This window comes from Amblyomma maculatum, chromosome 1 (genome assembly GCF_055883805.1).
Source record: "Amblyomma maculatum isolate TAMU_Amacu chromosome 1, ASM5588380v1, whole genome shotgun sequence".
Classification (NCBI taxonomy): domain Eukaryota; kingdom Metazoa; phylum Arthropoda; class Arachnida; order Ixodida; family Ixodidae; genus Amblyomma; species Amblyomma maculatum.
The window spans coordinates 388,853,879-388,914,826 of NC_139344.1; the positions used below are offsets into that span (position 1 = coordinate 388,853,879).

At 46.2% G+C, this 60,948-nt stretch overlaps 2 protein-coding genes across 4 annotated transcripts; both read left to right on the forward strand.

Annotated features, from left to right (window-relative positions):
* The first annotated feature begins 967 nt into the window (after window positions 1–967).
* Window positions 968–27,424, forward strand: LOC146208493 (lipase member K-like). The gene is made up of 8 exons (XM_084578680.1): window positions 968–1,115; window positions 4,177–4,288; window positions 13,990–14,140; window positions 15,423–15,515; window positions 16,229–16,387; window positions 21,830–21,901; window positions 22,057–22,125; window positions 27,024–27,424. The coding sequence occupies exons 1-8, from the start codon at window positions 983–985 to the stop codon at window positions 27,267–27,269; spliced, it is 1,035 nt and encodes a 344-aa protein (XP_084434806.1). The 5' UTR covers window positions 968–982; the 3' UTR covers window positions 27,270–27,424.
* Window positions 27,425–35,182: 7,758 nt separating this feature from the next.
* Window positions 35,183–60,333, forward strand: LOC146208494 (lipase 3-like). 3 transcript variants are annotated; one of them, XM_084594176.1, is made up of 9 exons: window positions 35,332–35,540; window positions 37,320–37,527; window positions 46,710–46,821; window positions 47,291–47,441; window positions 53,881–53,973; window positions 56,071–56,229; window positions 57,485–57,556; window positions 57,714–57,782; window positions 59,863–60,333. In XM_084594176.1, the coding sequence occupies exons 1-9, from the start codon at window positions 35,436–35,438 to the stop codon at window positions 60,106–60,108; spliced, it is 1,215 nt and encodes a 404-aa protein (XP_084450302.1). In that variant the 5' UTR covers window positions 35,332–35,435; the 3' UTR covers window positions 60,109–60,333. The 3 variants fall into 3 exon arrangements, with proteins under 3 accessions (XP_084450296.1, XP_084450302.1, XP_084450289.1); XM_084594170.1 differs by lacking the exons at window positions 35,332–35,540; window positions 57,485–57,556 and adding an exon at window positions 35,183–35,298; XM_084594163.1 differs by lacking the exon at window positions 57,485–57,556.
* The last annotated feature ends 615 nt before the right edge of the window (window positions 60,334–60,948 follow it).

Below are 60,948 nucleotides of genomic sequence, written 5' to 3' on the forward strand. Positions count from 1 at the left end.
TCAATGCGTTAGCTGTATTTTTTACAGACAACTGTAAAATAAATGCTTAAAATAAGGAAGCCATCCCAGACTTAATTATTCATAACTTATCTGTCGCAGTTACTCCATCAAGCTAATCAGCTTTTACAGTATTACGAACACCGAGTTAAAAATTTATACCTCTGCTAGTAAGTTGTGGACATAATATGTGAACCAATCCGCCATTTTCAAATGGGATTATCGTTAATTTACGAGGTCCCATCATGGGGATGAATTGGATGAAACAGTAAGAATATGTAAGGTGAATGGATATAGTTTGGGAACTAAGGGGTATTTCTTGAGTTCTCCCTCAAGTAAAGTGGTCCGGAGCGGGAGGGGGGGTTACTGAAACATTTACAGTGTTCAACCTGAAATATTTTGAATAAATATTTTCATGCTGTGTCTTTATTTTCTGGTTTCGCATGGCAAGCGGCATCATAGAAGGTGACCGAAGTTTCAAGAAGTAATCATAATTAATCCGACATTTCACTTAAATGCATGTCTTATATTCTTGTATTACTCCACAACAGCATAAATAAATGCTGCTAAAGCGCTTTGAAATATCGAGGAACAAACGAAAGGTACTTTGAGAGAGTACTCTCAAGTACTGATTAAATTAAAGAAAACATCAATGTTTGTCACCTTGCTTGGCTTGTGTTTATGGGTTTACTGCCTCAAAACGGTTCGGGCTATGAGGGTCGGCCAAGTAGAGCGCAACGAATAATTGTGAATAATTGCATTTAATCAACATGAATTTACGTCGGGCAGGACGCGGGCGCCTTGTGTTTTACCTGTATCAAAACGCCGCTGCAGTGGCCAGGATCAAGCCCAGCTACCTCGGTTTGGAGAACAGCCTTAAGGCCACTGAGCCACATGCATTTCATTGCAGGCGCAGTTAATAGTAAGCAATGGCTATCCGGCGGAAAAATATTTCGTCACAACCAAGGACTCGTACATCATCACAATGCATAGAATACCAGATGGACAAGGCAAGCAGCCACGGGATCTCAAAAGACGAAAGCCTGTAGTACTCTTGATGAGTGGGCTGGAAGGCAGCAGCGCAGATTACGTGGTAAATTTGCCGCATCAGAGCCTTGGTAAGTTGCTGGAAAACTAGATGTTTCAATGAGAAAGCATTTATTGCATCATGAGTGGTGCCATTCAAGCTTTTCATGAGTGCATGTCTCAAAAGTTTGTCTCAAAAAAAAAAAGTATGAGGAACACATAGGCTCCCTCTTTAAGGGTAAAGGGCTATAGTGTGGCGGGCGTGACTACCAACCCACATATAAACCCCCGCCTAAAACAGGTCGTATGAACGCGACTGCGTGGTCAACGGTAAAGTGAATGCAACGGTCCTGGCAGGGCGGACTGATTCTGATGTGCACTTTCCCGTGTGAACGGAGAGGCTCGAGTTGACAGCTCCTGCCAAGCATAATGTCAGACAACCCTGCACCCAAATTATCCTCGGCTATGTCATCTGCCAGCTGCCGCCTGCCAACGCCATGCTCGTAATTTTTCGCTCACAGCACTAACGTGAAGTCTACGATGTATGTGCGCCCTTCACCCAAGAAAGCGGGTTTTAGAGCGTAGCCCTTTGCCGCCCGTTTCACGCTCTAACGACGTAGCCGTCGCCGATGGCCTAACTGGTTGTCAGATATAGGGTGTCTCAGGGGTGTAACATTTGCCACCGGTAAAGCTGGGAAGCTGGGGAGCAAGATTCTTCTCGGCCTCTTGCAACCTGCTATGGTCATTCGTTGGGTGAGAGTTGGGGTTTTGAGGGACTTCTTAGCAGTATCGCGTCCTACATTTAAAGGGTATACACTTAAAGGATATACACGTGATAGGGAGCCCCGGGTATTCATTTTATTGCAAGCATTGGAAGTAGTGGTATTTATTGTGAACGACCCTGTTGTGGCTCCTGGACAGTGATGTGGGAGCGGTGCGAAATGGCGAAGGTGAAAATTCGAGGTGGAAGTCAGGCGAGGAATGCCTGTGAGTATAGGCGCCACCGTGGTTAACCGATGGGCATTGTTAGAGAAAAATCCCGGCTATGGCGCTGGCACATGTAGATTGGCAGATGGCATGGATTGCACGATGAAGGTGGTATGTTTTGCTGCCCTAGTGTTCAACTCCCGACTTGGCAGGCGGCAGTTGTCAGAGTGTGCTAATCGAAGCCGCAAACTGTTAGTTGCGAAATAGACGTGGAACCTCGGGTTTATAACTGAATCGGACTGCCTTTCACATAATATAACACCTTGCGATTGTACGCTAAGTATGTTTCAAAACGCAAGTGATATCACAGAACATTTAATATAGTATAACAAATGTGATATGAACTATACTTCTGCATAAGGTAATAAAATTCCCGTAAAGAAAGGTGTTAGGCAAGGACACACGATCTCCCCAGTACTATTCACGGCTTGCTTAGAGGAAGTACTCAGAGACTTGAAATGAAAGCAGTTAGGGATAAGGGAAGACGGAGAATACCCCAGTAATCTGCGATTCACTGATCACATTGCCTTGCTAAGTAACTCAAGAGATGAACTGCAACGAATCATTGATGACCTAGACAGGAAAAGCAGAAAGGCAGACTTGAAAATGAATACGCTGAAGATTAAGGTAATGTTCAACAGCCTAGGGTAGGAACAGCAAGTTTACGTTAGGCAGCGAAGCGCTGGATGTAATAGGCCAATATGTCTATTTAACCGGTAGTCGCCACATATCCGGGCCATGAAAGGGAAATAGCAAGGAGAATAAGATTGGGATGGAGCGCATTTGACAAGCACTCGAGGATTATAACTAGCAGCTCAACGGTAGGGCCCAAGAGGAAATTATACAACAGTTGCATCTAGGGGCTGAAACGTCGAGGTTAACGAAAAGGGTTCGACTTAAGTTGAAGAAAATGCAGAGGGCTATGGAAGAAAAAAATGGTAGGTATAACGTTAAGAGATAGGAAGCGTTCAGAGTGGGTCAGAAAAATAACTCATGATACTGAAATTCTAGTGGAAATCAAGAAGAAATCGGCATGGGCAGGGCAAGTAATGGGAAGAGACGATAACAGATGGTCGCTTAGGGTAACAAAATGGCTTCCAAAGGAAGGAAAGCGTAGCAGGTGGCGGCAGAAATTTAGGTGGCGGATGAGGTTAAGAAGTTTGCGGGGGTCAAGTGGGTGCCCTAACACAGGACCGGGCTAATTGGAGGAATTTGGAAGAGGCCTTCGCCCTGCAGTGGGCATAGTCCAGCTGCTGCTGCTGCTGATGATGATGATGATGTGATATAACGTGATAAAACAGTTTAAAGTGAAAGTCCCTAGCACTATATGGTTCGAGGTACAATGCCACGCTATGGAACACAGCTCTACCGCCGATGTTTCATGTTATAGAAGATTGCTCCATTTCAAAGTCTTGAGGTTTTTGAGAGGCGGCCAAAATTATTACTTCTTTGATGCGCTAAATTGTGCGGCTCACTGCAGCAACAGAAGTAAGACCTTTCGGTTTGCACCACTCTTTGGTTTGCACCAATAACGCTGTAATGCATTTTCGACCTTTTTCGTGTCCCATATGAAATTACTGTGCTGTTTATAATGCATTGCAATACTTTATTACTTTCTCAATCTCTATTTTATCACCTTTATTTAGATAGAAGACGGAAGCTCATGGCTTTCATACAGTATTGAACACCCCACGTTCTTAGTAAGAAGGCCAATCGTTTGGTCTTGTAACGTACTCAAGTTGGGCTACCAAATAAAGAAACCAAGCGTCTAGCAACAATCTGAAATTCGCACAAGATAAGTTCATCTTGGTTATGGGCAGACATTCTCTATCGTTATTCACTACTACTTGTTCATGTCTACTACTAGAGGACTTAGTAGTGCATTAAAACTGAATGGCCATTTAAGTTCTCCTCTATACAATTGTTCCCATGTCAGTGGAGAGTTATCTAAAAACCTATTTTGCATTGATACGTTCTAAATGTATCGGCCTCACTGCGCGCTGGTCGAAACAGCAAATCAATGGGCTCAGTATCACGCACGTGAGTTCTCTTTTAAGCTGCGTGTTACTGAAAGAAAAATGTACTGCGTTATGAGGGCGTCACTGACCTTCAACCTTGCATAGACATGCGCATAATACATACCTTTTATTGATGCTCTCTCTTAAGGTTTCATTCTAGCCGATCATGGTTTCGATGTCTGGTTGGGCAACGTGAGAGGTACCAGGTATTCCAAGCACGTCTCTCTAAAGAAAAAAGATGAACTGTTTTGGGATTTCAGGTAAGTGCATGACATCTAGCCAATCCGTATGACAACGAGGCCTTGTTGACGTAGGAATTAAAGGTATTCTTCGTAGTAAGCTGAAAGAACTCCTTAACACAACAACTATACGCATAAATAAGGGACAGCGCAAATGCGATGAAAGGATTGACTGCGCGTAAAACAAAATGCCTGCAATTATAGCTTGGCATGATTGATGTTTATACGATGTTTCAAGATTGTGTGTCAATGAAAGGGCGAGGTCATAATATATTATCCAAAAGATTCTAGAGGGCAATTTAGGCCCTCTAAAGTGCTATGAGGCGAAAGCCATTACAGCGCGATGGATCGTAGCCCTCCACTATCTTCTTTCACTCCCACCTTCCTCCCTTTTTTTACTGCGAGGTATACAAATATCCCCAGGTGGTCTAAATTACTCCGTAGCCCTCCACTACGGTTCCTCTTTCTCTGTTTCCACTTTCACTCCCACCCTCCTCCCTTCCCTTACGGCGCGGTTGCGGTGTCCACAGAAAACAAGTGAGACAGTTACCGCGCCTTTCCCTTCCTATGAATAAATCAGAAGAAAATCAGAAGACATGCGTCCGCGGAAAATTGCGTGTGATGCTGCACCTTTTCTATCCTGTAAATCAATAAATTTCAAATGCCGCTGATGCCTACTCCACTAATGCCTCCTAGACATCTGGGTCTGTTTGCTGTGTGGTGCGGCGTTCGAGGAAGCGGCAAATGAGACGCGCCGCACGGACGCCTGGATCGGACGCCCGGAGGGGTACCTTAAAATGAATGAATGAAAGCTTTATTTCCACCGAAAAGGAGCCCTTCATCTCCCGCCCCCGGCACACAGGCCTAGGGCCAGGAGCAGCCACCCTTCACCACCTCCTTCCCTGGTTGTTTTCGACAAGGGGCGCGCGATGCCCGACTACTGTGCCGGAGTACCCGGGTTCGAACCCGACCTCGGCGGCTGCGTTTCGATGGGGGCGAAACGAAGAGGCGTCCGTGTGCTGTGCGATGTCAGCGCACGTTAAAGATCCCCAGGTGGTCGAAATTACTCCGTAGGCCTCCACTACGGCTCCTCTTTCTCTCTTTCCACTTTCACTCCCATCTTCCTACCTTCCCTTACGGCGCGGTTGCGATGTCCACAGAAAACAAGTGAGACAGTATTCGTGCCTTTCCCTTCCTATAAATAAATCAATTAAATGTACCGTCACGACAGGTCATGACGTCACCAGGCGGTTCATGCATTTTCTAAGGTACCCTTCTCAATATGCCCGCAGCTCAAGTTACGGGCATATTCAGAAGGGTACCTTAGAAAATGCATGAACCGCCTGGTGACGTCATGACCTGTCGTGACGGTACATCGCGCGCCCCTTGTCGAACACAACCAGGGGAGGAGGTGGTGAAGGGTGGCTGTTCCTGGCCCTACGGGGTTGGGACTGGTAGGTCATCGCCGCTTGCGACGGGAGCTAGACTGCCCCCGAAATTTTATCCATTGTAGGCCGTCATTGTACCCGCCACTGGTTAGGCGGTGGACGATGGCTGTTGCGGCGCACGTCTTTCTGTCCCTTTTCTTTTACTGTGAAAGCAATACAGCTAGCACTTTTCTGCCGTCGGTGGAGGTCGTTCCTTCGCTTCGTGACGTCACGCTGTCAAATGGCGCATGACCACGTGACAGCGTGACGTCACAACCAGAGGAGAGCAGGGGCCCCAACTGGTTACTTCAGAGATTCTCCCGCAGCTGCCGTAGAGAACGGACGTGTTTTCATGCACTCCGCTCTTCGCGCCCGCTCGAGCGACGTTACGCACCACGTAGGCAGCTGTTCACCTGCCGCAGGGTTATTGGACAGTGCTCCCGGACTGGCCGAAGCCGATTTGTGTCCAGGTGGGTCATCCACCAACCACTCTAGTGGACTTTTGAATCGCCAGGTGTACGGGAACGCTAGGTTGTGTTAAGCCTAGCGTCCCCCGACGCGTCGCGGCGGCTCCACGCACGCTCGTTCAGCCACGAAGGATGGAGTACCCCGTCGACGGTGAAGATATTTCACCGGAACAGCTCTCGGAAGAGGGATGGGAACGAGTTCTGGGACACCATGAGATATACAGCCACATTGGACGCAGGAAATCCGCCCGCGGCCGGAACGCGGGAAGCAGAGATGCCGAGATGGACCCGTCGGAAGTCAACGTGGCAAAAGGCGAGTCCGAACTTCCCTCCGCTGGCAGCAAGCCACCTCTTCGCCCTCGCAGGGCAGCCCTTCCCCGCCTTCCGGCAGACTACCACAAAGTAGTCGTGAGGCCAAGAGGCTTCGAGCTTCAGGCTCACAGCCCCCGGGCAGTCCACCAGGCAATCGCCGCATCAGTGAATCTCGACCCTATATTGGTGCTGAAGGAAGATTGTGTTCGAGTGAACCCTTACAGCAACACGATCACTGTCGCCACCAAGGATCCCAACCGCATGAGAAGCTATCGCCGCTTGTAGTCCGTCAAACTGGAAGACAAGGAATTTCCAACTATGGCATATGTTCCGTCACCCGACGAATCGTCCAGAGGCATTATCTACGGAGCCTATCACCCGGGAGAGACGCCCGATGAAGTACTGGACGCTGTAGTAAGTCGCAATCCGGACTTGCCAATAATTTCTGCACGAAAAATTGGCAAAGCTCGTTCAGTTTTAATTACATTCGCCGGAAAGCGTGTGCCCTATGAATTTTACTACGGTTCAGCATTGTTCCACTGCTATAAATTCTGAGAACAAGTCGAAACATGCCTGAATTGCCGCACAATGGGGCATCGCGCTGACGTCTGCAGCAAGCCGCCGCAGCAGCTGTGTCATAGCTGTGGTGAACAACACCCGCCCCCGAGCCCTGGCCAGCCCCTCCAGTGCACTCCTAAGTGCATCGTGTGTGGGGGCGCTTATGCAACAGGGAGCAAGAACTGCAAGTACCGCTACGTGGATCAAGTCAAGCCCTCAGCGCCGAAGAACCCGAATTCCAAGGTCGGACAACGACGTGAGTCAAGACCAAGGCAACGTCAAAACAAGAACAGTGGACTAAGGAGAGCAGTACAGCACCCGTGACCGTTCCAGCTCATTTCCACCTCTCCGCACAAGGTCGCAGTCTACACCCCGAGGAAGAAGTAACAGCAAGAGACGCGAAGACACCAAGCAGGATAAACAGATAAATAGGTGGGCTGGCGTGCCGGGGTCTCCCAGGATAAAAGCCGGAAGCAGGAAAAAGGAAAAATTGACTCCCCTTTGGATGAAATTCTTCAGGCTATTCGGAACATAAATAAGCGCCTAGATGCTATGGATCAGCGGATAGCAGCCAATCAGGCCACCATTGCCAATTCATTCCCCAATCCGCCTAAATTCTCAACCGGTAACCCGCGTCCTACGACCATGGACGAACAAATCATGGACACTACGGGCAGCAGCAATGCGCTCAAACGCCCTGCTACCTCTGATAGGGAACCCCAAGCAAAAAAGATGGCGGAATCCCCTTCAGACAAGGACCTCGTCGATGCCAATTGTAAACGCTACGTCAAAGAGCTTGAAGATAAAGTTGAAATCATGTTTCGAAACTTCCATTCGCAAATCATGAAACGATTAGAATCCATCCTACCCCTCCACACCCCGCCCCCGGCACAGGTTATTCAACCCGCACAGGTTATTCAACCCCCCCGCCTATTATTGCCAACCATTAACCAAAATGGCTTCGCGAAGCCGGGAAATTGAGGTATGGCAGTGGAACTGCAGGGGGTATCGAAACAAAAACGCCAACTTGCAGTTCCATATTCAAGCCCTCCAAAAACCTCCAGACGTTATTGCCCTACAAGAAACAAACGCAATCGTAAAATTACCAGGCTATAAGGTTTTCCAATCTCCGATTGATGAACGCAGAGGGCGACTCCCTGCCACTGCAACTCTCATTCAGAGAAATATGGTAGCGATACAACACAACATAGACGGAACAACAGTACCTCATACACTCATCGAAATCCTTCCGCAGGGTAAGGAAAACATAAGCTGCTTTGTCCTCAATGTATACAGCTAGCCCAAAGACAAAGGCACCGAGATCCCAGGTCTCCTTCAGAAGGTCGTTAAAGCAGCAGGGAGAGCTCAACTTCTAATCGTCGGTGACTTTAACGCCCAACATACCGCATGGGGATACAGAAAATGCAGTACCAAAGGAACCAAAATTTGGATTGCAGCACAAAATCTTGGCCTCTCTTTTCTCAATGACGCGCAAATTGCCACAAGAATAGGTAATAGCGTCAGTATCGATACATCTCCAGATCTCACGCTGTCTAAAAACATTGGCGATATTCGGTGGTGCAACACGGGTGTCCCACTTGGCAGTGATCATTATATTATCTCAACCGCTTTGCAAATCCAAGCCAACAAGCCCCCCAAAACGACCATCAAAATTACGGATTGGGACAAATTTCGCAAAATTCGGGAGCAAACCGTTTCAACCGATATCTTTAACCTGGAGAAAAGGATCTCTGATCTTACCTCAGATGTAGAACATGCCACTTCATTGGCACCTGCGTCTGCAGAGCAACATACCGCGGACAATAAATTACTCCACATGGGGGAAGCGCATGCCAGCCTTCTTAGACGCTGGAAAACGCAGCGCAACAACAGGACACTACGTGTAAAAATTGCTCACTTAGAAAGGGAGATTGAGCAGTATTCTCTTGAATTGGAAAAGCAACAGTGGGGCCAAATTTGCGATAGCATGAATGGACAGCTAGGCACCAAAAAGACGTGGCTCCTACTTAGGCATCTTCTAGACCCCAGTAATCCTAAATCGGCTCAAAAAGACCAATTGGTTCGACTTGTACACCAGTATCCGGGTACACAGGACGCACTCATTAATGAACCCCAACAACGATATGTAAACACCACAGACAATGGACCGCTGCCAGAATACATTGGGTTGGATAATGCATACCTCGACAGGGACATCGAGGATGCAGAAGTCTGGCAAGCGCTGGGTCAACTGCGCACAGGCACAGCACCTGGAACGGACGGAATAACCAATAAAGTTCTCCGAAATCTGGACCCTAAGTCGATCCTCGCCCTAACGGAATTCCTTAACCATCATTGGCAATCAGGCACCCTCCCACAAAGCTGGAAACATGCCAAAATTACTTTCATACCTAAACATGGCAAAAAGCTAGCGCTAGAACATTTGAGGCCCATCTCCCTGACCTCTTGCCTGGGAAAACTATTTGAGCACATTATCCTTACTAGGCTCCAGACCTACGTTGAGGACAACGGTCTCCTCTCGGACACAATGATTGGTTTCAGGGCAAACTTATCTACCCAGGATGTTATGATTCGTCTCAAAACGGATATAATCGACAGGGACAGAAACAAACATCCAGAGCCGTCCTGGGCCTTGATTTAAACAAGGCCTTTGACAACGTCTCACACAGAATCATCCTTGAAAATCTAAGTAGTATTAATCCAGGCATCAGAACATACAATTATATCAAATCATTTTTGTTTACACGTACAGCCGTCATAACACTAGGAAACATAACATCCGCCCCAATAACGTTAGGAACACAAGGTACACCGCAAGGCTCGGTCCTTTCCCCATTTCTCTTCAATTTGGCACTCATCCGCCTCCCGGGTATGCTAGCCGAAATTCCAAATTTGCACCACACCTTCTATGCTGATGATATCACCCTCTGGACCAATAAAGGTAACGAGGGCGAAATCGAGGAAACTCTGGAATTGGCAGTTGACCAGGTAGAAAATTACGCCGCATAAGCAGGACTCACTTGCTCACAGCCTAAATCTGAACTCCTCGTCATTCGAGGTAATGGCAGAGGTAGGCGAGCACATCAAGATTCTATTCCATTACTGTTAAGGTTAACGGACAACCCATACCAGAAGTCCAGACACTGAGGGTGTTGGGCCTCTTCATCCAGAGTAATGGCAAGAATGCGGAGACGATTAACAGGCTTTCTGCCACTACCCATCAGACAATCCGTCTGATTAAACGAATTGCCAACAGGAGAAGGGGCATGAGAGAGAAAGACCTGTGCAGATTAGTGCAGGAATTTGTCAGTCGCTTCACCTACTCAGTGCCCTACCTACAGCTCTATGCCGCAGAGAAGACCAAGCTGGAGTGCCTCATCAGACAAGCATTCAAAGCGGCACTAGGGCTTCCTCATTACATATCTACAGAAAAATTTCTTCAACTCGGCATTCACAACACACTCGAGGAACTTTGTGCGGCCCACATCACCACACAGATGGCGCGGCTGACAAAAACTAAAACAGGCAGAAGCATCCTCAGCGCACTGGACGCAAATTCAGAGCCAGAAATAGATGAACCGAGAGATCTACCCACACCAATCAGGAAGCGGCTCACCATTAAGCCTCTGCCCAAAAACATGCATCCTATACACCACGAGGGTAGGAGGATGGCCAGGGCCCTGGCTCTTCATAAGACTCATAAGCACCAACCGGGTGTTATCTACGTTGATGCGGCTGAGTATGCAGTTCCAAAAAGAGCATTTGAAGTGGCAGGGGTTACGGGACACACGCCACAGCCTTCTCGGCCTCCCTCCGTGTGCGCACAACCGCAATGGCTGAGGAGGCAGCCATCGCTTTAGCCATTACAAATTCAGAGGCAGATATTATCATCAGCGACTCCAAGACTGCCATACACAATTTCGCCCGAGGTAGAATTGCACAATCTACTATAAATATTCTTAATAAGATTCCCTTCCCAGATAGGGACATTGAATTGATTTGGGTACCGGCACATTCTGGCAACCCTGGAAACGAGGCGGCTCACCAGACAGCCCGAGGTTTAGTCGGCCGGGCTATAGCCGGGCGGTGACCACCTCCGCTCTTGGGACAGCCAAGGATAATCTTATATCATTTCATGATTTAAACCCACCACTTCCGCCTTGAACGAAGGAAGTTTCCGCCCCCGCACAAGCGTCTAAGCAAAGAACACGAAATTACCTGGAGGAGACTTCAAACTCCTTTCCAAACCCGGTAGTTCTCTCACATATTTTCCCCAGCCAATTTACTCCTGACTGCACACTGTGCGATGAAAGAGCTACCCTCAACCCTATACTCTGGGGATGCAAGGAGGACCCCCCACCTCCAGAATTAGGAGAAATCCTGCATCCAGATGACTGCGAGACCCTGCTGCGCAGCTCGGACCCGTGCATAAAAGACCGGATCCTCAAGCGCGCCTACGAGGTCGCTAACAGGCTTGACCTGCTGGCCATCTAGTAGGGCAATATAACTCGGCCCTATATAACTATCCGGCTAAATAAAGGTTTCTTCTCTCTCTCTCTCTTCGGCCGTAGTCGTTCCTTCGATCGGCGCGGCGGCTACCACGTGACGGCCTCCTCGGCCCGCCGCGTAAGGGCGCTCGCTAGGGGAGGATGAACGGGGATGTAAGAGGATGTCCTCTTACACCGTGTTCATGTCTGAGGAGTTGTACAAGGCGTTGCTGGAGACACGTGCTGCGCGCAAACGCCGGCACCGTGCCGAGGAGACAGATGAAGAAAGGCCAGAGCGGTTGGCTAAGCAACGCGCCTATGCCGCAGAATGGCGAGCCCGGCGGCGTTCTACAAGTTCAGTGAGCGAGAGTAGTTTCACGGACTCTGTGAATGCCGGAGAATCGTCTATGAGTAGTGCAGAGCGATATCATTACCACAGAAGAAAGCGCCGTGTAGAAGAGCGTGTTCATTGGAACAAAAAAAAAAAAAACAGTAGAAACCATATTGTGTACAGAGAAAATCCTTTAGTTGCACAAAAGGCGAAGCCATGCCAAACCACCAGCAGAGCCAAGCACAGCTAGGGAGGTATTGCTTTCGCAATCACTCTTAACCAGAGCTATAGTGCCTACCAGAGCTAAGCCACAGCTAATTTTTTCTTTCTTCTTTACTTTCTCTTCCGCACTAGGCAGCGGAGGTGGCTCAGCTAGAGAGCCAGTAGCAGCCCGTGCATTTTCTTTTCCTTCTTCCTACAGCCACAACAACAACAACGAACACAACCAGCATTCCTTTGAACGCGTCAAAGTTCACCGGCGTTCTACAATTCGTTTACAAAAAAGGAAAGGCGCAGTATCTGTCACTTGCGGAATCGCGCTATCATCCTCACTGTGGACAAGGGGAATTATAAAGAAGGTTTCACCATCCTGGGCTTTTTGTTCTTTTTTCTCTCCGGGGCGTGGCGCAGTTGGTAAAGCGCTGACTGGAGATCCAAGGGATGGAGGTTCGATTACCGATGGAGACAAGGTTTATTAGTTTTTTAATTCTCGCTCTCGAAAGCGAGACACCTCTGCTGAAAACCTTCTGCTGACAACCTTCCGATGGTGGTTGCTCCTGACCCTATAGGGCTGGGACCGGTAGGTCAACGGCGCTTGCGGCGGGGCTAGCCTGCCACCGAATTTTTATCTGTAGTTGGCCGTCATTGCACCCGCCACCGCTTCAGTGGTGGATGACGTTTGTTGCGATGCGCGTCTTTCTCTCCCTCTCCTTTTTCTTTCTTCTCTATTTTCTGTTCTGCCTGCACGAGGCAGCGGAGGCGGTTCAGCGACAGAGCCAGTAGCAGGCCCATGCATTCCTCTCCTTCTTCCTACATTCGCAACAACTTTTGTCGACAACCTTCTGTCGACAACGATGAGGCAATAAAGGCTTTTCTTATTAACATGCTTTTAGTTGGTTATGCATACACGCTGATTTTCTATGCTAACAAGATTTATCCTCTAATGTTTTGCTGCAGGTGTATTTTTTAACAGGTATCTCTGAAATCGTAATCTTCTACTACAAACACGGGGCAGCATTGAGCTTGCTTTTTATGGGAACCATATACCACGCACTGCTCCTTTCCCTGCCACCACCACCCTTTTTTATTGTTTTTTTTTTCATGTCGCGACATTAGCGGCTCTCAGCTAAGGCAATACCACATTAAAGAAGGCAATCTTTTTTCGTTTCGCTGTTTCTGACCTTCCCTCCCTCGACTTCAACTTCGGAAGCGAACGTCTATATAAACCGTGCCAGTGCTGACTGCGCTGGAGATACGAAGAAATCTTGTGGAAATATTAGCTACTGGACGGAAAATCCCCTCAACCTTTGTTATGCAGTGTCAACTGTCACTCACGTTCAGCGTATGAATTTCGCGAAGGTCAAGAGGCACATATTTGTTTGCATTTTGCCTTGAGGCGAACTTAGCCTACTTGGCTCATGCGCGCCCTGTACATGAGGTGTGATGAGAAAACGTCCTTCGCTCTGAAACTTATAAAAAATGTTTCTACTGGGAATTAAATAACTATCCCTCCTATCCAAACCGGGCTCGTATGAAACTGATCATAAATCTCCTTGTTTGGAGTAAGGACGATAGTAGCGATGAAAATGACGATGGAGTGAGTAAATAAGATGATAGTAGCGATAGTAATGATAATAGTAATAGCGATGCCAATGACGGTGCATTTAGTTGATAATGATAACGATGATGGTACGTGGCGATTCTAAGGACGATTATGATAGTAGCGATGACAATAATGAGGCAGTTAATGAAAACAGTACTGTAGAGTAGATTGCACCATTTTCGCTCAGGAGTTAAGAACACTGTTGTAGTTTTTAAATTTTATTCTAACGCCGTCTTTAGCTATTGCTCGCTTCAAGCAATGAGCATAGTTTTTTTTTTACCTCTCTTCTTTTTCCAGCATTGACGAAATGATAAAGTACGACTTACCGGCGCAAATAGATTATGTCCTGATGAAGACAGGGCAGCGCGCTCTGCAATATGTTGGCTGGTCTCAGGGGTGTGGAATAATGTTTGGCTTGCTTGCTGAGAAACCGCAGTACAATAAGAAGGTAAGCGCACAATGAGCTTGTTGCACAGAACCCACTGTACTGCCGCTCGTTTGAATATGGAGTTTAATTTATGTCAAATATGGACTCAGGCTTAACGCAGTCACGCATTTAAAACTTTCATTGACAAGCACTGTAGTTGAAGGCCTTCGTGTTCTAATTGTTAGGATGTGAACGGGAATCTTACACTATAATTTCTATTTCAATTCTTAATATTGTGCACATGGTATACCCGATGTCGAGTCGTACCGATTACAATGAAACACCAATTAACGTGCAAATTGTATTAATTAATGCTTGCCATGTTAGTCGGCCAGCTAGTCTGGCTACATTTTCAACACAACTGATAGGAAGGAAAGCTGAAATTGATTTCTGATAAGCAAATATAATTTTATAAACAAGGCATTGCATTAGAACTTTAAACCTGTCTGTAACACTGTTAGTACCTACACACCCCAATTTTTTTCTAAAATAAGAAAATACTAATTTAAATCTCTAAGGCGTCTTTGTTTGCAATATTGTAGATATTTTCTGCACTATACTGGTCATTAACAAACATCATGATATATGAACGCAGTAGTAGCAATCAATATCCACAGACTACAGTAGTATTAAAGGTGCGCAAGACTTTTGCGTAGTGGGTGCGTGTGACCTTCTCCTTTAATTCGTGCTCTTGTCAACACTGCGGTTGCTGTGTGCAACGAATAGCGCAGCAGTCGAAGCCAGCTCCTGCATTCATGTTATAAAACATTCTGCGGGAAATGTTTCAGAATACAGTCTTCAAAAACTTTTCTGTTGCAGTTCATACAAAAAGTTCAGGACCCGTATTTCGAGTTTGCGTCGTTATCAAAGTGCCGCTATCTCACGTGACCACGAGTCATCTGATTGGTCGAAACGCCGGAACTGAGTGTTGCGACTGCGGAATCGGAAGAGGTGGCAACATCATGTTCCGGCGTTTCCACCAATCAGATGACTCGAGGTCGGGTAGATAGCGACACTCTCGATAACGACGCAAACTCGGAATGCGGGCCCAGGTTTAGGATGTATCGCAAAGCGGTGTATTGTTTTCACAGAGGCGGATTGCGAAATGTTGTTGCTTGGGACACAGCAAAAGCATACAGGTGCACATACTGGTAAAAAGAGCACGCAAAGGCTTGGCTTTGTAAACAATTTCTTCTAAAACTGAGATCTGTTTTCACTTTCCCATTAACCAAGAAGCAAAGATCTCACCGTAATTTGAGGCTTGTGAAAAGTGTAATAATGCCTTTTCTTCTCTCCCAATAAGGTTAAGCTCTTCCACGCTATGGCACCGGCAGTTCTTCTGGGCAGCCTAAAATCAGCTATCCGACATCTGGTTCCATTTTCCGAAGAAGTTCTCGTGAGTCATTTATTTTAGGCTTTCTTATCTACAGTCATTCAGTGTCAGTCGCCTTAGACGCATGTATGTTCATAACTCAAATAACATCATTTCAAGCTGTCAGGTCTGTCGGCTTGTATCAATGACGCGTGTTCTCCGCCTTCGTCGTGCCATTTTCTTGTAAGCAAGGCGCTATACACGAACTTGACTCATTAAAGAGAGCGACGAGCACAGCCGTATATATAAAAAAGAATCTTTCGTCAGCATGGCATGTATTTGCGCAAAAAACACACATCCACACATCCACACAAAACACTAACGACCTCACATTTAACCTCATTTAACATTTAAAGAAGATAGATATGCAAAACTGCCCTGCCTGAAAGAGAAATTTGGTTAGGCTAATGCAGGTGACAATGGCCGAGCAACATGGCTCTATTGAAAATCTAAACTAGTTCCTCCCCCTCCCCCCCTTCCCCACCCCCGAAGCACTAATGGCCTAAACTGCTAGGCACAATACGCCAAGTTGTAGTGTCGATTGAACGTGGTTAGCCACAGCCAGCAAAAGCTGCTGTATTTCTGGTTGACATTTGTTTCTTGTTATCGTCGGATGCTGGCTTTATCTTCATCGTTACCTTTAATGTCGCCACCGCGGCTGAGCTGCTGCTGTTAATTGTTTGCGTGTGTAAGTATTCGTTTCTCCATAATATTGCTTTATTTTTGCTTCATTACAGGCTCTTGGCCACTTCGTGTTTAAGGGATCGATGTTGAAAACAAAGGATACCCTCTTTCACAAAATGGCAGAAATATCCTGTCGGGGCAATTTTCCAGGCCCCTCTTGCTTGGTGATGTTCTACCTTATCAATGGAGGGCTTCCTGTGGAACTGAACATGGTAACTTTTATGAAGCGAAAATTTCACTACGCTATGTAAAGCAGTTGTCACGCAAGCCCCAGTTTGACCTTCCAGTGTCCTTAACAGATACAGTGCCTTTTCTTTTTTGTAAACCAATTTACGTTTGAAGCTAGAGCTTCACTTTGTAGAGCCTGTTTTCGCGTTGCATTAAACTTGACCTTCAAGTGACCTTGACATAATTAAGTATGGGTGTCCATAATTCCGTGCGGTCCATCCTTAAACTGATTTATTTATATTAAGGGAAAGGCGCAGTAACTGTCTCACTTGCTTTTCTGTGGGCACCTCAACCGCGTCGTAAGGGAAGAGAGGAAAGTGGAAAGAGAGAAAGAGGAGCCGTAGTGGAGGACTACGGAGTAATGTTGACCACCTGGGGATCTTCGACTTGCGCTATCGCACAGCACACGGACGCCTCTTCGTTTCGCCTCCATCGAAACTCAGCCACCGAGGTCGGGTTCGAATCCGGGTACTCCGGTATAGTAGTCGGATGGTTCGAACCCGACCTCGGCGGCTGCGTTTCGATAGAGGTGAAACGAAGAGGCGTCCGGGGTGGTGCGGTGGTAAGACGTCCGACTACTGTGCTGGAGTAGGGTTCGAACCCGACCTCGGCGGCTGCGTTTCGATGAAGGCGAAACGAAGAGGCGTCCGTGTGCTGTGCGATGTCAGCGCACGGAAAAGATCCCAAAGTGGTCGAAATCACTTCGTAGGCCTCCACTACGGCTCCTCTTTCTCTCTTTCCACTTTAATTTCCACTTTCCTCTCGTCCCTTACGACGCGGTTGAGGTGTCCACAGAAATACAAATGAGACACCGCACCTTTCCCTTCCTATATATCAATCAGTTTTCCTCCAAAGTCTAACTTAAGCGAAGAGGCAACCCTGTGTTGTGCGATGTCAGGTCACATTAAAGGCCTCCAGGTGGCCGAAATTCCTCTGCACGCATCCCTCCACTACAGGATCTCTCTCTTTCCGCTTTCATCCCCGCCTTTCTGCCTTACCTCAAGACTGACAGATGCCGCGCCTTTCTTATAAGCCCATCTGCAATTGATTGTTTTAACATCCTTTATTGGATAGGAAGGCTCATGGACATGGCGGGGGTAACGGAGCGTAGGCAGAATTTTCATTGTTTACACAGGTCGTCACTCAAATCATATTGCTCTGACCAGGCCACTAAGGGAGCCATACTTGACAATTATCATTTGTGTGTTAGCATCAGTTTCTAATAGGGAACGGTAGTTTAGGCGATATGGTTCGATCTCGGAACGTCCAGTGGAAAAAGCAGGGCAATCCCAGCGTAGATGAGATATACCGCCGCGCGTTAGAGGCGTACAGTGGGGGCACGTAATCATTTCCTCTGTATACTGACGCCAGCGGGCCATAATACGTGGCGTGTAAGCAACAATTTAAAAGAAAAAATATGAAAACTTGCCTGCCGCGCCCCTGAGAGTGACCGCTCCGAGTGGTGGTTCGAAACAAAGAACCGAATGACGAGTTACAAGGAAGGTGATTAAGGGTTACCGCCTAGCTCGACGGACAATGCCGCCGCCTTACCCGGCACACTTAGTCGGGAGGAGGCGGTCATCCTAAGGCAAATACAAACCGGGTCACCCCTCGCCCCGGCAGGGCTACCCGCAGAGCAGGGCATAATCCCGGGTAATCACTTTGCCAGCGTCACGACGCATTAAACCGTCGTTTGCCGGCATCTCTATAAAGTCATACATACATACATACATACATACATACATACATACATACATACATACATACATACATACATACATACATACATACATACATACATACATACATACATACATACATACATACATACATACATACATACATACATACATACATACATACATACATACATACATACATACATACATACATACGTACATACGTACATACGTACATACGTACATACATACATACATACATACATACATACATACATACATACATACATACATACATACATACATACATACGTGCATACAAAACACGAATTTCCTGGTTATTCCGCCACAGTGGTGCAGTGATTAGGGTACAGGGTAGGCCTTATTTCTCCCACGCAATTTAGTCTACGTTTGCGATCCTTTTTCTCATGAACTGCTGAGATTAGAGCATTCATTTTGGTATAATTGTTATCAGCATTCTGAGCAGGCACTGAACCAGAATTATTTTCTGAATGTTGGATTAGCTTTTTTTTTACTAGGGCTACCAAATTTTCAAGCCATAATTTGCTGTAAATTGCCTTTAAATCAAAATTCCCTCCATAAGTGTTGATAATTCTGGTTCAGTAGACTCGTTATTGTGTTTACTCCATAGATCTAAATTTATATCATCCTAGTTCCAGTAGTTTCTGAAACAAAGGGTCAAATGCCCCAAAAATTCATGTTTGGAGATAATTGCCTTTGAAGTCGAAGAAAGAGCTTTATTACAATATAGCACTTATAAAAATGCATGCTGACGATTTTTTTTAATAGCCACCAGCCTATTAGTCACCTCCGTTGCCAATACGCCTTTTCTCTGCTGGCTGCGTTGCCCTCCAGACATCCTTAGCGACCTTTCTTGTAGCCTCTACATGAAGTATAGTCGCCCGCAGTCAGCCTCGCATAAACAGTGGACTGTGAACCGACCTGCAGGAATTCCGAATGACCTCAAATGTCAGCTCGAGATATGTAACCCGATGTTTTCTTTTTGGATGTCTCGAACCGGTGCGCTGAAAACTAATTTGCGCATTGCTAGCAGAACGTTCAAGCAACTCCTTGTGATGCCGCATATTCAACCAGATCCGAATCCTCACAGCATGATTTACACGAACAGCTTTCGGCGACGGCACACGAGAGAAGGTTAATGTCAATCAGGCCGTTGCTAATGTCAGAAATATGTTTTTTATGGTTTCCATGCGTACCGCCGAGCGTGAACGCTTCGATGCTGACGAGAGCGGTGACAGAGGCATCCACCGGCGGGTAGGGTTGTGGAGATTTGGTGTCATTGCTGATCGACTTGTGCCTGTTCCCGTAGAAGCGTTGTCTTCAAAACCACTTCTTTGTCTTCGTCATTAGACAAGCGCAAAATATCCAGGTTCAAAATTAAAAAGAAAATGTTGGTTGCCTGTGAAAACACGCCGAGGCACAAGCAAAATACCACGAGTCGCGAGTAATCCGGCTTCGTCTCAGTATTTGTTTGGCTAAACAAAATATGCCATCTAGTTTTTCACTGTTGTCAGACGAGTGACGTCCATCTCGCTAAACAAGAGCAATCTAAGCGCTGAATTTTTTTTTTTTTTTTTTTTTTGAATAGGAGAGGCATAGATCTCAAGCAGAAGCTGGACGGGGGCTGGTAGCCGCTTAGGTTTCGAAAAATGTTGACTTCGGAGTAAATATTTCGCGTCTTAGTAAATGAAAGGCTGAACTATGTAAATATTGTAATAGGAGTTTTAAATTGAACAAAATCATAAACCGTTTTTTTTTTTTTTTCTGAAATTTTGTCTACAATGTTCCCTTAAGACGCCCGACTACAGTGCCCGAGTTGCCGGGTTCGATACCGTTTCGATGGAGGCGATGTCAGCGCACTTTTCCAGGTGGTGAATTTGAATTAATTCGGACCATTCTTTAGAAACCTCGCGGGGAAAACTACCCGTGGAATAAATATACTAAACCTTTCGCCGTTTTTTTTTTTTTTTTTTTTTTTTTTTTGGCATAGAAGCGATAGGAATAGAGCAAGTGGGGAAAAGGAACGCAGGAGCTGCCTCTTTCACGGAAAGCCGCCGTTGTCTCTTTAGATTTGGAGCTGTCATCTAATAAACGGCACCACCGGCTTTCCCTTTCCGCATGGTGCTTCGACCGAAAGTATATTGCTGCTGTGAGGTAACTATATCGCAGAAAGTTTCCCATTTTTAGCCATAAAAAAGACAGCGTTTCAGCACCGCGCTTCCGATAGGGACACAGCCCGCTCTTATTTGAGCTTGCCACCTTGGCTTTAACCAGTACTAATACAAACTCACTATCAAATAATCAGTCGCTTCATTAAAACCGCTGTCTCTACTGATTTCTAACGTATTTAAAAGGCAAATGCGAGGGGAGAAACACTACGCGTTCACATTGCGGCTGTATTGTATTTTAAACTTCAGCGGCTTTGATTTGAAATGTTCACGCTAAAAACAGAAAAAAACGAGTCAGAATCTGCGGAATCCCGCTCATAAAAGGTGATACTTTACGTCTCTATTTCTCACGTAATCCCTTACATCGTCCCCTCTGTCTACCGTTTCTGCTGATATTTACTCTGCACCCATAGCCCTTAGCTGAATGCATCAGTTATGGCAGCTCGCGCACCCATTACTATTCTCTTTCTGTTCTTTCTTCTTTTCTCCTTCTATTCTTCCTGCTTCCCTCCTTCATCAAACAACCACTAACCTATGTCTTCGATACTCACTATTACCACCAGCATAGCCCCATCATTTCCTGCTGCTTCTGCTTCCACTACCTGTATGCGTTTGTTTTGTTTGAGAGGTTTAACATCCCAAAGCGCTTCAGCCTATGAGAGACGTCGTAGTAAAGGACTCTGGAAATTTGGAACACCACACGGTTCTTTAACGTGCATCGACATCGCACAGCGCGCAGGAGCTTTACTTTCCGCCTCCATAGAAAAGCAGTCGCTGAGACCGGGACTTGATCCCGCATCTTTGGGTACAGAACTCGAGCGCCGTAACGAATGCACCACCACGGCGGGTTAACTACCATTATTATACTTCGACCATTTAACTAAAGAGATCCACCACTTTGTGTACCTCAATGTCGGCGCACTCTCTGTTTCTTGAAGTTCTCAACCTTTGACGTTACATTCCCAAACCTTAATTTCTTTATATTAATAAATATAAATGTAGTTTATATATTTGGAACTATATATGTCGGCGAAATACCCGGAAAGAAATCTTAAAGCACTCTTTCAAAAACACCTGCGCCTTTTTTCCTTTTTCCGCACAACAAAATCGATAAAAAAATATTACGGTTCATTTTTCGATCCTGAAACGGAACCGCCCTATATGTAAACGTTCCTGCTGAGCCAGCGTGTTTCCTCTGAGCATATTCGCACCCGAAATATATCAGTCAAGAGAAATGAATTCTTCTGCCAATAAGCTTGCGTAAATTAACAGAAAGCAGGTAGGGTCAATGATTCGTGCTAGCAAGGGTGTCTTCAAAAAAAAAAAAAAAACAAGAACGAAAGAACCTCACTTTTACGGAACAGATTGGTAACGTTGCCAAATTCACGGGCTACATTAAAAGAGCCCGATTTCTGGAACATTTAATTTTGCTGCAAATAATAATAGCTCTGACCGCATCTCGGTACAATTTTTCTTATGCCTACCTCGGACGTAACCTGGAGTCCCATACGCGTTCTACTCCTTTTTTTCGCAACAGACGAGGCTGCCCGTGTACCTGAGCAATGCCCCTTGTGGAACGTCAATGCGCAATGTGCATCACTTCGCGCAGGTAAGAGGCATGGATGTCATTAGTTTTTCTGCCTTATATGCCTGACATGAATATAATATATACTGGTAGCTGCTGACCATTCTCATTTATTTCAAATTTACAGTGTACCTTTCTCGCATTTTGACTTATTATTGCCGCGTTCTTATTTCTTCCAGCTGGTGTGGTCTAAGCGTTTCCAAAAATATAACTGGGGACTGGAGGAAAACTTGCGGGTATACGGAAAGGTATGCAAATCCCTTTAGATGGCATTACAAAATTCTAATGACTTGGACAAAGCAATCGTCTATGGAGTGGCTACCGAAAGCGGTAGAACGCACGCGGCTTACCGATGAGCTAAGTTTTCAGAACGTTTTTTACTTAAAAACCGCACCAACATATCATCATATATGTGCAGGATATCGGTTTTAAAATTGGCCGCTTCGGCGTCCTTTAAATATCGCCCACGTTCAACACATCAGGGAACGCAGGAGAGAAAGAATAGTGCAAGCATCAATACTGCGCAAGTATATATGAGACAGAGAGGTCTGAACCGCTCAACGCTGCTGAATCAAATGTCGAGCGTTAATTAAAATCATGGCAGCACGGGAATCATGAATGAAACAATTCACCCGGCTAAAAGCGCCGTGGAACCACAGGCGGTCGCAGAATTGGCATCTGTGCCGAAGGTATTGTTCATAATGTCTCAGTGGAAGGGACCGGTGCCGGTATTCTTTACGGTGATTTGGTTTGGTTTGGTCTGTGGGGGTTAACGTCCCAAAGCGACTCAGGCTATGAGAGACGCCGTAGTGGAGTACTCCGGAAATTTAGACCACCTGGGGTTCTTCACGGTGAGTTTGATGGTGTTGGCTGCTGTGGTTCAATCTAACTGATCGTCGTTTACAGAGCGGAAGCTCCATTGCGCATGGTAGGCACGGTGGTTGTTGTTAAACTCCTGCATGGCTGCCTGCGAACATCAAGTAAACGCAGCCGAAGCCCTGGCTGAAGCGCGCTACTTCTCCATGGCTGTCTGCGACATCAGGGACACCACAACTGGGTCTAGATGACACGAAGGCGTTGAGGGCATTTTGAAGATTCTGATAGCGGAAGTCGCAGGAGACAAACCAGATGGACAGCGGTGTAGGTAGAGGGAAAGGGTAGGCACAGGCGGGGGACTGGAAGCCTGTGTGGCATTGCGACAGGCAATGTTGTATACTTGTGGTTTGCGTTGACTTCCTCATCGAAGGCAGTAAGCACAGGCGTATTTTGTAGATGAGGTCATAGTTCCTCGAAGGCCTGTTGTTGCTCCCAACTCCAGAAGAACCAATCGTTCCCTTTTGTGAGGTGGATTGAGGGCTCAGCTGTACATGATAAGTTTTTGACAAAACGCTAATAACACGCGCAGAGACCCAGGAAATGACGCACGCTTCACTTGTCGGTTGGAATGTGGAAAGCAGCGATGACCGTGGTCTTATCATGTCTGGGCTAACGGCCTTGACACCATCCAGAAATTTCAGCTCTTGTTACGGTGCGAATAAAGTTCGGCAGGTGTGTGAAGAAGTATCAGCACGCGTGCGATGTAGAAGAAAAAGCGAAGCAGTAGCAGAAAAAGCGAGCGGCGCTGGCTACTCGTGTCGCTCCTGAGGTCAAATTTTAGCGTCAAATAATCTTCAGAAATGGCAGCAATAGATGTAACTCTCTAAAATAGAAGTTCAGGTATCTGTGCAATTCTTGTACAGGTTCATCAATGAATCACACAGATGTGTTAAAAGTATTAAAGACTTCTTTTTTATGTAAAATATCTCACTCATCCAAAAAGAAACTGCGCGATTTTTTCATAGGTCTTGGCTGTATTTTACCAGAAATAGTTTGTTAATTGACTCGGAAAATAAACACTGTAAATTCGGGATCGTGTCCTAGCATTCTGTCCATAAAATGGTAGCCAGCACTACGTGACTACATTGAAATTAGGAAATATTTTTTCAGTTCCGCCGCAAGGCACTCTCGGAAGGACGCTGAAGTCCAAATGAATTTACTGCAAGAAAGGGTGCTAAATATATGGTCTATATTGTATGTACGTAGAGAGACTAAATAATGAAAAGCACGAATGCACATGTACAATTCGCCATACTAGGTCAAAAGCACACCGTGAAACATATTTTGTGACAGAGAATGGCCTGAAGTGCCAAACCAATTCGCCAGAAGTGTTTTCTTTCATTCCCCAACCAATTAAGATATATTTAGAAATGCCGCTTACAGCATTCTCGGTGCTGTTTTCGTTTCTTTTCGAACTATACTGCTTTCTTCCGGCTCTGAACTGACCCCAAAACAAAGCGCCGCACGAAGGTAGGTGCCGGTACAATGACATGCCATGGCTACTTTCAAGTCGTTTCTTGCTCCGTGTTTCAGGCACAAAATACATGGAGTGCCATCTGAGGAACAGTTCAGAAATTTGGCTGCTTACGATTCGAAACATTCCCGAAATATGGCAGGAATATCTCTCCTTGCCTAGGGTGCCTCGATAATTCCTTGCCCGTGTATACTGCAGCTGGTTTCTTCATGGCTCTTGTGCTCAAAGCATACCCTATCTCTTGTCTCGTCTCGTCCAGTCATTGCGTACTACGGTTGGGGTAAAACACAAAAATACAAACAGCGCTCGCATAGTCGCTGCATTAGCTCAGGACATCAAGGTGGAGTTTTTTCAGGAGAGCATTTCTTTTCGTGCCATTTTAGTTACAGTTCTCTGAGGTGTGTCAACGGATGAAGGAAAGCTGAGGAGTCACTTGGTTTAACCTTAACCAGGAGCTACAGACGCGGTGGAGAAAAGTCGGCAGAAATAATACAAGATTAGTTAACTGAAAATGTATGTATGATTTGGCGATTTCTTCATCGAAGAGTTCCAGACGCGACACGCACGGTAACGCAAAGTCATATTGATGTATTTATTAAGTGGGCACGGTTAATTCACCTGAAATCTGTGCAGTGCTATTAAATTTTGTTTCGTTTTTGACTGCTTCCCACTTATTCGCGCTTTCTTCACAAGCCTCACGCCGATTTAAATTTCTGCCTACGGGAAAGGAACCATTACGTATAGGCTATCTATGCAAGAACCGTATGTTAGAGCAACAGCTGTTAAGAGCATGTTTCCCGATTGTACGACCTCGTTATTGACGTCATCAGCTCAACACCATTCCACACTAGTCAGCCTGCGTGCGTGGGTGCCATCCATGCAACGCGCCATGCTGCAATGGCGCAACACTGCTTCGCGTTAATTGGGCATCATGCAGGGACGTCATGCACAACGTCACTTCAACTCTCTACGGCAAGTCACCTGAACACAGGTACATCACAAGGGAGAGTGTAGTGTCACCATGAAACCTCTTCTAGAGAAGAAGTGAAATATTAAACGGTAAACAGTGCTTTCGATATTTGCCAATATAGCCGAACATCTAATAAACAAAAGGCTCATTGAATTTCTCGCCTCGTAAAATATCACAGCAAGACAACAATACGCCTTTCAGAAAAACATTCTACCAGAAGCAGCACTATTTGAAATAAATTAAGACATTCTGCGCAATATTGAAAATAAAGTATTCACTCTGAGTATATATTTCTCGGCTTCAAGAAAGCGTTCGACAGCGTGCAGCATGACCTACCGTTTAAAAAACCTTTCACATTATGGCATTCCTGGCGTAGGTTTGACCCTCCTTAGCAGTTTGGTTCCCGAGCATAGTATTCTCAAATCAATGGTGTATGTTCTGAGCCAAGCAATGTATCCTAGTACCACTAAGGTCCATCCTCAGGCCAGTCCTATTTCTGATATATATAAATGATATTGGTAATATACCTAGAGCTTCAAATTTTCCTATTTGTGGGTGGATACTAGTCTTTTCTTTTCAGGAACGACCCTAGATTCATTCTTTAGAGAGTTGAACTATTGGAGGTTGGGTTTGCCGCCATGGCCAAAAAGTAGCGGCCTCAAACTGAACGTAAATGAGACGAAATATTTCCCATTCCATTCTAAAGGTACAATAATGCATACACTTCGAATTGTAAGGTGAGGGTATAAAACAGACGTCAACAACCAAATTCCTAGGTGTTACATACCATGAAAATTTCTTACGGAATGCGCAGATGGGCCCATTCAAAACTGACATTTCTCGAGCCATAGGTATCTTAAGAAGACTAAGGTGTTTTCTTTCAAATACTCTAAAATGACAGATATATTACTTTCTGATACACTGAAGACTTAGATACTGCTCCATTGTGTGGCTAACCACGACGAACACAAATAAATTTGCCCTATTTAAATGCAGAAAAAGAGCAATACCGGTTATCGGCAACCTAGAGCTGAGCCATAGCTGCGAGCCTTACTTGAAATCGTGTAGAATACAGGAAATAGTACGTTAAGATCAAGTCGAAGTTTTCTGACCATGCTGCTCCGATAAAATATATTTTAAAACAAAATATAAGGAAGAAAAAGAAAGAGTATATGGTTTAATTAAGACCCTTATAATAAAGCCCCGAGCACGAACGAACGACGGATATTAGAGATTTAGCTGTCCTATACCAGTTTTGCTGAATTGCTATTCAATCATTCAGGACCAATTAACTGACTGCTGTTCACTTAAAAAAATGTTAACAAAATATTGAAGTTATTGTATTTAGAGGAATACTACTCTTATAACGGACGTTTCTGTTTTCAAGTGCCATATTTTATGTTCTCTGTATGTATTATTGCCTAGGTGTGTTTTCAACAACCATGCTTTTTGTTTTCTGAAACTTGCATATGTAAATATTTTTTTCCTCGTGTATGCCTGAAGTAACTTCTGCTCCGTAAACTCAATATACTGCGTTTGTAAAAATAACTGTACAGTATTTTACCTTCGAGTCCCGACCGCTGCTTGCACCTAGCTAGCCTGACCTCGTCAGGCAGCTTACTGCCTAGTCGCCAAAAACAAGTTTTCTATTATTGCCTTAAATAAATCAATAAAACATTCAATACCGTTAACTATTTACTGATTTTTTCATTACGTCATCACGAAGTAGTGACGCATTAGCCCAACTCTAAGTTTTAATGGTCTAATAATTCTTTATAAACTTTTTTGCTAGCATCTGCGTTACAACAAAGTGTCTCTTTATGCAGCGATGGCCCCCGCAATACGCGCTAGGAAAAGTCACTGCACCAGTCGCTATTTATTGGGGAGATGGTGACGTACTGACCACTCCGCTTGACATCGCAGACCTTATGAGAAGGCTGCCCAATGTTGTCCTCAAGTACAGAGTCCCGGTTCCTGGCTTCACGCACATGGACTTTGGCTGGAGTTGCAGAGCCTGGAGGCACTTATACAAGAAAATGCTCAAGTTGATGATAGCCTACGCCCGCATGTAGCAGTGACCTCAGTGGAACCCAATGCAGAAAACCGGGCGTCATATATAGTTTACTATGCAAGGGTGACGTTTCCCTATGGTTCTTCGTGCAACGACGTTGATTTTCTGCTTCGGCCAGAAAGCCTCTCATTTGGTGTCTAAACATGTTTTTGGAATTGCGAGCACCTTTCATGTCTGCAGAGTGTGCCAAACATCGATTGTGAGAAATAAATGTTTTGCACCAAGTGTTGGTAAATGAAAGAAAATAAACACGCGATAAGAAAAATCGCAAAACAGATCATGACTTGCTTTCCTACTATATCGTGACTATATCCTTGACACCAGGAAGCCAAACTGGGACAAACAAAAAAAGTGCAGCAGCAAAGACAACAACTGCAGAATACACATATGAGACATGGGACAACATGGGGAACCATGAGACATAGTGGGAAGAGTGCAGCAAACCAGATACCTGAATTAGCGCAGCAATACCTCCTGAACCTTGAGAGATACCGTGAGGTGTCAGCCGATAAGAAATAATTCACCTGGCGCTAGCACAAAAGTGATGACGTTGACATTAAAATCACTCAATGCTTCTTAATTCCCCGGACATTAAATATAACCAAGCCTCTGAGCTGTCGCAGCGCGGCACGCACTCGCTTTGATTGGGATCGAGGTATAAAACATTCTAGGGGCCCTTTTGATCACTAAACTTCGACGAGGCGAAAGCCTCTATTGTGCGGTGGTCCAAAGCCATCCCCTACGGCACCTCTTTCCGCTGTAGCGTAAGGTACTAGCCAACATATAACGTCCCGCTTTAACCGAGCCGTATGAACGTGCCCACGTGGCCTAGAGATAACGTGAATGCAAGTGTCTTGGCAGGCACATTCTGATATCACCCTCCCATATCAAAGGAGGGGCCTGAGTTGGCAGCTCCCAGCTGCCAAGCGGTCAGGAAGCCCTACGTACAGTTAGTACTCGACCATTTCAGCTGCCAGCTACTGCCTCCCACGTAACGAATGCTTTACGGACTGACGGACGGACGAACGGACTGACACGATTCCCGAGCATGAGCCATTAAGGACTATCGTCTTGAAACAGGCCCCGCCCGCAGAAGATTAGGTTGTGGACAGGGGCTGGGGACAGATTGAGCGTATCTGCAGAAAGTATTATCAAATTTATTAAATTTAAATAACTTGTAATTTGAAAAAATTTGGTACCCCTTCCAACTCGAGTATGGTCAACTCGACGGTAAGCGAAAAATTTGGACCAGCCATCCCCAAAATTTGGCCTCTTCGTCCCCAAAAATCGACCTCGTCAGAATTTGACCACATTCGATGTCTAACCTAATTCGAGTGTAGCCATTTCAGTGGCAACCTCCAAACCTACATGTGCCACCTCAAAAATTTGGCCTGTTTGGACACGCGAAGTTTTACTTCTTCCGAATGTGACCGAAATTGTGTCTGCTCGAATTTTAATCTGGCCAACTCAGTGGTGACTTGAAAATGTATGTGAAGCGCTCCCAAAGTTTCCGCCCTTGACCCAAGGTCCGTCCGAATTTGACCGATAGGAATGGCAACTAAGCAACGGTACTAAGTAGCGAAGCACAGAACTCATAACAAAACTATAGCACGGAACTCATAACCTTTTCGCATTTCATGACGTAACAATACTTAAGTGCGTACCCTTTTTTTTCTTTTTTTTTTTTTTGCTTGTCTTCGTTGCTAGAGTGACGCTTATGAACAGTTATGAACTGTGTTACCCACGTCAGCTACACAACTTACTTTTCTCTGAAAGTGTTTTCGCGTACATTTCTTTCAAGAGCGTCCCTTTCATTCTCCTTTTTTTTTCTGGTTTCCTCGAGAACTTACTCTAATATTAAGCGCAGGCTAGAAAGGACTATAGCTGTATCTGAGGGATTTCAGCCAACACAGTGTTTACTGCGCAGAAGCTGCTGTAGATGTAACTTGTAGCACTGAAAGGAAAAAGTTCCATTTTAGTGTTTCACCAAGGAAGACGTAATTCCTAAATACAGCTAATTTCTCAATGTTTGTCATCAACTCTTTGATGAAGATATTTATCAATAAAGAGATGTTATTTATTTATTTATTTATCTTGGGCTGAGTGAGAGCGATCGATGTACAGATGTTCCAGAGACACACGCTTTCATATTTATCTCTATCGATGGTCTAGTACAGCTCATCCCCGAAGAAAACTTCCTTCTACGGACTAACGTTTATGGTCCCTTACTAGCGACAGCCATTCGATTCCAGTAAGGCATTGTATATTGGTTTCTAGAACCCCAGGCAAGAAACCCCAACTTTCAGTTTATTATGATGATATGCAATTCATCGTAGAACAAACAATAGCTGCGCAGATAGGGGCCACAAAGACAGAGACCGAAGCTAGGACTCTAGAGTATCTTTTACAATGTTAAAAACAAAACATCTAATCAAAGCTTTGCAAAACAGAGCTCTACGTTGTGAAAAGAAAAGAAAGCGTATTGAATAAACATCAAAACCAGTACCGCAAACACTAAAGACAACAAGTTAAAATGAAACAGCATAAGTTCTATATACAGAAAAGATAATGAACATGCAAAATAAAGGAATGCTAATGCGCCTGCGAAATTCCTCTCATATTTACGGGAATTGCGCCTAGAACGAAGGCCACTACAACCAATTCGGCTGTACAAAGAAGACATTCAGGCGTCCCCGAGGGGTGATTTTCTGTTTTTTAACGAAGCACTTCATGGCGATTGCCCTAGGAAGATAGCTTTGGGCTGTGGCGTGCACATGGAGTGCTTCTCGACATTACAGCAATAACGGTGCGGTAGAATCCAAACTCTGAATGCGCTATGATAACAATCTATATCAACGCAGAGAAAAAGAAATGGTAGCGCCTTAGCGTAGTTAAGCCGAGTGGACTTGCGAAACCATGTGCTTAACCGCCTGTCCGCTGGTGGCTTCGCTTTGTGTTTAATAGTTGGTGAAGACGACGACATGTAGTGCGCAGCGCGAGCTCTTGTCTATCCCCCACTGTGGGTATGTGCCAAATGCACCGAGAAGAAGAAGAAGAAGACGATATGTAAGCATAGATAAAACTTTTAGATCAAAAGCTTTCTCTGCTGCCCATGCAATTCTTGGCCAATCGCCATGTGTGGGTATGTGCAATATGCTATTTGGTAGACAACAAGAGTGGCAATAAAACACACGGGGTGACCGGTGACCGCAAGATTTGGTGGATTGAACCTCAGAATGTTTTGAAGCACCACTGTCTGTAATCTTGTTTTGGTCAGCAAGCTGTGACACGTGAATTCAAGTGCTACACTATTCCCATATAAATGGGCAAACGTTCCATAGGGTGTTTGCAGTGTTTGTGGGGGGTTCCTCGTCGGAAAGGGCAAGTCGAAAAAACGTGTTTTGAAGTGTACGCGATGGAGGTCTTGGCTTATGATACTGATTTGTACGGCAGTTAGTTCTTTATGGATGCTAAGGACCCCTTTTTACGTGCTGTTTTTCATTTGAGACTGGGACAGGGTGTGCGTAACTGTTGTACATCACATTGTATGGAAGGCGCTATTCGTGGATATTTGGGAGAAGTTGGACAAGCTTGTTGTTTTTGTGATACACGTTTCCGATTGGATTACCTTAGTTATGTTACACGGAAAAGCGTTAGAAGCGATATTTTGACTTACTCTTCCCTCCGCCATTTAATAGGATCATGGCAATCTCAAGGAGGAGGAAGACGAGGAGGAAAGGCCGGGAGGTTAACCGGTAAAGGAACTGGTTTGCTATCCTGCACTGGGGGACAGGGGCAGGTGGGTTTAAAGGTTGTGGGTGAGAGAGGAATGGGTGAAGACAGTACAGTCACATCACAGACATGTCACATCACGTCACAGTCATATCACGTAACATAAAAAATCATAGCCTTTCGATCAGTCCTGTGCTTTTCATAAAGCGGAACAGTGCCTGGGAGCCTTCACCGCAGACGCTCGCCGTTGCCAGGGACCTAGGATCATAACTTCAGTCAGTGGGCGTCCATCTAGACGCTCCAGCGCACGGCATAGACACTGTCTTTCCTCGCTGTATATGGGGCACTCACAAAGAATGTGGCCCATAGTCTCGTCGCACCCGCAGTTTGTACATGCAGGGCTATTTGCCATACTCACAAAGGATTGTGGCAATCTCAAGATGTTTTAAAAAGCATCTAAATAGTGTTTTTTTATGACAATGTCGAGATGTTTTAAAACCTATTTAAAAGAAAAAGGGGCATTACTGCCGATGCCTGAACATTATTTTTCAGACTACATAGCAGGACTTTACCACTTAAAGCGTGGTTGCAGCAGAACGAAATTTTTGTGCCCTGTGGAGTCTACAGTCCACTGTGCAAAAAGAACAAAACTATTGAGCATATTTTCTTGAACTGCAGCGACGCAGTTTTCTTTTGAGACGTCCATCAAAGGATTCTTGAAAACCTTTTTCCAATTAAATCTTACGGTATCAAATATCTCCAGATTTAAAACGAGGACCATATTCCTTATGATCTCGTAATGGCATTAGGCCTGTACAGTATAGGGCGAAGTAGGATGGCTGTGCGCCAATCCGACCTTGACGCACGGTCAGTGAGTGAATACTTTAATGAAAACAAACATAGCAAGTTTTTGTGAAATTATCCCACTTGTGGATCAGCACCTGACTGAAACATTGAAGATTTTGAAAGAAATTTCCACATGCTATCTTAGTCAAATATGGCTGAGGTTTTTTTGTGAAAACATTGTTTATTTCGAGTGCAATAAAGCAAGCGTATTAGCTACAAAAAATGGGGTTAGCTACAAGGTTTCCTTTATTGGCTATCTACGAAAAATACCCGAGTCAGAATCCTCTCCTTTCCGACGGAATTTTTTGTTGTTGTTGTTTGACTGTTGCTATGTTGCTGCTGTGTCAAGATGACTCGGTTGCTTCAATGATAAGGAGCAAACAAACCTCAGTTTGGACTTATTACCTCGTGGAGTAGTGCTTCCACACTAAAAACTGCACAGCGGGCAGAATGGCTGCAAAGTTTCACGACTCTCCTAGCGAAAAAGCTATACTATAGTTCACCTTTTCCAACTCTGCGCTCCCTCTGAACGGCGACGCTAACCAGTGAGCTATATTGTGATCGGACGAGCTGCGGAGACCGCCGCTTCGGATCTTAAGAACGGCGAAACGATCGAGACTGGAAGCAGGTGCCACTGACCCCCCTCAAGCCAGAGCGGGGGGATCGTCTGGCTATGAGCGCCGAATCTCGGCTCCGGTGAGACGCCATTGCGCCTGGCACCGGCCGGCCGAAGGCTTGTTCGTCACATGGCGGCAATTATCAGTGGTCCCGCCAACACGTCGATGATCGGAACAATAGAGGGGAAACGGCCAAATTTCGGTCCTTTCAAGTGTCGAGCCTCGCTATGGAGAGCGGGCGTGCATTCTTCCCTTTCTTCCCGTAGCGAGCCACGAGGACAGCTTTCGGCTAAGTGGTCTCGCTGAATGCAGTCCGGCGACGTCGGGACAGATGAGTCAGCCCAGCTGCGAACACGCACGAAGACAAGCGGCTGACGCCATCTACGCCGTCTAGACAGCCACCTCCTCACCGTCAAGCCAGGAAAAGTCTGATGGGCGTGTCAACGAGGGAGAGCAGTGTTGGTGCGTGTGTGTGAGAGTGCGGGAAAGTGAGGTGACAGAGACACTCCCTCATAAAGTGGCCTGCCTTTCATCTAGAGAACATAGCAATTCAACCATATAAAAACTGGCGACAAGTGTGTGCCGGGGGTCGTAAAACGGAGGCAGTTCATCTAGTCAGTCTCCCACTAAAAACGATACCATGTAAATAATGCATGTAAAGTTTCACATCTGACTTCAAAGTCCGGTTTCCAGCCTCCTCGTTCTTGTTCCTGCTCCGAAAACCAATCGGGCCTACAACACGCAACCTGGGTCACGACAGCTATAAGCGATCAGTAGAAAACGCTAGAGAACTGGAAGTCAACAGTGGCCCCCCTCAGAAGAATAAACGCTACACGTGTACGAAACCGGCTGAAGCCGCGGGCCGTTTTGAACGGAACCTTTTGAAAGCGGCAATATGACGTGAACTTCGCGAGCAGTTGTCGAATGCTCATTTCCTGCATTACATTTGATTACGCGTTGTGCGAAACAAAACTTTTCATGGCAAGAGGGGCAATAGCGGCATCCGATGCTCTGCAATTGTATCTTTTATTGCCCCCAGATTTCACCGCCGAGCTTTCCGTGACCGGCATGATTAGGCCAAATACCATTGCACATCCCATTGGACGGAGTGTCCAGAGAAAACTCAGTGACCTATTTCATTAATTAACTCTTCGATTTGCGGTAAATAATGTTTTCATGCGCTGAACGGTCCCACCTTGCTCTAATGTGTGACCCTTACAACTAAGTTACTCGATCGTATACCAAAGAATTTAAGAGGCCCGTACCACTTCGTTGTCAAGGCGCTCGGCTGTAGTGCCCGACGCACAGCCACTGGTTGTTGGGCTGGAATAAATGTGGCGTGCTATCAAACTTCTCTGATCAGAAAAGCTTCAATGTGCGGCTTGCCGGAATCAATCGTTTCATATTCCTATTTGTTCGAATCAACAGGCTTCCGGTCTCAGTAAAACATGCGTGGCTGGGTACATTCAAGCGGGTCATTCGACACAACCAGCGTTACAGCTTCAAACATATATGTACACGTGTGGAAGGAACCAGTACCGACACGAAGAGCGCCTCAAGTTCGCGCGGCCTCACCATCACCGACAAACTAGCGCTGCGTTGGTGCCCGTGCTCTGTTTCGACCGCCGACGCCGTTTGACCAAGGTTAAGCCGTTATGGTGCTGTGGCTCATTCTGGGTTGCAAGCTCTGGCGAGACGTTACTGAGCAGTGCAGAGGTGAACAGTGCCTCAAAATTTTGGCTTTCCCGGCCACTAGCTTGGTTAGATGTGCTCATTCTCTAGCGTTGAAACCCAGACGGCGGGCTATTATGGCCGTTGCCTCGCAATGTCGTCGTCTGAATCTTTGCTTTGGGTGACGCTAACTGCGAGGCCTCGACGAGAAACATCCTGTGCAACGCACAGAGTGAAGGCGCAGCGCTTCATTTTCCACGCGTACCTTTCGTACATCTAGAATCAAGACGTCGCCTACTTCACTGTTAAGCTGCTCTACTACTGTGACTACCACTGATGCAACACTGTGCAATGCATTTGACAAGGCTGCTGCTTCTCTGGTGGCCGCAACTACAGTCGAATTAATGCCGCAACGCCTTAAACACATCCTGCACTTCAATGTTCTAGCGCCTGAAGACGTGAAAAATTACTACTCTTCTGGCTTCATGTACATGCAGTCACAATGATAGCTGCGAGCACATAAGCAGCAAGAAATGTATTGCGGCTCTAGCCAGCTGTCCCTTTAGAGCAAGCCGGGCAGACGTCGGAAGTGCGCGGTATCATGCCATTTATATGTTTTCTATAATGCCATTGTTAATACTTCTCAGTGCTAGCACAGGACAGGATTTCAAAGCACGGTTTTGATGCCTCTCAGAAGGTTAGACCATTCCGAGAAACATGGCCATAATCGTACTTTATAATATGCCATGTTTGCCTAACAAATATGTGATGTCCAAGACAGCAGTAGTGGTTGGAAGCTTCACCGGGGAGCGCTGTATCTAGAGCTAAGCCTAGAAACTGAAATATATCATCCTTGCAGGTGAAATATCATTTAGAGAAAGCGAACAAAGCGACTCGACATGAGCGAGCACATTGTACGAATGCGAAACACTTGTTCCATGTCCCCCCCCCCCCCCCCCCCCCATTCATAACCACGGCAATTGTTATCTGAACTTCGCTACTTACACCAATACACAATGCAGTCTGATGTCATTCTTTCTTCATCCATTGTCAAGTGGAGTCCAACCTCTCTTGTTTTCCAGGAGTGCCTATATTCATATTCAGCAGAATTTTCTCCAAAGGCTGAAAACAAGGAGTCGACGTCCGGGTGTCGGCTTCCTCTACGTAAGTGCGTTAGCTTTGACTCTTATTGTGCTTAGTCAAAAGCACTTGCTACTGATTTTTAGCTTCAATGAGCACGTTATAAGCATTCGCATAAAACAAGGAGACGCTTGATTACGAATATTCAGACTGAAGGAAATATGAAAGGAAGGGCACCTATACTCCATCTCTGGTTGTGCTTAGCCTGCTTTGAACCGATGGTATATTCATTGCTTAGAAACGATGAAGACTATAGAAAAGGAACGGTACGTGCTGTATTTTTTAATTTTATCAGACTTTATGGTGTACTTCTTGAGGAAATGACTTCAATGCATGTACCATCTAGTTACAAGCATCGCTGATGTTGTTCACTCAACATATAGCACAGTTTGCGTTGTAGCTTTTGCCACATTACTAGTTTATTGGTATATTTCATTTGTGAGTATTTACCATGAAGTTCAAATGATTGGAATACCGAAGCTCATAACAGAGCCTCTATTTGTGATTGCACTTCATTGCTTATTTTGTACTGGTTACCAAAACAGCGTTGCATTTTTCCAACTCTGTTTTAAATCCGAGGCCAAAATTTTGCACTATCAATAACTAACTAAACTATCTGAAATTTATATGTTGATATATAAACGCAAGATGCATATATATATATATATATATATATATATATGAGCCGAATTTCTTTCTGCAAAATCGTTTTCATATAAAAAGTTAGTTTCTTTGCCATGAAAGGTAGCTAGTTGGTTGTTGAGTACTGGTTACACCCTGTTAAAATTGAAAATATCGAAATAGATATAAGGCTGATGCGATGCGATGGTCTTCGTGTTGGCTAAGCAGCATAGTTGTGAGATTTGAAGTATTTTTCGCTAGCTTACTCGTCTAGCTAAAGAGCGGGGAAAGCACCAAGCCCCGTTTCTTCACTATCATCACCCGCTTAGAGCAATTAAACAGTTAGACCTTTTTGTACTGCACGTAAGCACAAACAAGAAACCGTGCACACGCATCGCGAAAAACTACCACGTTCCACTATACAGCATCGAATGTAAGGCAGCTTAATCGCTACCCTCAATACGCAGTACGTGATTCCTCATCATCTCAAACCAGCGCGACAACACGATGACGGCATGCCAACCTAGTTACAGGAAGTATATTTTAACTTGTGTTTTTCTCTACTCGCTGTTCCAATCAATTTGCCTATCTTCTATGATAACGAGAGCAATTTCTTCCACAAGTACAACTCCAAGTACCCAACCTTTGCACATGAAATTGTAGTAATTTAACTTTTCCTTCTCACAAAAACGCTGAGATGGATGCGAGTTTTGACCGCACAGGACTGCCTAATGAGATCACCAAAAAAGCCAGTAACCCACCCGTCCAAAATATTGTACTTCAAGAAAACGAAACATTCGTTTTGAAATAAACGGTGAAAACAGTCCGTCGAATTTAAAGAACTAAAAAAACTTCCTTCCGAGTTTTAAGCCATCCATTTCATTTAAAATTTTGGTTAACAATGATTACGCTGGTTTATGGTTCAGACCCCTGATACCATGTCTCTCTTTGCCTCTGTTATTTGACCCGATAGATCTTATGGTTCTTCTATTCATATTACGACATATCACAGCACAAAAAAGGCTGTTCGATCTCAGACAGCGTAACGGTGACATTAGTCGCACGAAGCGCTATGTACTTCGAGTAGTTCATCCTACCGTTAGCAATACTTCTCATGCGGGTTACCTGCCAACAACCTTCTTTAAAAATTTTTGAGACATTTCAGGGGATATGTGCCTTGCTCCCTTCCACGAGAAATGATATTCATCGTAAATTTACGGCTTCTCTGCACAAACAACCAAATAAGGTATGAGCATTATGCCGGAGAGAAGTGGTAGATTCAAGGCCTAAACTAAAATCCATCTAGACGACTGTCCTATTAACTTTAAAAAGGCGGCACTTCGAGCAAATTGCTTCGGGAGAGAGCGGCACTATATCGTTTAACAGATTACAAACATGGTTGTACCAACCGCGCGCAATTTCAGGTTGACTTAATAGCCAGCAATGGCTACGCTGTGGAAGAACACTACGTCAGAACAGAGGACTCATACGTCATCGCGATGCAAAGAATACCAGCCGGACGAGCTGAAAGACCAGGGGATAGCGGGAAACGAAAGCCTGTTGTGCTTCTGATGAGTGGACTGCAAGGCTGCAGCGCGGACTACGTGGTGAACTTGCCACATGAGAGCCTCGGTACGTTAGCACAAGTCTTGGCGTTACCTTTCGTTCTTCGCTGTTGCTTTAGTCATTGCACTGCAATGTAACGCACTTTACTGTTTTTTTTTTTCATGCTTATATACAGTGAATAGTTGATACAAGCGCTACATTGTATCCTCAAAATGTAGCCTGCCTTGGTTCTCATTTGGCCGGAGGAAGTTGTTTGTCGCGATACTTTTGGTTGAGGGTGCAATACAACTTCCAGCATCGTAAGCATTATATGACATCCCTAAAACGAAAACGCAGCGTCAATTCATTTGGCTGCAGAAACGCCAAGCAATCAGGTAGTGCAGTAACCAGCGAAATTCAGCACGTACTGGACGCCTGCGACTCCCAGGTCTTATCCACCCGTGTGGGACGCTACTCTTCACTACAACAACAAAAAAAGAGATCAATCTTCGCTATGACAACATTAGAGAAACTGTTCGTACCATATCTCTTCCAGATAAATCTCTCGCTACCATACAAATATGCATTCTTCGACGCATACCTTTGAATACACTCCTTACTCCTGCCCGACTGTTTCCCTACCGCATCAGACATTCTCCCGCAGGCCCGAATTGTCCTGCACCTTATGCCAACTATAATACTGCATGTTTTCCTTCCCTGTTGCAGTTCAGTCCCTTACTTTGGTTTGGTTTGGTTTGTGGGGTTTAACGTCACAAAGCCACTCAGGCTGTGAAAGACGCCGTAGTGGAGGACTCCGGAAATTTCTACCACCTGGGGTTCTTTAACGTGCACTGACATCGCGCAGCACACGGGCGCCTAACTTTTCGCCGCCATCGAAAAGCGGCCGCCGAAGCCGGGATTTGATCCCGCATCCTTGGGAATAGTAGTCGAGTGCCGTAACCACTGCCAGACCTTACTTTCAACATTCTTCTCCACCCAACAAGGCTGGATTGGTTAGCCTCTAACCAGCTGAAAGACCAGTTGGCATTGATAACCGTGGCCAAGGATATCATCGACGCTAAATACTGCGTTTTCATTAAAGTGTTATCCTGAGAACAATGAGCCCTAGATTACTCTACCCCTACAACGTGCTCCGGTGGTAACTGATACGAAATCTAAAAGTAAGAATGGTTCGGCATTGCACCGAGAAATTTATAAAACCCTTGTGCAGCAGCAGAGTCTTTTAACTATAGCAGGCATTTGCATGCTATGAAGGAAAACGATACGCGACGGGCACGTAATTAATCTGATATTACCCTGCCTGCCACAGTGTTCTATGTAGATGGCGAACCATCACCACTATTTAATGCATTCAAGCCGGTGCATTATCCTGTATTTGCCCACATACTTTCCATATGTCCTACTTTTCGCGACGACGTCCTCGCTCACAGCCTCCATGTGCCCGTCCATTTTTCCGATTTGGAGCTTTATTAACACCGCATAGAATTTGGAGAATTACGGTCAGAGCATGACTTCCTCTCCCACGTGCCTAGGTCCCTGCAGTAAGAGGAAATTTAATGGCGAAGTTGAATGGAAAATATCTAGCCTGTTTAGGCCCGCGAGCATGTGCTGGCGAGTCTCCACATTCTCACTACAAAAACCTCTGAAACGAGGCTCAGCACTGCCAATTAAAATGTGTATCTATTCACGCCTCTCTGCGTAATGCGGGTACCAACACAAACGAGATTTGGGGTCAGGAATCACTGAGAAATTTTGCTAGAAAAAAAAAGTTGGTAGAGACACTTTGAACTCCTTACGTGTAAGGATGAGAAATCATGCATCCCTCTTTGTGTGGCTGCAATTTTGCAGCAAATGTTACTAATCGCGTTGGCGTTCTTTTTTAAGTGTTAAATTGTTTTTGCACACCAGACCGACGATACCCGGACTTTGTCGGTGCAATGCGACGAACGTTTTATAGTTTGCAAGGCATGCTAACAAGATTTAGTTCGAGTGTATTCGGGGTTTCCGCTGTGTTTATTTCATGCATGCTTCAGTGATTCGAAACCTGTCTTCAACAGTCATTGCGTTGTTGCCGCCTCAGCACTCCCAGGTTACACTCGAGTATTATTATTACTGTAATATCAATACGTATTCCGAACACATATTGTGTGGTAGAGGATCCTCCAGCGGCAACCTCAAGAGAGCAGCAAGCACGACGATCGAGCAGAAAAGCGGAGGCGATAAGCAAGATGCCCGTGTGCTGTGCGATGTCACTGCCCGTTAAAGAGCTACATGTGGTCGATATTTTTGGAGCCCTCAACTGCTGTGTCTCATATCCTGAGTCAATTTGGGACGTAAAAGCCCATAAACCAAACCAAATCAAACCATCTGAACATATGTCATATTTTATAACGCGAAGCGATTAGAACTCGTTCGATCGTAAAGGCGTCCTAAATTTGAGAAAAACAGGTTGTAAAAACATCCACATGATTTTGCATCAAATTTGCGGAGCAAAACTTTGTGCAGAACTGAGAGATCACCATGTCGCCTCGAATATAGAGCCTATCTATTAGTAAAATCTATGGCGGCCGTTTTTTGAAGGAGGAGAAAAGTAAGACCTCCGTACGTGTGCAGCGCGTTCCGAGTTCGTCCAAGAACCCCAGTTAGCCAAATTTTCCGGAGCCCTCCACTACGGCTTCTCTCATAGCCTGAGTCGATTTGGGACGTAACGCCCAATAAACCAATAAACCCGACCAATCTAACAGTCTGTCGTGTCTTGCGAGGGGAAACAACACTGTAGCCGAGGTGCAACAAGAACTCGGGTTTATTGTCATCCGGCCGTCAGACCGCGCGTCCCGCTGGTCGACGACTCCCCGTGCAAACCAACACGCATGTGCTTATATCGAGATACAGACAGGGAAGGGGGCGGTGCCCAAATACCGGCACGTGGCCGTGATTTGGCCGTTTGCTTATCGTGATACAAGCACTACATTCCCCCTTCCCTAGACGATGCATGCTCTCATTACACATGGTTGACATTTATAACAAACGGTTAGTTTTTATACAGAAATAAGAGAAACAAGTGAACGGTTCAAACTCTAGTTCCAAAAGTTGGTTGACACAATCACGGCACTGATGTGTACCGATCCGGCGGACGTCTTTCCCTTGTCGGATACCGATGTCGTGTTGAGGCTTCGTAGCCCCTGTCGCCAGGAGAAGTCCCCGAGTCGTGATCGATTTCTTCGGAACCGAGGGCTTCCGTCGATACCCCGCCTTCTGCGGCATACGCCCCTGGATCTTCCTCAACTGTGCCCGCTGCTTGTTTCGGCGGCTGCATAGCACTTTGTTCATCAGTGCCCGTCGATGACCCAGGTGGTTGCCACGGCTGCCAGGAGTCCTCACCATGGGCGCCACAACCGTGGTCTGCAGACGTTGCCTCCGGGTCTGCCTGCCTTGTGCGTATGTGGTCTTGATGCCTCTTCCACTCCATGACCCCACGTGGTGTTGTCACCTGTAGCTCATAAGACACTGGCCCCGAGCATGACGTCACCGTTGCCTCTAACCATCTTGGACCTACTCTAGAGTTACTTACAAACACTTTGTCCCCAACGAAAAAACTTCTCGGAAGTTCTCTTCGACTGCCAGTTTATCGAAATTGCTTTTGCTCGACCACTGAACGAGTACTAGGCTTAAGTAAATCAAGTCGAGTTCTGAGAGGTCGCCCGATCAAAAGCGAAGCCGGAGATTGCTGGGTGGTTGCGTGAGGTGTATTCCGGTACGCTAGAAGGAAACTGGCTAGTCGCTCTTCAATGGGCCGGGCTCTGTTGTCCTTTCGCAGGGCTTCTTTAACTGTTCGTACAAATCTTTCAGCCAAACCGTTACTTGACGGGTGATATGGCGCGGACCGTACATGTTTTATTCCGTTCATCTTCAGAAATAACTGAAATTCTTCGCTGCAAAACTGCGGCCCGTTGTCTGACACGATGACCTCGGGCAATCCAAAACGGCTGAAGAGGTCACGCAGCTTACCGATGGTAGCTTCTGCCGAGATCGACGGCATCAGGAAAACCTCCGGCCACTTTGAATGAGCGTCTACCGCCACCAAAAAGTTGCGCTGAAGAAACGGGCCAGCAAAATCCAAGTGGAGTGGGGCCCATGGCCTCGTAGGCCAAGCCCACGGATGAAGGGGAGCTTGGGTAGGCAGCGCTCGTTGCTGCTGGCAGGCCGCACACGTTTTCACGGTGTTCTCCATTTTACCATTTTATTCGCCCCCTCGAACTGAGAAAAAAAACATAAAAAAATTGAGGGGGAGCCTGGACCAGCAAAAGCTTTGCCAGGCTTAAACCAATTAAAAATAAATAAAAACGAGCAGCAGCTCGAGATAAAAAAAAAAAAACTTTTTAAAAGCGATAGAAGGTATTAAAAAAAAAAAGACGAAGTCCATGTCGAAAGGTGGTCCACGCTGGTTTAAGAAGAATAAAAGGACCAGACGTAGGACCAGAAAAGCGCCCGTCTCGGCTGCGGGAGGTGGTTAGTTCGAAACCCACCGCCGGACACCCACCGGTAAAAATGGGTACAAGCGTCCCCCGGCCTGGCGCTCGGCTTTTCCAGGGGTGTGCGTTTGGGAGAAGCTCCGTAAACCCCGCTGCGCGCCCCTCCTCCGCAGTGGGCCCAAACCCAGTTTCGAACCTCGCAGCCTGCAAAGGTGGTTCTGTTTGTCTTTCAAAGGTACTTCCTTTGACCCCTCACCTGAAGTGCTCCCTTAGAGCCTCAGCTGCAGCAGTCCTAAAAGAAAAAAAAAAAAAAAAAAGGCCACATAATGGGCTGCTGCCGCGCAAGGCGGACTTATTGTTGTCCGATGGCGGAACGAATCACTGCCACATCGGCGCAACTATTTGGGCCGTGACCCCTTTTCCCAAGCATTTCACCCCAGAAGAGCCGAGCACCAGGCCGGGGGACAGCTTGTACCCATTTTATAACCGGTGGGTACCCGGCGGCACCAGGGATCGAACCCGGTACCTCCCGAATGCGAGGCGGATGCTCTACCACAAGGCCACCGCTTCGGTCACCAGACGTAGCTCCGGGCAACTTCCTTCATTCGCACTACTCCAGGATGCCCCTCGTGCAGCTCGTCCAGGATTGTCTTCTGTAAATAAGGGGGAACCACAATGCGCATTCCCCAAAATAAACATCCTTGGTTAACCGACAACTCCAGTCTTTTTGAAACGAATGGTTTCATCTCATCAGCCACTCGCTCGGGCCATTGACCCGTTACCGCGTGAAGAACCTGCCGTAAGGTATGGTCACGTGATGTTTCCCTCACAATGTCCGAGCTTGTTATCGGGAAAGTCTCCCACCGAAGTGCGTAGCAGGCGGTTACTTCGTCGTCCTCTTGCTTCTCGCCACTCCCGGGCAGCGGTAGACGCGACAGACAGTCTGCCTCTACGTTGCTTTTCCCTGAACGATATACTATATCGTAACGTTAGGCCGACAGCGTAATTGCCCACCTCTGCAAACGAGCCGCGGCAATGCTTGGTATTCCTGTTTTGGGACCGAGTATCGTCTGTAAAGGCTTGTGATCAGTTACCAAGCTGAACTCTCTACCGTAAATATAGTAATGGAACTTCTTAATTCCGAAGACTAAGGCGAGCGCTTCTCGCTCTAACTGGCTGTAGTTCCGTTCACTCGGCGATAATGTGCGTGATGCAAACACGATCGGCCGCCTGGAACCATCTTGTGCCACTTTCGATAAGACTGCACCCAGCCCATAAGATGAGGCATCGCACACTACCTGAAGCTGAGCTTCCGGATTGTAATGTGCCAGCACCGGCGCTTTTATTAGCAGCCTTTTTATCTTTTTGAATGCTATGTCGCGCTGTTCACTCCAGACCCACGGCACATTCTTGCACATAAGCTGATTCAGTGGGAAGATGACTGTTGATAACTCTGGCAAAAATTTTCCGTAGTATGTCACCATGCCCGTAAACGTTCTCAGCTGTTTCTTATCGGCTGGGACGGGGACTTCTAATACGGCCTTTACCTTATCTGGTGATGCTGCAATTCCTTGTTTACTGACCACGTGACCCAGAAACTGCAATTCCGGTTTCAAAATTTCACACTTCTCTGCCTTAATCCGCACTCCTCTTTCGTGCAACCCGTTCAGTAACGCATCCAGGTTCACTAGGTGCTCCTTTTCGTTCCGGCCCGTGACGAGAATATCATCTAGGTAGCATATCACACCTTTCAATCCTTTTAACATGTTGTCCATTATCTTTTGAAAAATCGCAGGTGCTCACGCCACCCCGAAGGCTAAGCGATTTACTGCATACAGTCCTTTGTGCGTGTTGAGGGTGAGGTACTCGCGCGAAACCTTGTCCATTACCACTTGCTGATACGCTCTACTCAGGTCAATCTTCGAGAACACCTGCCCTCCGGAAAGTGTGGCCAAGATTTCTTCGATCTTGGGCAAGGGGTAGCTGTCAATGTTTAAGCAAGGGTTCAAAGAGGCCTTATAATCTCCGCAGATGCGTACGCTGCCATCTTTTTTTACCACAGGTACAATTGGTGAGGCGAAAGCACTGTTTGAAATGGGCTCGATCACGCCCAGACTAACTAGTTTTTCCAGTTCTTTCTCCATCGCTGCTTTCAGTGCGAACGGAATGCTTCTAGCTTTACAAAACTTTGGATGCTGTTCTGGCTTCAGGGAAAGTTGAGCTTGCGCACCTTGAATTTCGCCGAGTTCATCGTTGAACAACTGCGGATGTCAGTTTAAGACTTGTTTCAAGTCCCGGTGGTCTTGCGCACCCAAGTGATTAACGCTACTCCAATTGAGCCTGAGCTGATATAACCAGTCTCGTCCTATGAGAGCAGGACCCTCCTGGCAGAGAATGTGCAGAGGTAGCTGGAGAGATTGGTGCTGATGCTTCACGTTTACTGTTGCCACTCCTTTCGGGCGCACGCACTCCCCTGTGTACGTACGAAGCAACACCGATGCCGGGCGTAACTTCATCTGTGAGAAGCGTGAGCGAAATAAACTGTACGGCATCACTGACACTGCTGCTCCAGTGTCCAGCTCCATGTCAAGCGGCATTCCCTGAATACACAGCGTAAAGTGTATCGGCTCTTGACGTGGTTTCTCGAGCGTTGTTTGCAACAGTGGCTCGACGTCTTCCTCGGTCTCGAACACGCCGAAGCTTTGCCTCCGGAAGTTTCCTTTTCGTGCGTCTTGCCCGCTCGCTTTCGGAGGGTGCGAATCAGATTCAAGCTGGGAGCGGCAGACTTTTTGAATATGTCCTACTTGGTAGCATTTAAAGCAAGTCGCTGTTCGGAACCGGCAAGCCCGGTTGCGATGACGCAAGCCACATCGACTGCATGGTGAACCGTTCCGTGCAAGGGACTCTTCTGCAGAAAACTTCTGAAGGTCTTCCTGGGTTGCACTGCTAGATCGGCATTTTGTGACGTTCTTGGAAGCAGCCTCAACTGATAAGGCTATCTCAACCGCCTTTTTGAAAGTCAGAGATGCATCCTCAACAAAAAGCCTCTTCTGGATGCTAGCGCTAGCAATACCACATACAAATCTGTCTCTCAGAGTTTCTTCTAAGTTAGCTCCAAAGTTGCATGTGTCTGCAGATTGCTTGAGGCCTGCCACGAACTGCGCGATGCTCTCCGTTTGTTGTTGCGTTCTTCGGTGAAACCTTGCTCTTTCCGCAATAACCGATGGCTTGGGGGACAGATGCTCTCGTAATGCTTTCTGCGGTTCTGACAAAGACTGACTAGCAGGAGCGTTCGGGGCAGTCAAACTCTTCAATAACTTGTACGTCTTCGGACCCACGATACTCAGGAAGGCATCTACTTTGTTCTCGTCTGGAATCTTATTCACTCTAAGGAATGCATTAATCCTTTCTTCGTAAGTTTCCCAATCCGACTGAGATTCATCGAAAGATTCCACTTGCCCAATCGTGACCATCCTGGCTGTTTCCGAGTCGCTCCGTCGTTGTCCTTCTTGTACGCTTGGCTGAATATCCGTCTTCACGGTCCCCGTGGGATCGGTCATCGCTCTGCTTCAGAATCCCATCCTCGTCGCCAAAAAATTTGTCGTGTCTTGCGAGGGGAAACAACACTGTAGCCGAGGTGCAACAAGAACTCGGGTTTATTGTCATCCGGCCGTCAGACCGCGCGTCCCGCTGGTCGGCGACTCCCCGTGCAAACCAACACGCATGTGCTTATATCGAGATACAGACAGGCAAGGGGGCGGTGCCCAAATACCGGCACGTGGCCGTGACTTGGCCGTTTGCTTATCGTGATACAAACACTACACAGTCAAGTTGGAGTTTAGTTTGCAATAGGGATTCGAACCGACCACACATGTACCTTCACCTGAATGACGTTCAATGCAAGTGGAGGTGTCCACCGTGTGTTGAGACAGATTCTGCACCTTCTTTTCCCATAGCCAAATCAATACACCAGGTAGGTTTAACAGGTTGTGAAATTCTGCGGCCGTCTCTCAATGCCGGATATGCGCGGAATAAAAAGGTTGTGTTAGAGGAGCTAACGTGCTTACTTTAAAAGCGAAGCTTAAGCATCCTGCTTTTTCCTTACTTTTTCTGGCCTCTATTTCATTTTTGCGTTATACCATTGAATTATATCTTTAAATTTAGCTATTCTGTAATCGTGACATGAACTTGGGTGGCTTACTTTGCAGAAAAGGCTGACGTATTTATTTTTTCGCTAGGTCACGTTTTGTTCAAAATGTCGCCAATGTTGGAAAACCTCAAGCCTTTTTTTTTTCAGTTTCCTTGATGTTTCGTTTCTACATCGTTTGCATGAACTAGTGATATTTGCCTCAATTGTTACAATTCTTTCTTTAAGTTTTTTTAGTTGCAGGTATTTGGTATTGTCGAGGCTTTGTTTTTCGCCCCGCTGATTCAAGATCGAATCGTGAGGGCATTTCCTTTATTATGCCGTGCTTTGTGGGAAATACTGATGTATAGTCTCAATACGAAGAACATTGAACTAATTAAACACACTATTTCGAGAGTAGCTGGTAAGTTTGCTTGCCTATAGGGAAATAGAAACAAGGAACCATATTAGCTTGAAGTATACTATAGGCTCACAAGTCATTTGGAGGCGATCTACGGAGCATGCTCATAAGATTTATTTTGTTTTGGTCGAGATATCATTAGCCGAAGCACGCATATTAAGCGATCATGACAGCCAGCTGTTACCTAAATTCGTTTGCTAAAGAAAATATGATTCTAATTTCTCCAAAGGTTTCATATTAGCCGATCACGGCTTCGACGTCTGGTTGGGGAACGTCAGAGGCACCAAATACTCAAAGCACCTCCAAATAAAGCGGCACCTCAGAAAATTCTGGAACTTCAGGTAAGTTGGGGACAAATACGTCGCTCGGTTTCTGCGTTCTTTACTATTACTTCGGCGCACTGATGGCAAAGTACAGGCAAAGTTCATATAAGTTGTTTCTGAAATCGATTGCCCGAGATGGAACAAAGTTTCTGCAATAGTGATTTGAACCTCTGGGATCAAGCACGCCACAACAATTCATGAATGACGATGATTTACCATATATTTCGAAATATTGAGCAGGCTGCAGAAAATGGCGCCTAAAATAGGGCCTGCAACCTACTCTAACAAAAAAATAGTTTAAAAGAAAAGCGCTAAAAAATTTCTTACTTTACTGGCTTGCTAAATAATATCGACAAAATAGCTATACACTGACAGCAAAACTCATCTTATAAAGTCATTAAATGCTGTGTTTTTGATAACGTCACATGACACCTTATCACTTCAAACCGCTATCCAATATCACTCGCTCTTACGCACTCTTTCGCAGTCTCGATGAAATGATAACTTACGACTTACCGGCGCAAATCGACTATGTCTTGTCCAAAACGGGACAACGCAGGCTGCAATATGTTGGCTGGTCTCAAGGAACGACCATCATGTTTGGATTGCTGGCTGAAAAACCGCAATACAATGAAAAGGTATGATAATAAGAAACGTTTTGTCTACTTTCTCATTTTCTAGATCACTCCTCCTTGTTCTTGTGGAGAAACAAGAGCTGATTTCTAAGTACTCAAATCAGTTAAATATTTTCTTAGGTTTCTAGTAATTTGCCTCCCACCATGTACATTAGCTTGTAGTTATCTTCGAATTCTTACGCTTGAAGCTGGTGAGGGAAAGCGAACTGATCAAGCGTTCTATTTGCATCGCAAACAATATAATGTTGTAGACGACCTTGACCTGGGCGATACGTCGTCAACAGTCAATAGAACGTTCTGCGATCAGTCGTGAGACGTGTCAGCACACGTACGAGCGTCGAAGCGAGCTTCGTTGCCGTTTTCTTTCCTGCCTGTCACGCGCGTTGAACATGCTTGTCGTCGTTCTCTTCAGCAATAGGCGCTGAACATATCAAAGCCCAATACCTGTTTTACAACTTCCCCCGGGCGAAAAGACGCCATCCTGGCGGCTCATGGCGATGTGACGATGGCCGGATCGTAGTAAGGTTTCAGGCGGTTACTGCGTACTATTTCACGATTTCGGCGATGGTGGTCAGTGGATGGCGTAAGGGGTTCGATGAGGTAGTTGACGGGGGATGTTTGCTTGACAATACGGTAGGGGCCCTGATACTTGCTCAGAAGTTTGGATGAAAGGCCGGGACTGGAGGAAGGCACCCATAGCCAGACCAAAGAGTCTGTACGGTAAGTAGGAAGAAAGTGCAGATTGATCTCGGGTGGTTTTCTGCTGTTGCTAGGCGTGAGAAGTGAAGGACCGGGCAAGCTGGCGGCATTCTTCGGCATAAGTTGCAGCTTGTGAAACAGTCGTGAATTCGGAAGAATCCGGTCTCTAAGGGAGAATGGTGTCCATGGTACAAGAGGGCTCACGACCGTACAGGAGGAAGTATGGTGAGAAACCGGTGGTTGCTTGTGTGGCAGAGTTATAAGCGAATGTGACGAATGGAAGAACGCGGTCCCAGTTGGAGTGGTCGGAAGCGACATACATTGCTAGCATGTCGCCCATGGTGCGGTTAAAACGCTCAAACATTCCATTTGTTTGCGGATAGTTCGCGGAGGTGGCGCGGTGAACGATTTTGCATTCTCTAAGAACAGCTTCGACAACTTCAGAAAGGAAAGCGGGACCTCTGTCACTCAGCAATTCTTTGGGAGCCCCGTGGCGAAGAATTATGTGATGGAGGATGAAGGAGGCAATGTCTTGGGCTGTAGCAGATGTCAAAGGCGCCGTTTCGGCGTAGCGTGTGAGATGATCGATTGCAACGATGATCCAGCGATTGCCTGTTGATTTGCTAGGAAGCGGGCCGTATAGGTCTATTCCAACACGCTCAAAGGGCTGAGCTGGGCAGGTCAACGGCTGCAGAGGAGCGGCGGGTTGGCGAAGTGGGTGTTTTCGGTGCTGACACTCTTGGCAGGACTGGACGAACCGACGAACATAACGGTACATCCCACGCCAGTAGTACCGCTGTCGCAGGCGAGTGAAGGTCTTCAATAAGCCGGCGTGGGCACACTGGGGATCGTCGTGGTAATGGGAGCAAATCACGGAGAGTAGATGGGTCGGAATTACAAGCAGCCACTTTCTACCATCCGGAAGGTAATTCCTACAGTAGAGGAGCTCGTCTCTGATGGCGAAATGGTGAGACTGGCGACGGAGAGTGCGGCAAGGAGGTCGTGAAGCGCGGCCAGATAAAAAATCCAGGAGTGAGGCGATCCATGCGTCTTTGCGTTGCTCGGAAGTCATATCGGTGGGCATGTCGGTGGGATGTAGTACGGATATAGCAGGAGTGGCTTCAGACGGCAAGGGAGAACGTGAGGGAGCATCAGCATCGGCATGTTTACGGCCAGAGCGATAGATGACGTTAATGTCGTATTCTTGGAGCCTAGGAGCCCAACGGGCCAGTCGACCAGAAGGATCTTTCAAAGAAGACAGCCAGCAGAGGGAGTGATGATCGGTGACGACATCAAAAGAACGGCCATACAAGTAGGGGCGAAATTTTGCTATTGCCCAGAGAATAGCGAGACACTCTTTCTCGGTGTCGGAATAATTTGCTTCAGCTTTTGTTAGAGTCCGACTTGCGTAAGCGACAACGTACTCATCAAAAGCCAGACTTCCGCTGAACGAGTACTGCGCCGAGGCCGGCGCCGCTGGCATCAGTGTGGATTTCCGTGGGAAAAGAAGGGTCGAAATGACGCAGGATTGGCGGAGTCGTCAGAAGGTGGCGGAGTGTCGCGAAGGCATCATCACAGTGCGGAGACCAGGATGAAATATCGTGGCTGGACAGAAGCTTCGTGAGAGGGTTGATGATTGCGGCGAAATTGCGAACGAAGCGGCGGAAGTACGAGCAGAGGCCGACGAAGCTGCGGAGTTCTTTCACATTAGTTGGCTTGGGAAATTCTGCCACAGAGCGTAATTTTGCCGGATCGGGAAGAACGCCATCCTTGGAGACGACATGTCCGAGTATGGTTAGCTGCCGTGCTCCGAAACGGCACTTCTTTAAATTTAATTGGAGGCCAGCGTCGGTCAGGCATCGCAGAACTGTCTCAAGGCGCTGGAGGTGAGATGGAAAATCTGGGGAAAAGATGACAACGTCGTCAAGGTAACAAAGGCAAGTGTGCCATTTGAGCCCTCTGAGTAGGTTGTCCATCATGCGTTCGAATGTGGCAGGGGCATTGCACAGTCAGAATGGCATGACATTAAACTCATAGAGCCCATCGGGTGTGACGAAAGCGGCTTTTGGGCGATCGGCCTCTGCCATCGGCACCTGCCAGTAGCAGGAACGCATGTCTATTGAAGAAAATAACTCAGCTCCCTGCAGGCAGTCAAGGGCGTCGTCGATGCGAGGGAGAGGATAAACGTCCTTGCGCGTGATCTTGTTCAGTCGGCGGTAATCTATACAGAATCGGATGGAACCGTCTTTTTTCTTGACCAGGACGACCGGAGACGCCCAAGGACTGTGCGACGGTTGGATCACGTTGCGCTGGAGCATGTCTGTCACCTGTTCGTCAATAATGCGGCGCTCGGCGGCTGAAACACGGTACGGACACTGGCGCAAAGGGGAATGGGTGCCGGTATCAATACGGTGAGTAACGGTAGCTGTGCGCCCCAACCAATGTTGCTGGGAGTCGAACGAAGCCACGAAACGTTGTAGGATGGCGACAAGCTGGGCTCGTTGTAAGGGTGTCAGGCCAGCGTCGATGGACCGGTGGAAAACTTCGAGGGATGATGGAGTGGCGACAGGAATAGGTGTTATGTCGCTGATGTGAAGGCCGGCGATGGTATTGCCGAAGGGATAGGTGGGCGTGGAATCGAGCAAAGCAACACTACCCAGTGACTGGCCACGAAGTAAAGTGGTAGGGCAAGGGCATGGGTTACAAACAAAAATAGCACTTGAGTTGCGAAAAATTGTCAGCACAGCATGGGGCAGTAACACAGATTTTTGGTCAGCGCATCGTAACGAAGGTGTGTAGATAACAGTGGCGTCGGAAAGAGCAGCACAATAAAGAGGCACAAGCACTGGGGAGAAAGGCGGAACGTCGGTGTCCTCTGCGACGTGCACGGTAGCTGCAGCAGCGAATGTGTCCAAAAAAGTGTCACTGAGGGGTGATAACTCAAGTTGAGCACGGGCGCAGTCTATTATGGCGTTATGATTGGAGAGGAAGTCCCAACCAAGGATAACGTCGTGTGATGAGCGGGCGAGGACGAGGAATTCTATTGTGTATTGAACGTCGTCGATAACAAGGCGGGCGGTGCAGGCGGCTAATGGTCGAATGTCTTGAGCGCTGGCTGTGCAAAGAAAAATTGCAGGAAGCGGCGTCATCACCTTTTTGAGTTTGCGACAGAGGGCGTAATTAAGAACAGAAACGGCTGCGCCAGTGTCTACAAGTGCTTCGACAGGAACTCCCTCGATGAATATGGTAATAATGTTGGCTGGTACGTGAACAGGTCTTGAGTTGGTCCCTGATGACGCAGTTCTTACCTCCGGAACTGCGGCCGTTAGTTTTCCGTGTTAACGGCTGATTGGCGGCGGAGCATCGGAGAACGGGAACGACGGCCAGGAGAAGGCGAGCGGTGGGAGCGGCGATCGTAACTTGAAGAGGACTGCGGAGGAGGCTCAGGGAACACAGGCGAGGGGGACGAAGGAAGATTGTACATTGGCTCACGTGTATAGTCGTAGGGACGAGGGCCACGATTGCGGCACAAACGAGCCACATGGCCGGCAACTCCACAGGCGTAGCAGATAGGTCGGTTGTCTTGTGTGCGCCAGGGGTTGGAAGGGCGTGGCTGTGGTCGACGGCGGAGAACCGGACGATAAGGGGGAATTGTAGGTTGCTGAGGTTGCTGATTTCCGTGAGGCTCGTATAGGAGGGGAGGTCGGCTGTACACAGGGGTGACAGGGTGTGGTGGCCGCACCAAAACATCAGCGTACGTGAGAGGAGCCGCCATCAACGGCTGCTGAGGAGGTGAAGGCAGAACCTCAGCGACCTGCTCTTGTATGACACGCTGAAGAGTGGGAGTGAGCGGCGGCGCAGGCGCAGGTGCTGGCGGGCAAGTGAAGGTGGACAAGGAAAGCTGGCGTGCGACTTCCTCGCGAACAAATTGTTGAATGTGCTGAATTAGTGACTGCTGGTCCTGGGCATCGTCCCCGGAGAGAGCCAAGCTGGCAAGAGTGGCCTGCTGAAGGCCAGCACGTCGTGTGGAAAGCCGCCTCTTGCGCAGCTCATCGAAGCTTTGGCAGAAGTTTATAACGTCGGACACAGTTTGGGGGTTTTTGGCGACGAGCATCTGGAAGGCGTCATCGTCAATGCCTTCCATAATGTGTCCGATCTTCTCGGCGTCGCTCATGGTAGGGTTTACGCGCTTGCAGAGGTCTACGACATCTTCTATGAAACTGGTGAAGTTTTCGCCGGTTTGTTGTGCCCGACTTCGCAAGCGTTGCTCGGCGCGAAGCTTACGTATAGCGGGAAGGCCAAAAACTTCGGTTAGGCTAGTCTTGAGAGCCGTCCAGGTAGAAATGTCACTCTCATGGTTGCGAAACCATAGATTCGCAACGTCGCTCAAATAGAAAATGACGTTTGTGAGCTTCACGGTGTCGTCCCACTTGTTGTACGCACTTACGCGTTCATACGACGCCAACCAGTCTTCTACATCCGTGTCATCGGTGCCGCTGAAGATGGCTGGGTCGCGCTGACGCGCTGCACCGGGACAGATGACAGGCGATGGGGTTGGCGGTTGGCTGGTTGTCTCAGGCATCGCGGAAGTGGTAGGCAAAGCTCGGCTGCGAAGCTCCAGGTTGAGGGGATTGCTGGCACCTCCACCACTTGTTGTAGACGACCTTGACCTGGGCGATACGTCGTCAACAGTCAATAGAACGTTCTGCGATCAGTCGTGAGACATGTCAGCACACGTACGAGCGTCGAAGCGAGCTTCGTTGTCGTTTTCTTTCCTGCCTGTCACGCGCGTTGAACATGCTTGTCGTCGTTCTCTTCAGCAATAGGCGCTGAACATATCAGAGCCCAATACCTGTTTTACAATAAATTCGCTTATTAGATGCTGAACAGATTTTCACCTGCTATATTCTCTCCTTTCAGCCCAGAGCTCCTAACCAATTCTGTCATTGACAGCTTGTCATTAATTTCATCTTTTACAAAGCTCATAGATAAGTTGGACAGGGTAACTACATAAACATATACAACGCAGGGAAAACAAGAACACCGCGTGTTCGTCGGCTGAGTGTTTTAAAATCTACAGAAGCCTTAATCACCTGTATTCAGCGAAAACACGTCGTCGCCCATCAGCTTAATATCGGGTAACAGCTGAGGCGAGAGACCTCATCAGTTATCCGACATCGTCAACCATCGTTAAAAAAAAACATGTTGCTTTTTTACAGCAGCAAGCAGACCACTAGAGTACATGATGGCAGAGAGAATTAGAACAACGACAACAAAAAAACATGATCTCAAAGTGTCCGAGCCCACGGGTTGTGCTTTTATCCTGCCTTATTTTGTCATTCTACTCTGTTGGTCGCTGGGCCAAACCAACACATCCAGTTTAGCATACTGACAGCAACCTCCGTCATTTCTCTCAGTTGAAGTAGTTTGTCGAGAAATTTTTCAGAACCATTTCGCGTTTCAGCATAAAGTTAAGTCTCACATGACTTCTCAGGAGGGCTGTGAAAGTTTAGGTAATATCATGAAGCATTCTAGGGCTCCTGAAATTCAACGTTTGAAATACTACTGTCTTGGTTTCCTCCAACAAAAGTATTTTAATTATTGGTCGATACAATATGTTTTGTAATCTGTTCGACGGTAAAATTGCGTGTTTAACATAAAATCATGACAAATTGATATGAGTTGGATTGAACCTTACGAGTGGCCTCGGAATTCCCTCTCCACTCTCTTCGATATCGTGAAGATTCAGCTTTTCCACGCTATGGCACCTGCAGTTCTTTTCGGCCACATGAAGTCGACTATAAGGCTATTTATGCTGTTTTTGAAGCCTGTCTTGGTAAGTCAACATTTTTTATACTTTTCTATATTGACAATTATTTTTAATGCCTCTTCTTTCATGCGCTGGATCTTTTGAAACTTCATTGTCCTTTTCGGAATTACATATTTGCTCTAAAAGCTGCCAAGTATTACAGATCATGCTTTTGCACAGCTCGCTCAACAATACATTCACACGACATGTAGTTCCGCAAACTTTCACATCCTAGTAAGCTTTCGGAAACTTCCGTGTTTGAACATTTCGTGAAGCCATGTTACGCTTGGAATGCTAAAAACAAAAAGCTGATAACCCAAGATCTATTCATTTAGTCAGGACTCCTAATAGTGCCCATTCCCATTATGAATTACGCCATTATTGTCATACCATTATAAATTACTGCCATATAAAACTTGATTTTCGTCCCATTGAAATTGAACCTTTCTAGCATGCGTAAATACGATATACTAAACTAAAGAGCAGCATTCATGGCTGTGATTGTAACAGTGTCGAACTCCAGATCGGCTCAATGCAACGCTTATGCGCGATGTCTTTTCACAGGATTACACTTGATTTGAGTGCACAGTATGTACCTATAAATATATATTTGAGACGCGCGAAACATTTCAAAGCTCCAGTACAGTAGGCTACTGCTGGAGACTGAGCACTTTGCTCACCGACAGTACAACTACTGTTGGGTGCCAAACACCGGAGTATCTGCTTGTAAACCTGCTTTACCGCATTTCAGACCATGTCAAAAAGGCTGAACACGTGAACAAAACAACTGGCTGTCTAATTCATGCCCCGCCTAGATTATTTCACTGCAGGGATGGCTGCGTGCTAGCCCATGTTCTGCTCCCATAACCTCAGAGCAGGTTTTGAGGTGCCCCATAACAAAACAAAACCTAATCAATGATGCGATTAGTTTTGATATTTCGGAACAGGAGTAATGCGTATTGAATGGGCTATGATGTAATTATTGGTTCAAGCCACGCTCTTTTTGCTGCTTTTTGCTTTTTCTTCACAATAAGTGTGCAAGCGGTTTTGTTTAATTTCGTTTCGAAAAGTCTGGGTAATTTCCGCTGTGTATTCGAGTGTCCTTTTGTCGAGTGAGCTTTTAGGCGTAATAATGCTGCGTACCTTGTCATGAAGGGATTCAGTCACCTCAAATCCTTTAATTTCTTGCACACGTTAACTCCTAGAAGAAAAAAAACAGACTCTGGCACTTTCTCGGGGCAACGGTTACTCCTAGAAACGCCCCATGCCTTAATATTTAGGAGCATGCATGACGTTTTCGTTGTAGACTGCCGCGCACTAAACATATTTTGCTTCTGCCTTAAGCAAATAAATTCATGATAGTAATAAGTGTGTAATGAGTGTCAACAAATCCAAACGTTCCGAGAGCACTGCAGAATCCTCAGTGGAGAAACGCGGTTGTGTTCGACAAAGGGCGCGCGATGTACCGTATGCAGCAGGAGCAACGCCCAGGCTTTCTAACTTCCCTACTGCAGATACTGCAGTGCTCTCGGAAGGTTTTTATTGCGTTCGTCCCTGCAGTTTTACAATGATAGCCTTAGAGTTCATGCGATCACAAAAACCCAGTGATGTGAGAAAATTCTCTGATTTGCCGAGACTGACCACCTTAGAAAATGACGTAACATGGTGTAGCGTAGATTGTTCGGCGGCGTAAGTCACGCCATGTAAACACGTGACATGGACGAGTTTGCAGGTGCTCTGGCAGGTTATCGTTGTAGGAGGCGTTGGTCCCGTGGCATGGCGTAGTGCAGCGATAACTCGGCAGCAGTAATTAGCAGCAGCGCCTGGTTGTGTGCAGGCGTTTTAGAACAGGTTATAATGGACCCCGAATCGACGCCACCTGGGCATACCGTAGTATAAAAACAACCAGAAGTCGCTTGTTGGATTCGTACGTAACTTACTATAGTGAAAATAGTGATTTATAAAAGCTATAACGAGCGCGTCGGGCTGGAATATTAGAAACCTATCCTAGCAACATGCCTTCTAATATCGTCATAGTTTCTCCCTTGTGGTGACGTAAAGGGCCCCTATATATTTTTGGTTTAGTTCTGTCGATTAAGCTCGTATCCTTCTTATTTTTTACAGGGTGTCGCCGAATATTTGCTCAAAGGATCAATGTTGGGGAGAGAAGACAAGCTTTTCCACGCAGTGAAAAGAGTGTCATGTCGGAGCAATTTTCGAGGCCTGTCGTGTTTCGGTTCTTTCTACTTAATCAATGGAGGCCTTCCTCTCGAACTTAACTGGGTATCCCATTCTATTATTCATCTAACCGATCCATGAAAATCTTCACCTGTCTAAAAAACCCTTGACGATCGGTAGCGCAAAGGATACTTGCCTGTTGTATAAATGTTTCGCGTATACAACGCATCACAGTTCCGGCAAATAACCTTCTATAGTTGCCCGACAAAACGTATGTGCGCATACCACAAATCATGCAGTTCAGCGGCTTTCCAGGATTCCGGGCAAAAATTCAGGCCGCCATCAAAATGTTCCCGAACTCTAATATATATTACCTTAATGTTTAAAATACACACGTGCATTCATAAGTCTACATATAGTAGGCTAAAAACCACTTCCGTCAAGAAATATTGAAACGATTAATTTTATACATAAGCTTAGAGGACATGTTTGATCGCTAGAGGCTACGTCCAGGTGGATAAGCGCTCTCTCTTGATTCTTGACAAAGTTTCATATTAATGCGAAATCCTTTGCCCATGGTTCATGCGCGGCGTGGACAAAGCCTATCATCAGAAGGTGTCCGCAGAAACTGGCAGAAAGCAAAAAAAAAAAAAAAAAAGGAACATGTCATCGCCGGGAACCTGAACCCCCTCGGAGCCGATCGGCTTACTTGGCTTAGGCACGAGAGCGCATACTATTACCGCTGCGAATCGTGCCTCAAGTAAAACTGCAACACTACCTCGTGCTATGCGGTAAACATAGTCGGGCGAGTGCGGGCGAGGTCCGCTAGAGTATTGCCGGGCGAATCCACTAGGCATCGTGACAGAACTCGCAATGTTTTCGCATTACTGCACCTAAGCAGACTTGAATGCACCCCAAAAATATTTCGGAGTCAACGTTCTGAACGAAGCCAACTGTTTGTCAAGACGATATTTGCATACAAACATGGAGAAAACAGCCACTCTAACTAATGATATCATAGAGAGTTTAGCAGATTGTATATATTATGAAATTGTTTGGTAACTTGATTAGAAAGGCCAAGGTTTTCTGGCGATGACTAACACGCTCAGTCAGAGTTTTTGGGCAGTAATGGGGTCGGATAAAAGGCCAGGACCAGAAAAGGCAACTTTTGCAAAGTTATCACGTATGTTCAGTCATACCGTCGTTGTTTAGGCAAGCATCAGTGAGGCTGCGATTAGCACTGATGTTCTCGGAAGGTGGCTTCTTTAGCAGTGCAGCAGTTTCCGCTGAAAATAACACTAACCAACAAGTGTCATAGGGATCCCTTGGTTTCGCTTATATTACCTACACTTTTTGACAGACGCGGCTGCCCGTTTACCTGCACAATGTCCCTGCTGGAACTTCGGTTAGGAATGTCTACCATTTTGTTCAGGTGGGTGGCATCACAAGCTTGGAGTGGCAAAACTTCCTCTTTGTTCCTATGCATGACGCATCGAACAAACTACGCACTCGTCTCTGCTTTTCTTTCTCCGACTATCACTCGCCCCTCGACTTCTCGATACATTTTCCAAATTTCTTATTCATTTCAGTTGGTGAGGTCTAAGCGTTTTCAAAAATTTGACTGGGGAAGCAAGAAAAATGTGCAGATATACGGCCAGGTGAGTATATTTTCTGGGAGAAGCTTCTACAGTTCAAACACCATGACATCGATAGTATAGTGAATGACAGGCTGATGAAAAAGAGCACAGGATATGATGGATGTGACTGCCGGGGATTTTCAAGGATCGCGGGATATTTGCAGGTATCAGTGGGCTGATAAGGCTGTGTTTTTTGCATTGTGCGGCTTTTACTAACACTGAGGAAATGCTAAAAGATTACCATCCTTCTATGCTGCTTTAAAATCTCTGTGAGGCTTGCTCTAGAAATTCTACGAAGCGTTTATTTCAAGGCAGGTGGCTCATGGTTTATGACAGATTACCCCATAAAGCCCCACACAGCAGTCATCACATAAAGAAAGACGGAACTGGCGCAAACTACATACTGTTAGCTGAGAAAATTCGCCAGAAAGCAATGAACGGGAGCGTCAGTTGTCCTCCGCTTCCATTTATACAGGCCCCGCTGTCAGTTTTGTTTTCTATACCACAGAAGCCTTGGATTCGTACCTCCGAAAGTGTGCAATGTTGAAATTTCGCAACTTGTGTGGTTCACCGCAAATGCACAAGATTATAGTGATATCGAAAGCGTAACTTGGCCTTTGCATGTGCAAAAAATAGCTGTACTGTTTTTGCATCTCTGGTATTCTTACCTTGTTCGGTAGAGTCATTGACGAAATGCTCGGCGACTGCACGTAAAGGAAAAAGTTATTTCTGTGCACTTGGACAAAGGAGGCACACTGAAAGCACTAAAACAGGGGCCCGTGTGATGCATGCTCTCCCGATTGACTTGCGAGGCAAAGCAGGAATATAATTTTGTTGCAAACTAGGGACCTGCAAACTTTAGTTCATGTCTGCACGTCCGTACAAACCTGAAGTCTCCTCCTTCTTCATCCTCTCAAAAAAAAAAAAAAAAACATGTCTAAAATAATTTCTTACTATACGACCGTGAGTTAATCCTTTCACTGTCGGACGTTTCTGGCCATGACGACCCCCAGTGTCGGCTTGGTTTCAGGGAACGAGCATAGCTATTTTTGTTTATTATGATTGCTATACAAGTAACATAGTCACCAGAACATGCACATTTCAGTGTTCTGTAGGTATTGTTATTTTACATCATCATCATCATCCTCGTCATCAGCCTGATTATAAATTAGATAAATGAGGATAACGTAAGAAAAACCTGCTCAACACCTCTTGATAGTCCGATTCCGAGCTCGGCTCGTATTTATAATGAAAAGAGCCATCGCTCCAGTCCGCAGTCGAAGGTCTCGCGCGGACAGCCATCCGAAAGTAAGCGCGCGCACGGAGGGCGCACTTTCGGTGGCCCGCACAGCGGAGAGTTGTGAAATCAAGATGACAGAGGGAGGGGGAAATAGGCAAAAATCTCCTTTGCTGCTGCTAGACGCAAGTAAGGGCGCGGTAAGAGAGAGCGAAAGCAGCGGTCGAGTCATGTGTCCACCTATTGGAGAGGCAACGGCGCGAGCTCCTGAACGTGACGCGTCGTAGCAGACACGCCAACAGAATAAAAATAAAAACCTGCAAACCTGCGGCAGATGGCACAACAACCCTTGAATCCGTAAGCGTAGGCACTCACCGCGAAACACGCGCGCAGAGCGACCGCACCCCCCCCCCCCCCTCCCCTCAAATAACCCAGGCAGAATCTATTGTCCCAATATTGGTACTGTGTCGGCAATGTTCGACCCAACATAGGAACAGTGCACTGTCAGCACAGTACCGATATCTGACTAATTTTCTGTGCCGCCTGGCAAGTAGGATGCTAACTGAGTAGTTAATTTTCTGCATAAAATAAGTGATTTAATGGATTTTCGGTCACTAGCATTCGCTTCGATGTGCATGGAGAAAACTTTGTTGCCGACTGAGGCGATAGTTTCCAAGACTTAGTGGCAAAATCGCTCAACGCGAGAGAGAGAAAAAAAAGCGGCTTATTTGGATTCTGTCTTCCTTTGTTTTGTCGTCCTTTGCGCTGTAGCAACTAATTACGTCAAACCGCAACCAATTGGTTCTACATTCCGTTCTTCATACCTTTAATTTCTGCCAAATTATGAAGTTTCTTTTTTTACAGGTAAAGCCCCCACAGTACGACCTCAAAAAGGTGATGGCTCCGGTCGCCATTTACTGGGGCGATGGTGACATACTGAGTACTCCACGTGACGTCGCTGACCTCGTGAAGCGTCTGCCGAACGTTGTCCTCTTCTACAAAGTCCCCGTGCATGGCTTCACGCACTTGGACTTTGGCTGGAGCTCCAGAGCCTGGAAGCATCTCTATAAGACAATACCCAAGACGATGAAAGCCTACGCTGTGATGTAGTGGGATTTGTCGTTGTGGTCATGTTATGTCGCGGGCATTGTATCTAATTTGCAGAGCAAGAACTACGCTTTCATGTTAAGCCTAGGCAAGTGTAAGCATGCGTCAGTACTTTCCCTGCTCAGCTAGTACTTCACTTACCACTGGAAATGTTCTTAAGTCCCTATTGAAATTGTCCTTTCTAAAGAATATTGTTTCTCTACAAAATTCGAGACATATGAAATAAACTTGGTGATAACAAATATGAGAAATTCGAAATAACAAATAAATAACACTGCACCACGCTAACATTATCATCGTCATCCGGAAGCCGATGAGACAAGCGACCGACAAAAAAAAGGTAAAAAAGGTATTATGACTTAGTATCCTTATCTAGTGAAGTAAGATAGCATATGGGACCGAGAAGTGAAGAATGAATTGGAAGAAGGTCATAGTATGCCAAAAGAGCGAAAATGAGAATTACGTAAAGAAAAGAAAAGTACAGCAAAGTCATTTGAGAGTGGCAGGATATGCATCGAAGCACTGGGAGCTGCTGTGTTGCGCAACGCGGTAACGTTGAAGCAGAGGCCACATCAGAAACATTATTCGACCATAAGACTTATCAAAAACTGATATGAAATACCGGATGTTTATTTAAAAGGCCCAACATTTTAAGACGGACTTGCTTCAGATTTAGTTAAGCCCGGTGGCAGTATTGGAAGCAACGATGGACGCCTGCCCATTAGCTCTGTAATTAACTGAGTGTAATAATAAGTTTTTTTTAAATATTCCTTTTAGGTGTTATGTTATATTTGCACAAATGTAGATCGTTCCTCCTAAAAGTATAGCCGTGAAAACAAATTA

Bases quoted from the DNA above. Each gene is read 5' to 3' on its own strand.
- LOC146208493 (XM_084578680.1), top strand. From the start codon at position 983: ATGCATAGAATACCAGATGGACAAGGCAAGCAGCCACGGGATCTCAAA. The intron at 4,289-13,989 runs GTAAGTGCATGA...TTCTTTTTCCAG, and splicing joins GAACTGTTTTGGGATTTCAG to CATTGACGAAATGATAAAGT. The intron at 14,141-15,422 runs GTAAGCGCACAA...TCTCCCAATAAG, and splicing joins AACCGCAGTACAATAAGAAG to GTTAAGCTCTTCCACGCTAT.
- LOC146208494 (XM_084594176.1), top strand. From the start codon at position 35,436: ATGAAAGGAAGGGCACCTATACTCCATCTCTGGTTGTGCTTAGCCTGC. The intron at 47,442-53,880 runs GTATGATAATAA...GATATCGTGAAG, and splicing joins AACCGCAATACAATGAAAAG to ATTCAGCTTTTCCACGCTAT. The intron at 57,783-59,862 runs GTGAGTATATTT...CTTTTTTTACAG, and splicing joins ATGTGCAGATATACGGCCAG to GTAAAGCCCCCACAGTACGA.